General features: G+C 37.4%; 1 protein-coding gene across 1 annotated transcript; it reads left to right on the top strand.

Moving 5' to 3' along the window:
- Positions 1-21,288: 21,288 nt before the first annotated feature.
- SMC3 (structural maintenance of chromosomes 3) lies at positions 21,289-52,645 on the top strand. Its single transcript, XM_019725112.3, has 29 exons — positions 21,289-21,443; positions 22,518-22,593; positions 26,668-26,706; positions 28,065-28,132; positions 29,691-29,762; positions 30,142-30,221; positions 30,481-30,559; positions 32,595-32,712; positions 33,654-33,829; positions 34,332-34,412; positions 34,640-34,804; positions 35,099-35,220; positions 36,221-36,434; positions 39,421-39,524; positions 39,701-39,800; positions 40,221-40,381; positions 40,728-40,869; positions 42,414-42,564; positions 44,742-44,894; positions 46,245-46,396; positions 47,174-47,332; positions 47,722-47,829; positions 48,314-48,422; positions 48,931-49,178; positions 49,263-49,475; positions 49,863-50,054; positions 50,209-50,386; positions 51,269-51,375; positions 52,233-52,645. The coding sequence occupies exons 1-29, from the start codon at positions 21,429-21,431 to the stop codon at positions 52,302-52,304; spliced, it is 3,654 nt and encodes a 1,217-aa protein (XP_019580671.1). The 5' UTR covers positions 21,289-21,428; the 3' UTR covers positions 52,305-52,645.
- The last annotated feature ends 274 nt before the right edge of the window (positions 52,646-52,919 follow it).

The following is a 52,919-nucleotide window of genomic DNA, read 5'->3' as shown; positions in this document are numbered from 1 at the left end:
CAGTAAGTAGTTTCTGTTCTTTTGCTGAGCGCAGAGGGATGGAGGGAGGGAGGGAAGGAGGACATAAAACTTCAGCGTGGCAAGAGGAGTCCTCATATGGCTTCCAGAGTATGGTGTCTTCAGCGTGCAGTGCACTTGCAATGGCAATCGCCAGTCACCATGGCCATGAGGTGAGAGAACCCTTCACTGTCATTCCCATTCATCAGATGACCGGAATGGAGGCTCGGGGAGGTTAGGCAACTTGCCCCAAGGACAAACAGTAAACGGCCCAGGCCACAGCACTCAGCTGCTCTCCACAGCCCAGTACAATGGTATGATGTTAGTGTTTTTGTCACCTGGCTTATAGGAAAGTATGAAAGCAAGTCCTGGAGTTCGAGATTTGACAGGGCTTGGAGTGATACAGTATAGAATGCTTGCCTTCTCTCACTTGAACCTCGCTATAGCCCTAGGTAAATATCCCCACATTTTCCAGAGGGACGACCTGAGGCTCACAGATTTACTAAATCTATTCAACTGTGAGCTCTTCCAGGGCAAGGGACTGGGTCATGTCCATCTTTTTATGTTTGATTCATAACTTTATCTGTGAAAGTTTGTTGCGTGTTTACAGAAAGAACCATGCAAGATCATCTAATACACTCCATGCATTTCACAGATGAGAAAACTGAGGTCTGCAAGGTTAAGGAATATAGCTGGATCACATAGTTGGTGGCAGAGCCTGGACCTCAGAGCTCTTGATGCCCAGTCTGATGTCCTTTTCACTTCATGTATTCATCCATTCATTTATTCCACTATGAGAACAGCCCACACACCTCCAGAAGTATGCTGGGCTTTGGAAATACAAACAAACAGGGCAGGGAGTAATGGGAGGAGAGTGAGACACTTGCTGTGAGTACAAAAACCTAAGGAAGGGGGGTTCCAAAAAACTCAGTGACCAAAATAAACAATGTTTTAACAAAATCAAATCAGCAAACTATGGCCCCTAGGCCTGCAGCCTGTTTTTGTAAATAAAGTTTTATTGAGACTAAATCCCAGTTCTTGTTTTGAGGAGCCCATAGTTTCATCAGGGAAGACAGGCCCAAATGGAGTATTTTTTAAATTCTCCATGAAAGTTCTCAGGCAGCAAGCAAAGGATAGGGGATGAGTATTCAAGACAGGGAAGGAAATGCACAGAAATCCATCTTTATGACACCACCAGGTTTATTGAGGGAAATGACAGCAAAGTTTGCTGATGTAGGAGACACAGGATCAGGAATCGGGGAGGAGTGGTGAGTGACCAGGTCTCAGAGGTCATGGGGAGGGGGAGGGCGACTCAGAGCCCACGAGGCCAAGAATGTTCCCTAAAGATGTTGGACTTTATACTACAGATCTGGCGAATTACACTAAAACTGGGTGAATCAGACACAAACCAGAGGGGCAGGTCTTCCTTCAGAAATATGTTTAAAACCACAATGTGTTTGCTGGTTTTCCCCAGATGTACTTGGGGTCTTTGTCCCCCTCTAGTCCTTGTTCCCCATCCTGATGCTCTGTGGCTTCATCTGTGACTGGACCTTTGCCAAGGACAGAAGCTGCCCACAGCTGCCTTGGGTGAGCTGCTGGAAGCCAGTGAAAATCTTGGAAAAACAGAGCAAGCAGCCAAAGAATTCTCATTTGCTGAGAATATTATAAATGCATATTTAAAGATATTCCTTCTAAATTACTCACAAGGGAACCTGGCATAAAATAAATACTCAAAGGCTAGTATTACGTTAGGTTTATTATAAAAATACATATATATTTTTTTACGAGTTATGATTTGAAGACCCATGTTTGAAGGACATTTTCCTCTTCTCCATATGTTTGTGTTAATTGTTGATGATTGCAAAAGTACTTGCTAGATCAGACTGTTGGCTAATAGCTGAAAGCACTCTTGCTTGGGAGGGATTAGAGTCCTGGGGGGGGGGGGGTTAATCCAGGAGGACTTCCTGGAGGGGGAGGAGGGAGTTGAGCGCAGAATTTTAAAGGAATTGATGAGAAGATGAATGGAAACATTCTGAATGACATGGCATCTGAAAGATGGAACAATTTTGCCCGTCTCCTATGAGAATTAACTGCGATCACATACATAAAATGGTTGGCATATAAAAAGGACCCAGTGAAAAGTGGATGATGAAGACGGAGTGGGGGAGAGGGTAAGCGAAAAATCGGGGCTGAGAAGCAAGAGACCTTGTTCTAGGCACAGCTGTACCTCTGGTTAGTTACGTGAGACTTTGGAAACATCACTGCCCCTCTTGACACCTATAAATTATTCAGGCTAAGCTGTCCACCTCTGAGAGTCCTTGATCATAATAAATACAAAATAATAACAGATGTTGTTTATTACAACCTACCTGTACCAATCTGTCTCCTAAGGGATAAACATATAACATCTCATTTGATTTTCACCACAACTCTGTTAGTGGACTTCGTTATTAGTCCCATTACATTGATAAGGAAATAGAGTCTCAGAGAGGTAAAGTAACCCGTCTGAATGGTAGCTCTAGTAAGCAGGAGGTCTGACTCCAGGAAGGCAGAGAGCTGCTGCCTCCTGGGTCTGCTCTCCCTCTGCAGAGAAGGATTTTCCCACAAGGAGGGGAAGCAGCTGGCCGCGGTTCTTGATGACAGCCCCTATTTTTCGCTTACCCTCTCCCCCACTCCTTCTTCATCATCCACTTTTCACTGGGTCCTTTTTATGTGCCAACCATTGTATGTATGACTCCAATGCTTAAGGAGACTGCTCTTCCTGGTTTCACTGCCCAGTTTCTGTGGCAGCATCAGCCCATAACGTGGACATCCCACCTACCCACCCACCTCAGCACTTTGACTTTCCCCAAAAGCTGTGTCACTCTTCACAGATGACAACTCAGGGAAACAAAGCTCTGTGGTTGAATCACAGTGATCATTTCCTGTTCTAATCAGGGTCCCCTATTCTCTAGAGCCGTCACTCTGCCATGCCCTGTTTAGTAATAATAGCCATGATATCTATGACCTTAGGCTGCTTGGAAGGCTTAGTCACGCCCTCCTGTGCCCTCATCCTACCAGGCTGAGGGGCACCAGCTCTTAACTTCAGCCCCATTCCACAACCCTGCTATGCAGAGCCTTGGCAAGACCCTGGTAGTCCCAAGACCAGGTTGTCCCTCCTGGCTGTGTAAGGAGGCAAAGGAACAACCCCATCCCTTCAGACTGGTGATGTAAGGCTGATGGGGACAGGTGGGCAGATGTTCAAGCCTCAGTCATGAAATAAAGGAGTAGGCGCCTCATGGGCACCCACTCAGGGGACAGTCTTGTCTGCATGTACATGGGTCAGCACACTGAGGGGAAAGACAAATACAGACAGGGCTCTGTGTCTTGGGGGAAGCCCCGATTCTCTCCCAGTTGCTCAGAAAGGGCTTCCTGGAGGTTGAGAAATGAAACGAAATGAATGTTGAGTGTGAGAGCGGAGGAAGTCATCAGACATTTGAGGGGCTGCCTGGAAGAGGGGACTTCCTTTAGGTAAATGCAGAGAACAGAATGTGGGACCATCTGGACCATTTAAGATCTTTAGAAGCCTTAAGCCTCTAAAGATTATATTATTTCTTGCCCAACCCTCACCCTGCCCCACCCCCATAGATAATACAAAGTAAAGCAATCTAAGTCCTAAAAACATGTGTAAGGAAGTCCAATAAAGTTCTGATTTTTTCTCATGGTAATCACTTTAGTGCTTTTTTCTTCTTTTTTCGGTACTATCAATTATCAATGTCCTTTGAAAAAAAAGGATACTTTCAAGTGCTCCCAGTTTGCTGATCCTGTCATCTCTGTATGTGTGCTTGTTGGGTAATCCTGCCCTGGGAGCAGTGGATGGTGTCACTGGACCACACGTGCCTGTTAACGCAGGGAAGATCTTTCTGACCATTTGTGTGGTGTGACCACTGAGTGGGCTGCCCCAGGAAGGGAGTGCCTGGTCACTGGTGTGTTCCCACGTCCACCAAGGCCAGAAGTCCCTATGATTGGGACAGGATGTGTGGGTGGGAGAGTGTGGAAAGGGTGTGGGTCACCCTGTAACGTCCCTTCTAGTCTAGTGGTGCTAGCTAGTGTGGGAATTCCAAGCACTTGGAAAGGAAAGCGTTCATGAGATATGCTCCAGGCCGGGGGTCACCAGCTATGGGGGTAGCCTTTGGGGTCCTCTGGGGGACTTTAAGGAGAAGAATTTCCTTTTCCACCAGGAAGGTGAGCTCAGGCCCCCTGCATTGGAGGCTTTAGAACCAACCCTGCAGCTACATTTGGAAAACCAGCTACTGCCACAAGTGGTGCCAGTGGTGGATTGGTCAGGATCAAATGAGGGATCAAGGGGCATGGGTACCACCAATCCCAGCACTCTGTGTTCAGTCCTGTGTACATGTACCCCCCACCTCTGCTCTAGTGTGAACCCCTTGAAAGTCACAACTACTTAATTGGTCCCTGTTTCCCTGGTGCCGGCCCCCAGTTGAATTAATTAAATGAATAGAGTCAGGAGAAATGAGATGGCATATTTCTTTTAGGTGGTATATACATTCTATAGAACAAATGCACAGCCTATACAATGAATAAAATGCCTTCTGATTGTTTAGTGACTTTCCAAAAGGATACCCAGGAAACTGGATAGTGTTGGTCTCTGGGAAAGGAGAACAAGGAAGTCAGGTCTGGGGGTAGGCGAGAGAGTATTAGTCACGTAATGTCATTTTTATCATGTGCATTTTTTAGTTATATCAACTAAAATAAAAATGCTGGGTTTAAAGGCTTCCAAAGTGCTTTCCGCCACCACAGTAGGTGATTTCACAGGTGTCATTAAGTACTGGATGTTGCTAGTGAGCCACTCCGTAGAAGGGGCTCTTGACTTTTCACTGAGCTTTATTGACTTTCAGTTTACAATTTTCACAACACTGAAATGTTTATTTTCCAGAATAGAGCTCATTAAACACATTCGGCTAAAAGTGGGCTTGTGATAAGGGCGGCAAACATACTTTCCCCAAGAGAAGACTCAGAAAAACGCATGTTTCATTTTGGTACATCAATTAACAGTCAATAACATGACCAGGAGTTATTGGCAAAAGATTACCTTGTATGCACATCTTTCTTTTTTTTATAGTGAGTCAAAATACTTAGTTAAAATCAGCTATTCCAGACAAGACTCACACCTTGAGACTGGGCAGGTAATCAGGGAGAGTACACTGCTGGACCCTGCTAAGTTCTAAATTCCCAGCAGGCTTTCTCAAGGTCAATAGAGTAAACTTTGCTGACACCAAGAAGTCTGTAACCATCCACAAAAGACAGGGGGTTTCCACTTCAAGAACCAATGCTGGTCCACAGAGCCTCTCCCTGACCCACGGCAAAACCCACTTTCCCTTCTGTCATCTGTGTTAACCTGGGGGCATCACTGAAACTCTCTGGATTTCAACTTCCTCTGCAGTCAATTAGAAATTAAAATGTCTTCTCTTTGTTCTGTATTCTGATTGTAATGCTCGTTACATGAATCTATACATGTCAAAATGCAAAGAACTGTGCACTCCAGAAGAAAAAAGTCAATTTTACTGTGTAATAATTTAAAAACAAATTTTCTTTTGAATTCTGTGCTGTAAGTAAGAAACTCCTTACATGGCATTCTTTCAATGGTTTACTCTCTCTGGCCTCAAGTACAAGATGTAGCTCACAGCATACATTCAATAAGTTGTATATTTGTCAAATGAATAAAGAATGAATGAATATCAGAAAGACCAAAATGCTGAGCCCAGGGAGGCACTCAATAGTTCTTTGCTCCTGTCACTTCCCCTTTAGTCATTGCAGGTAATAGGACATAGCGCAGGTCTTCAGAAACTACTATCAGCTTGCTCAGTTCTCTGCCATTTGGGCAATATTTGACCTACGGGGAGAGAAAAGGCAGCTGATAGCAGGGAGAATGACCTGGCTGATTTCCTGTAGCTATGGATACGTTCTATATTACCAAGTATCTGCTCGAGCCAAGCACCATGCTTAGTCATATGCACACTGAGTCCATTTAGACATGTCCCTCTCCTTTCCACTTGCACGATGGAAACTGAACATTTTTCTCAATGCCCTGGGTTAACACTGCTGGAGGATCACCCAACTTCTGGTATTTATAGAAGCCACAGCTTATTTTAAATGACCCACTGGGAGCTAGAGTGAAGGAGACTGGGCAGGAAACCAGACAGGGTAGCCAGAGCGTTACAGAACGGACCCTGGGCCTTGATCCATCAGTCCCCCCAGACCTATCACATCTGGAAGGACCAATTTATTCTATAAGTAATCATTAAGAATGAGAATAATTAAACAGGACACGAATGTATTAGAGTATAAGCAATTCCTCCAGTCCAGCAGCAATATTTTTGTCTCTCCTGAGCTTAAGGCAAGCCGAGGCTACTGTAGAAGCAGAGGTTGCTCAGAACACAGAAAGAGCACAAAGGGACCTGGGAATTCTTTGGTTTTCTTTTTCTCTTTTCCCTTTCTTCCGCCTCCCCCCGCCACTCTGTTCAAGCCGTTGTTTCTCAGTCTAGTTGTATAGGACACAGCTCCTTGGCCTATGCTGGTATGAGACTCGTGCTCCCCGCCACCCCGGCTCAGGCAGTCAGTCACCACTCATCCGTCGGCCATTCACAGCAGCTCACGGCAGCTCACGGCAGCTCTCGCCGGCTGCCGGCCACTCACGATGGCTGTTAGGAGCACGGCCCTCCAACCACCTGAACCACCTGGCCGGCCCCTGGGAATTCTTTAAAGATAATTTTGTTGTAGAAAGAGGGTGTCAGAGGAATTGGCTTGAAATTGTGACTCTAGCACTTATTAACTGTGTGACCTTGGGCAAGTTACTTAAAGTCTCTATGTCAGTTTTCCTGTAAGTATAACGGGCATAATAACACCTAACTTACAGTGTTTTAAAGTGTAAATGAGCTAATATATGGGAAGATCCAGGCACAAACGAGGTAGCACTAAGTGGTCATGTCCTTTAACTATTTTTATAGATAACTTTCATTTGCAAAGATAATACATGCTAATTATTGACTATGGAAAATATTAACAAACCAAAAGGAAAAAATTAAAACCTCCCATAATTCCATCGTCCAGAGGGAACTGTTGGTAACATTTTAATATTTATCTTTCCAGGCTTTTTATGTATTATTATTTTTAAAAACAAAAATGGGATCCAACTCCTATGTGGTCTTACAGTCTGCTTTTTTCATTTATGAGTATTAACATCATTTCATGTCTTTAAATGGTCTTCTGTGGTATCAGTTTTTAAAGATGTCTGGCGTAGTATCCTGCCATATATCTTACCATGTGGCCTATTTAACATTTCTCATATTGTTGAGCATTTTCATCACTATAAACAAAGATGAAATGAACATCTTAGCAGCTGAATAGCTCTTATTACTCCCCTATAATGAATTTCCTGAAGGACAGTTGTTGGTCCATACTGACAAACAACCTCCCAAAACCTTCAAGACAGTTCCCATCTACCAAGTCCAGCAGTGTCAATGATCTTGATGGCAAGTCAACCCCAGGTTTCATTATTTTTTTCTCTCCAGCAGTTGTAGCCTGATCGCTTTTTCTCCTCCGCTCTAGAAATATTTCTATCCAGATACATAAATTTGGCCTCCCAGGCTCACAAGGCCTCTTCTGCCTTGTCTGGTTCTAGAGACACAAGCTCTGACTATTTTCTGTTGACAATTTCCCTTCCTAGCTACCAAGTTTCATCTCACCGAGGACCCATGGTTATTAGTAGATGACTGTTTATCTGTTATTGGTTACATGTTCCCAAATCTCGCCAGCCTTGTTCACAAATCTCTGAGTTCTTTCCTGAGAAGATTGCCACAGATAGCTAATGTCAACCCAATTTTCTGTAGATGGTCCTGGTTTCCACTTCCAAGAGATGCTCTGGCTTGTCTGTAAAGGCAGGAGGGCATTTTATTAAAGCTGAAAATAGCGAATTAGGTTCCTGAGACACATAGCAGGATTGAGCGTTCAGATCAAAGGAAGGGCACCCATGGGGTAGAGGGGTGTGGAAAAAGCAGAGGCCCCTGTCCACGCATACATTCCTTGTCTCTTTGACTCCATATTACTCCAACCTCTGCTTCTACTGTCACATCTGCTTCTCTGACTCTGCTGCCTCCTTCTTTCCCTTACAGGGAGACTTGTGATTACATCAGGCCCACCCAGATAATCCAGGATAATCTCCCCATCTCAAAATCCTTAACTTAATCATATCACAAAGTCCCATTTGCCATCCGTGTAAGGTCACACGATCATAGGTTCTGAGGATTAGCACTTGGACATATTTGGGGTCAGTATTCTCTCGACCTCACCTGGAAAAGCCGTTTTCCCTCTCTGGCCTCTGCTGCAAACCGTGAGTGTTTGACAAAAAGCTGTCTAGGCTCCCTTCTCGGTTTGGCTAGTGGGAATATTTTGCAGTGTGAAACGTAGGAGGACTGAGGTGTAGGAACCGCACTGACTTTCTCCTGGGTTTCCCCAATTTTTCCTTGGGTCTCCCTCCTCTCGTGAATGCTACTGATGTCATTTGTACTTACGCTTCTATTGATTGGTTGAGCCCACACAGGGTGCTTATGACATGCCAGACTCTGTTCGAAGCACTCTGCAGCTATGAAATAATTTAGCCTTCATAATAACCCAGTGAACGCATTGGAGCGGTAACATCTATTTTGTAGAGGCACAAAGAGGTTGAATAACTCGTACAGGATCACAGAGTGGCAGGACTGAGGCCAAACCTCGGCTGTCTGACTGTTACGTCTGTACACTTAACCACTGATGCCTCAGCCTCCCCTCCAAACCCTGGAGCCACAGTCATGTAGCCAGTGCTTAAGGCTCCTCTTGACTGAGCACTTCCAGAGCAGGAGCCTTGTCTAATTCTGTGAATCCCAGCTCTGGTAACAGGCTGGCACACAAATGAATGAATGAATGGTGAATAAGTGAGTGAATCAATAACACTACGTGTCTACCTGAGAATCTCTTGTGGATCAGAGCCGTGGTTGCAGGGTATAATAATAAACGTGTGTGGGACACTTCAAAAGCAATTGTGATGCTCACGGCAGCACTGTAAGGGGGGTACTCTTATTATTCTTATTTTACTGCAGCAGAAAGAGGATAGGTAACTTGCCCAAGGTCAGGACTGGATTTGAGTTCAGATCAACTTGACTTCCACATTTCCATCATAAAGATGACCATGAAGTCCCTGAGGTCTGCATGTTTAAAGTTAGGACCAATTATGACTCCAGACAACCAAAGAGAAGAAAGGAAGCAAAGGAACATTTTATTGGGCAGCTACTTCATGGCAGGCTCTTGTGCAAGGTGCTTTACATAACATAACCCATTCAGTCCTCAGAAAGACCTAACAACCTAATATATGAGGAAACTGAGGTTTAGAGAGATGAAGTGAACTTCCTAATGTCTACTGGCAGAGCCAGGATTCAAAACCAGGTCTGTCTAACTCCAAAAGTCATGATCTTTCCTCTATCATCAGGCTGTTGGGCCTCTGTGGGGACAGAGCCAGGAGTGCAGTTTCCAGGCTCTCGGCCTCACATAGAAAGGTGCTCACTCTGGGAGTAAATGGCCATCAACTGTGATTGGATGGCCATCAGCTGTGGCTGGTTGGCTGTCAGCTGTAACCAGTGATCCATTGGCCACTAATATAACTGCTGTGGCTACACTAGCAGCAAATGGGGGCTAGCAAGAAGACGGTGGCTGAGCTAGCAAGAGGGGATTGCAGCTAGCAAGTGAGGTTGGTTGGCAAAGAGAAGTGGACGGCAGGTTGCGGATAGTGTGGCTCCTGCTTCCTGTGTCTCCAACCCAGCCGCCAGCGAGAATATAGCAGTATGACTCCCCTATCTATGTCTCCGTGGGTGTTCCATTTTGGCCTCACCGTATCCCGCATTCTTATGTGGGGAGCGGGACCAGAGACCCCGCATGACACCCTGCATGACAGCCTCAGTTCTGTCATCTGTAGAAAGAAGGAGTTGGGTGAGATGATATCTGAGCTCCAATTCAGCTTACTTTTTAAAAGCCAACATTAAGTGTGTGCTTACTGCATGCCAGGCACTGTGCTAAGAACTTTGCATACGTCATGTAATTTCATCCTCACGACACCCTCCCAGGTGCTGCTATTATTTCCATTTCAGAAATGAGGAAATGGGCCTCTGACATACAGATATTGTCCAAGGTTGCACAGCAACCATGAGGCCCAGGCTGAGTTTTAACTAAGACTTGTTTGAGTCTTAAGCCAAGCTCTTACCCATACCCTCCACGCCTCTAGCCATCTCACACGGCCTTTGGATTAAGAGCATCCTGTGTTCCTACAGAAATCGGAACAAGGCTGGAGTGGACGTGGGATGAGTTCCTCAATGTGTGGGCCCCTCTTCCTTTGGATTTCAAAGACTCACTTCAGTGAAGTTCTGTTAGAGTCAAAAGGTGACATCCTTCCATGGACGATTGGCCAAGGCTCAGAGTCCAGCCCTGGCACCTCAAGGGCTTGGTCGTTTTCTCTGATCTCGTTGTCAAGGCAACTCTAGATGGCTCTGTGGCTCTGCAGTTACTCTCTCTCCTGCTTCCTTGTCTTCCCACCTTTTCAAGAGGACACTTGAGAGACAGCAGCACCACGTGGCCCACTTGTCAAGGATCAAGGTAATGCTGACCTGAAATAAAAACAGTTTCCAGAATCTTCAAGGCCTCAAACAGAGAAATAGATTCTCTAAACACTCTGAGAGCAGAATCTGTCTCATTCACAGCTGTGCCCCCAGAGCCTTACGCGGTGCCTAGAATAAAGCAGGTGCTCAGTAAATGTTAAATAAATGAACTAATTATGGAAAGGGGCTCCCTAAAATAATCAGCCAGAAAACCGGGGTAGAGCAATGGGCTCAGATTTGTAGGGTCAACGCAGAATAAAAGTACATGTGTGTGTATACGTTTGTGAGCAAAGGCTCAACAACCCGGGTGATATGTTGGCATGTGTCCCCCCACTTCTCTCCACATCTTGTGAGCTGGAGCTGTCAATGTCAACAGTTCCTGCACAACCCGTTGGGCTTCTGGCCTGAAGAATCTTTTCTTCTTTCTCTCCCTCTCCCCACCAGTCAGTTCTCTCTCTCTCTCTCTCTCTCTCTCTCTCTCTCTCTCTGTCTGTCTCTCTCTCTCTCCCGTAGAAAAATGCACATAATACAAAATTTATCATCATCACCTATTTTAAATGTACAGTTCAGTAGTGTTATGTATATTCATACTGTTGTACAACCAATTTCCAGAACTCTTTTCATCTTGCAAAACTGACTCTTTAGCCTTATGTCCCATTAGCCACAAACACCTAGACAATGGGTGTTGAACTCTTTAGTGAGTCTTAGTGTGGTATGAGACAGTATTAGTGCTCAATATATGTTCACTGGGTAATTTGATCTTGCTCTGTTTTATTTGTTCCCGTGTGCTTCAATCTCGCTTTAAGAGCAAATTTGGCTTTAGGATGCACTTGACAATTATAAGTACTTCTTGACTGCCCTCTAGTGGGAAAGGTTAAGAAGTGAAACTCAGAAAAATGTTCATCTTTTATGCTGGAATAAAGTGGCCCTTTTTTTTCCTGACTCACTGGATTTCACAACCATCCAAAACTGCGATCGATCCAAAGTTGGCAGTTTATTCTCATCTTACAGATGAAGTTGATGCATAGAACAGTGAGGAACGACCAATTTTTAATTTTTTTAAACATGGTGCAATCCATTTGTAAAATATGATAAAAATGAGTCATTAGAGAAATTGTGTTGAAAAACAAAGGCATACGGAATAGAAATCTAATGTCTATTATCAGGGTCAACAGACAAAATTAAATTTCAATAAGTATAATCAGAACACACATAACAGGAGAAAATAATTGCAAAATCTGTATATGTCGTTCGACTGTGAATGTTATAGGTGATTAATACAGAGAATTGCTATTATGCTAATAACTTTTTGTTGTTCTGCAATCACAACTAAACAAAAAAATTGTAAGTGAAATGTAGTGCTTCCTTACTTCAAGTGAATACCATGTATATTAATATGAAATGTTTTTAATAAAACTTTATGGCTTGTTGGCCTGTCTAATTCAGGCAGATGGAATAGAATGCTACGCAAGGTACAAGGTTTGTAGAAACTTTCTCTATGTCTTGCTTTAATAAGAGCTCTAGGGGAGGAACCAGCTTCACAGAGGTTTGTCGATGGGAATGGAAGAAGAAATTTTAAAGCAATTTCAGGAAGCTCAGGATTTGCGTTTTTCATTTTTATCCAAAATGAAGCAAATGATTCTGTTTTCAAAATTCACATTCAATTCTCCATCCATTGCCGGTTGCACCAGTTTATCCTGTAAGGTTATATAGTTAAATCAAATTATCTTTCCAGAAATGGTTCCTGAATCTGTGAATTTCCCATGTATTCCTTCTATTGATGGAAATACAATGTAAATAATTCTGTCAAATCTATAAGGCATTTGACCATAACATTTCACAGATATGCAATATCAACATCATCAACTACTGTATTGATAATTGTTGTTAAATTATGGTACATGTCATAATAGTCTATGGAAACTGTTCTTCGAAGCTTTTAACTTTCATTTTTGCTCTTCAACCTTATCTGCCATTGAAAATCATTTGTTCCTTGCTTAGAAATAGTAAGATAATAAAAAATACAAAAATATCAAACAAATAAACAAGTCTTTTGTCCAAACCACATTTTTAAAGGTTGAGAACTTAACAAAGGTGGCTTTTTTTTTACTTTCTAGGAACAAAAAGTTGTTTATCGTCAGTTGTTATGTTATCACATAATGAAGAGAATCATCTCAAATTTAATACAATTAGCTTTAACATAATTCACCACTTTTTACTATGTAAATAGACACTGTTTAGTTCAGCTAAAATTTTTTCATTGCAAAACTTTCTTAATAGAGGAAGTAGTGTGTTGATTTACATTCTCGTGCAACCTCTTTAATTTGGGTAATAACTTCAGAATGTTTCTCTGCCAAGGCAGCTGTACCATTAGAGCATATTCCTATGCCAAACTTAAACTCAAACCATATTCTTTGACAGTGTAATCGTACATTGTTTTATACAGTGCAGAGCTAGTTGTGTTTGTCATCAGCGAAGCTGGAAAAAATTCTTCCTCGTATTTCCAGCATGTTCAGATTGCATATTATACCTAACCAATTGTCACGGTAGCAGTAAGTGTGCATTCAACAACCTCTGAGATTGAGATGAAATTGCAGCCTGGTCAACACTTACCTCTCATTAACTAGAATTCTATATTTATTTATGTTCTCTCTTTTGATGTAAAATTCACAGACAACGAAATGCAAAATTGCTCAAATGAATAGTCACTGAGTTTTGATAAGTGCATAAACCTTGGAACCTAAATCCCTATAAAGATATAGAACATTACCATCACCTCCCAGAAAATTCTTTTATGTTCTTTCCCAGTTCCCCCCTAGCCTCCCTGAAGCAGTTACTTTTTCCAATTTTTTTCTGTCAGATTCATTTCGCCTTCCCTAAAACCTCATATACATAGAATTATACAGTATGTGCTCATTTGGAATACATATATTTAGGATAATATTTTTGGGATTCATCCATGTCATTACATATATCCATAATTTGTTTTTTTTTATTGTCAATGTAAAGATATACCTCAATTTATTGATTGAGTCATCTGTGGATAGATGGTTGGGTTGTTTCCAATTTGAGGTCATTGTGAATAAAACTGCTATGAACATTCTTACAAGGTCTGACAATTAAGTTTGCAAACTCATCCTAGAAAAGTTCTTACATACTTTATTGCGGAATATAACTAAGGTCACCTTTGAAGTACTCCCCTTGGGAAGTTATGCACTGTTGCCAGCGCCTAGTCCACCATTCAAAGCAATTTGGAACTTTTTCTCTGGAATGGCTATGAGAACTGTTGTTGTATTACTCTTGATGTCCTGAATGTCATTAAAATGTCTTCTTTTCAATATTTCCTTTATCTTCGGGTAAAAAAAGAAGCAATTGGAGGCCAGATCAGGTGAGTAGCGAGGATGTTCTAATACAGTTATTTGTTTGCTGGCTAAAAACTCCCTCACAGACAGTGCTGTGTGAGCAGGTGCATTGTCGTGATGCAAGAGCCATGAGTTTTGGGGGAAAAGTTCAGGTCGTCTTAACTTTTTCATGCAGCCTTTTCAGCACTTCCAAATAGTAAACTTGGTTAACTGTTTGTCCAGTTGGTACAAATTCATATTGAATAATCCCTCTGATATCAAAAAAGGTTAGCAACAGGGCCCGTCCCAGTGGCTCAGGCGGTCGGAGCTCCATGCTCCTAACTCCGAAGGCTGCCGGTTCGATTCCCACATGGGCCAGTGGGCTCTCAACCACAAGGTTGCTGGTTCAACTCCTACAAGGGATGGTGGGCTATGCCCCCTGCAACTAGCAATGGCAACTGGACCTGGAGCTGAGAGCTGAGCTTCGCCCTTCACAACTAAGACCGAAAGGACAACAACTTGAAGCTGAACAGCACCCTCCACAACTAAGATTGAAAGGACAACAACTTGACTTGGAAAAAAGTCCTGGAAGTACACACTGTTCCCCAATAAAGTCCTGTTCCCCTTCCCCAATAAAATCTTTAAAAAAAAAAAAAAAAGGCTAGCAACATTGTTGCAACAAGTTCGAGAACTTACTTGTTATATTTCTTATATATCAGTACATTTTTAAGCATGTACTGCTGAATCATATTTCATTGTATGGATAGACCACATTTTGTTTATCTGTCAGTTGATGGCCATTTAGGTTATCTCTTCTTTTTGGTTATTATGAATACTGCTATGAACATTTATACACAAATTTTTGTGTGACATATATTTTCATTTCTCTTGAATATATACTTAGGAATGGAACTGGTGAGTCATATAGTAATTCTCTGTATAACTTTTTGAGGAACAGCCAAAGAGAGTGCACCATTTTACATTCCCTCCAGCAATTACCATGAAGCTTCCAATTTCTCCATATTCTAGCCAACACCTGTTATTGTCTGTCTTTTATTTATTATATAGCTCTCCTAGTGGATGTGAAGCGGTGTTTGATTGTGGTTTTGATTTGCATTTTCCTGGTGATTAATGATCTTGAGCATCTTTTTCTTTTTTCCCTCTTCTTCCGCCTCCTGCCCCCCACTCCAGTTCAAGCCGTTGTTTCTCAGTCTAGTTGTGTAGGACACAGCTCCCTGATCCATGCTGGTATTATGAGCCTTGCATTCCCCCCAGATGAGGCCATCGGTTGCCAGTTGTCAGTCGGCAGCTCACGGTAGCCCACGGCAGCTCACACCAACCTCTGGCTGCTTATGGCAGCCCAGCTCCAGGGAGAGCCATTGTTCACAATCTTAGCTGTAGAGGGCGCAGCTCACTGGCCCATGTGGGAATCAAACCAGTGACCTGGGCATTAGGAGCATGGCGCTCCAACCACCTGAGCCACTGGGCCAGCCCCTTGAGCATCTTTTCATAAGTTTATTGGCCATTTAGAAAAATGTGTATTCAAATCCTTTGCCCATTTTTTTTCTAGCAAACAATTTTATTTCATTTTATTTTATTTTATTATTAGTTTCAGGTATACAAAACAACATAGTGATTAGACATTTACACACTTCACAAAATGATAACCCCAACAAATCTACTAACCATCTGACACTATACATAGCTATTACAATATCGTTGACTATATTCCCTATGCTGTACTATGCATTCCATGACTATTTTTTAAATTATACTTGACATTTAATATTATTTTATATTAGTTTCAGGTGTACAGTGTAGCTTTGCCATGTTTTTAAACTGAGTTAGTTGTCCTTTTTTGTTGTTGCTAAGTTGTGAGAGTTCTTTATATATTTTAAATACAAGTCCTTCGTCAGATATATAATTCATAAATATTTTCTCCCAGTCTGTGACATGTCTTTTCACTTCTTTTGATGCACACAAGTTTTGGTGAAATATAATTTATCTATTTTTTTCTTTTGTCACTTGTGCTCTTGGTGTCACATTTAAGAAACCATTGCCTAACCCATGGCCACAAAGATTTACTATTGTGTTTTTACCTAGGAATTTATAGTTTTAGCTCTAACATTTAAGTCTATGACCTTTAGGGGTCTGTGGCTATGGCTAATAGACCATGTAGTTCCCAGGAGTGAGACAGGTAGGAATCCATTGAGGCTAGAGCTTCACTTACATACCAAATTAGATTAAGCTTGGGTAAGCAGAGGACAATGGAAAATTACAACTCCTCACCCAGTTTCCAAACCTGTGCCAGATCTCACACCGTAGCCCATCAACTACAGGAGAGGTTGGGTCCTGAGGATGGTATATTCCTTCCTTAAGTATATTCAGTATCAATTTCTTCAATCTGACCCTAAAAGGTTATCAGAGCAACTGAACCTGGGAGGAAAACGGGAACATCCAGATCTTTTGAGTGGTGTTAGATACAGGATCTGAGCTGACATTGATACCAGGGGAGTGCAAACACATTCATGGCTCCCCTGATAGAATGGAGGTGTTCAAAGGCCAGTTGATAAATGAAATCCTGGCCCAAGTTTGTTTCACATTGATTGCAATGGGTCCACACTCATCTTATGGTCATTTCCCTGGCCCATGAGTGCATGACCATGGCAACTGATATTCTTAGTGACTGACAGAAATCCCACATTAGTTTCCAGATCTATGGATTAAGAGCCATTAGGGTAGGAGAGGCCAAGTGGAAGTCCCTAAAACTGCCTTGAACCCAGCCAAGATAGTAAATTAGAATTAGTACCACATTTTGGGCAGAATGGCAGGGATGAGTATTACTCTCAAAGGCATAAATAATGAGGAATAGTGGTCCCCATTACGTTCCCTTTTTAATTAGTCAGTTAGGGTCTTGCAAAAACCAGATGGATCTGGGGCTGGCCCGGTGGCTCAGGCGGTTAGAGCTCCATGCTCCTAACTCCAAAGGCTGCCGGTTCGATTCCCACATGGGCCAGTGGGCTCTCAACCACAAGGTTGCCAGTTCAATTCCTCGAGTCCCACAAGGGATGGTGGGCAGAACACGGCACCTTGAGCTGAGTTGCCGCTGAGCTCCCGGACACCTCAGTTGGTTGGAGTACGTCCTCTCAACCACAAGGTTGCCAGTTCGACTCCTGCAAGGGATGGTGGGCTACAGCCATGCCCCCTGCAACTAGCAATAGCAACTGGACCTGAAGCTGAGCTGCGCCCTCCACAACTAAGATTGAAAGGACAACAACTTGACTTGGAAAAAAAAAAAAGGCCTGGAAGTACACACTGTCCTCCAATAAAGTCCTGTTCCCCTTCCCCAATAAAATCTTAAAAAAAACAACAACAAAAAAACAGATGGATCCTGTCAGATGGTGGACTAACATCACTTAGGCAAGACGTAACTCAGTTGCCATATTGGATGTGGAATCCTTACTAGAAGAGACCAACACAGCCTTTGACACTTATGCAGCCACTCTATGGCAAATGCATTCTTTTTAATTTTCATCTGGAAGGAGGGGAGCATTCCTACAGTGCAGGCAGCAATTCACATTCAAGGCCTTATGTTGGGGCCACGTCAATCCTGTCATACTAGGTCTGAAAAGGTCTGAAAAGTCCTTAAATATCTCATCGTTGAGCAGAACATGATGTTGGGCCACTGCACTGGTAATATCATGTTCCTCAGACCTGGAAGTGGCAAGTACTTTGGATACCCTAGAGGTGTCCAGAATATGCCACTGTAGCATAAAAGTTATTTTGAGGGGAAAGTATTTGAGTTCTGAAATCTCTTATCTGCCTAAAAGCGGAGCCTCCCAAAAGAGCTCAGTTGTCATAAATGACCTCCCTGGGAACACCCAGGGAAATATGACTCTTGTAATGATGTGAGATGTTGCCACACTCACTATATACAATCAAAGAAACAATGTCACAAAAACTAGCATATCTTTCCTAACAGTCACTTGTTTTCCCTTAAGTGCTTTCTCTGCCCCCTTTTTAAATAATAAATCATTTGCTTTTCCATAAGTGTCCTTCTTTCCTTCCCCTTCATCTATTAAAATGGTATATAAGCTACAAATTCTAAACACCTCTTTGAGTCAAATTTCTTTGTGAACTGTACATGATTGAAATCTGTTAGGTTTTTTCTTGCTAATCTGTCAGTTTGAGTTTAATTTGAAGGCCCCTCAATTACTTAAGAGGATAGAGGGAAGTTTTTTCCCCCTTCCCAACAGCAGCAGACATTCATGCCAGAGATACTCAGTAAATATCTGTCGAATTAATAATGAGGGGGTGCCAGAAACATTGGTCAGTTGTCCTTTGGTGTCTTGACCTTTCAAGTTAGCTGTTTGTTGTCTTTTTCCCAGGGGCTTACTGCTTTGGTTGTAAACTATGAACATAGGTAACATTATTTCTTGTGCAAGTTGTTTTACATGAATCATCTCAATTTCTCTGCACACAAGTTTTAGTAAGTATCATTATAATCCCCACTTCATAGATGAGGAAACGGAAGTGCCACGAGGTTAATCTTACCCACGTCATATAACCAGCAAGTGGTAGAGCTGGGATGTGACATGGGACTCCCAAAGTTGAGCCCTCAGCCTGCTCATGCCACCATATTGAGAAAGTCCTTGTCTCTGTTGTTGGAAAGGCAGAGAATGGTCCCATTTTAGTTACAGAAAAACGGTGTGTCCCCAAGTCATGGAATTTGTAGATGGAGTCAGCATAAGACCCCAGAGTTTCCAGTTCAATGCAGAATAATAAGTACCCTTTCCTCACAACATAATAGTGAGAAAAATGAAGTCATACACAGGACAGCACTTTGAAGGGGATAAAGAACTACACAAATATAAGGGACTATGATTATTGTGTGTCTATGCTTTGGGTATTAAAGACATCCTGTTCTTAAAGAGACTTTAAGATCAGTGCCTCTTCCCATCCCCTCCAGTGTATCTGAGGATCATGTTGACTCAGAGGTGGGGATGAAGAGAAAAGTGAAAACTGAAGGATGTGATGCTGTTGTTAACTGGATGTTTTGATGTAAAAAGCCTGCAGTATTCATTTGCTTGACAATGAGCACCAGGCACTGTAGTTGTAAATGTCTGTTTCATGGTTGTCAATTACATTTGGGAATGTCCCTTTGCCCCCAGATAGGGCATGGGTGTGATGAACTGTTCCTCCCTGCTAAAGCAGATCCATATGTTCATTAAATGCTTCCTAGAAGAGAATGATACTACCATAGGGTTGGGAGGTGGATAGGATGGGGCCCTGGAGAGCCTTTAAATACCAATAGCTGGCATAAATGAGTCAGACACTGTGGTATTTTGCATTCTGCATTTTTTCATTCATAGAAGTTGAGTACTTTCTAGGAACAAGTTACTAAAGAAATAGCAGGAATAAGACAAAGTCCCTTCTCTTGAATTTTTATTGTAGTAGAAAGAGACAGACAATAAATATAAATAAGCGTGTTAAATTCTCAAAATCACCTTTTCATATATTCGGTTTTTACTGATCCCTTTTTCTGTCTGTATATATCATATAAACTAATTATATAAGATTCATTTAATATGGAAAAGTCTAAGGAAGTAAAAATCTCATCACTGTGAAGACCATCATAAACGTTTTAGTGACCATTCTTTCATCTATATATCTATGCAATTTAATAGGATTATTTTATACATCCTATTTTAAATTATAAACATTAAGTGATTTTGTCATCCTCATTTTATAGACTAGGAAATGGAGGCTTAAAACTTTACTGTAGGGGAGGCCGATTGGCTCAGCTGGTTAGAGCGCAGTGCTTATAACACCAAGGTCACCGGTTTGATTCCCATATGTGCCAGTGAGCTGCACCCTCCACAACTAGACTGAAAACTGTGATTTGATTTGGAGCTGATGGGTCCTGGAAAAATACAGTGTTCCCAACATTTCCCAATAAAAAAAAAAAGGTGAGCTCCCTGAAGATCACCAAGGTGACCTGCCATGCCTTTCTCAGAAGCTGTAATTTGGCCCTCATTATAACAGAATCAGGTAAAATAAATTCCTTTTAAAAAGAAAAAAAAAAAACTTTGCTGTATTAGTATGCCTAAAATCCCAGTTAGAAATTGACAATGTAGAGTTGTTAATCCTGGAGAAATGTTTAAAGAGGTTCTTTGTTATTCGTTTATTTGTCAAGGGCTGGATAGGATTTGATCAGGTGTTGATAAAGGACTCTACCAGCAGCAAGGGGTGTGGACAGGGATGAAGTTAGTAGACTGCTATTAAAAATAGTACAATTTAGAAATAATTAGGGTTGCAACTGCCCTCAGCAGCAGGAAGGGCGCGGAGGACCAACCCACTTGAATGGCTGAGTGGCAGGTCATTTTACAGAGACCCAAAGATGCAATTTCTAACCAGATGTTCTCCCCCTAAGACTGATACAGATGAGAGTCACTTAGTGTTGCCACCAGCACGAACTTTTCAGGATGTTTAAAAACATATGTATTAATCTTGTAGAAATCTCTTGTTGCAATTGTCCAAGTTTGCCTACATTTATAGCACATGGCAGAGAACAGTTCACCCGGTATTGTCACACTATGAAAACAAATTTTTGAGCGTCAAGCCCCTGCGGGGCTGTCCTCTGAGTGGGCTGTCCGAAGACAGTGAGGGCGGTTCTAAGTTTATAAAAGGAGAGAGAGAGAGAGAGAGAGAGAGAGAGAGAGAGAGAGAGAGAGAGAGAGAGAGACAGAGAGGGAGGGAGGGTGGGAGGGAGGAGGGGGATGGGGGGAGGGGAAGGGGGGAGGGGGAGGGAGGGAGGGAGGGAGGGAGAAGGAAAGGAACAGCAGGGATACCGCACACTTAATCACTGCTGTCACCAGCAGTCTGCGGGTTCGCGGACCAGCGCCGCCTGCGCGGAAGCCTCACTTTTAAACAGCCCGAGAACACGTGGCCGCCGGCCCGCGCTGTTACTGGCTCTCGGATTCTCACAATCGGCTTTGGCGCCGAACCTTTCCCCCCTTGTGGACGCAACCGTTGCCTCCGCGATCGAAGGGAATACGGCCCAATTTCACGATCAAGGCTTTTCTGAATGAAGTTTCGACTAAGTCTCAGGAAAGGTTCAACTACAAATTGAAGCATCAAATGAAATCCACCTACAGACGCCGTAGGAGGCTCCTTTTGCCAAAAGCAAAGAGCAGACCGGGCCCCGACTCCCCCTACGCTTTGTGAGGAAAGCGAGGGTGGTTCCGTCCGAGGCGCGGACTCCGCCTTCACGGGCGCCGCCATTTTGTTTGGCTGGAGGGGAGCGAGCGGCGCTTCGGGGGAGGGGTCTCGTAGGCTCCTCACCTGACCCCGCGGTCGCGCTGTTGCTTCTCGGTGGGGAAACCTTCTCCCCGGCTGGAGGCGCGGAAAGATGTACATAAAGCAAGTAAGTCCTGTGCGTTCCTCCCGCCCCGGCACGGAGCCGTGAGTACCGCTCCTGGAGGCGGGGGTGTCGCGACGCGACCCGCGCCCTCTCACCTCTCGAGGCTGAGTGGACCCGGGCTAGACGGGGGCTGTGGGGGAAGGGAGAGGCCCCGCCCCGGGAGCGCGGGGAGCGCGAAGCATCGGGGCGCCCCTTTGCAGCCCAGGCCTGTGTGCAGGGTGCTGGTCTGAGGGAGGCAGGACCTCCGAGAGCTGTGGAAGGGCCGCGGGGCGCGTTTTGTGGAGGAGCAAGGCTTCCCGGGCGGGCCAGGGTCGGGCGAGGCCGGGGTCCGGGCCGAGGGCGCCGAGCTGGCTGAGGGCCGCGTCGGAGTCGCCAGAGGCCGGGAAGCTGCGTTTTTTTTGCGAGGAGAGCCCCGCGCTGGCCTTTCGCGTGGGGTGTGGAGAGATGTTTTCCCGGCCCGGGGGGCTCCTCTGGGGGCACAGGCTGGGGCGCCTGCTTAGCCGGTGTCCTTTCTCCGTCCCGACTTACCGGAGAAATGAAAGGGACGCTTCTAGCAAGATGTGTAGCGCCTCCTCGTTCAGTTGTTTACTTCTGTCAAAATGGTCTTCCCGCGCTAGGGTCCAGCACCAAGATGAACCCATTCACATCTTTTGGGAAAGTTGCTCTGTTGGATATTTTGGGCTCTAATCACTCTTTTCTTGTGACGTCTACTCATTTTCGCTGGCTCGTGTGTCTCTTAGAGTCGGGAAAGCTGGGGCCAGTCTGCCTCTTTCATGCGTTTACTCTCCTGTAAGGTTTAGTGTTTCAGAGAACTTCATACAGTGATTTTTATATTTGATTTTGGGACTCCCTTAACAGCTTACTAATTAAAACAAAACAAAACAAAAAACACTGGTAAGGGTTACTGATAGAAGATTTTTAATTACCACATTCCAAAATGAATTTTTCTTATATGAAATTGAAAGTTTCTATCTTGCATTAAATGAGAAATCAGAAAGGGAAGAAGTGCAAAAGAAAAATGTTTTGAAGTTATTTCTTTGTGTGCGTTCTGAAAAATCTCATTTATTTATTTATTAGGTAATTATCCAAGGTTTTCGAAGTTACAGAGATCAAACAATTGTAGATCCCTTCAGTTCAAAACATAATGTTATTGGTAAGTGTTCATGGTTTATTAGATCAGATTTAAATCTATGCAGTCATTTAAATTCTGCTTATATCTAGGCTTAAGGAGACAAGAATTATTTTCCAATATTACTTTATATACTGGGATGCCGAAGAAATGTATACAAGTGAACGCTGTTCAATATTGCTCAAATGGTAGTTTGCCTTAATCAGAAAAAAAGTGTCTGGATGCTATGGTAACCACTTTGAGCAACTCTTGTAATTGCAGAAGTCAAACGTGACTTGTATTCATCTTTTTTATTGGTATATGTTGAGTATTAACAATTTTAACACACTTTTCCTTTCTTAAAATGTGTATACTTTTTTTGGCATTCTATTTTTCTGTATGAAATAACTTCATTTTTAATCCGCACTGATGAATTGCTTATTTTATATATTTAAAATACGCGGGGAGTAGTAAGTTACTCATTTTTATTTGAGTTGCCTCCTATGTGTATAAGTGTGTTTTAATAGCTTTAAGTTTATAGTGAATGACACTAAATTTAGTGTTTGAGCTATTCTGTTCTTGATGTGTTATTTCCTAGTTGAAATGCTCACTATTACCTTATTTCAAAGATGATCAGTTATTCACAAATTACATTGTTCTCAGATTTTCTTTTTTCTTTTTCCTGTCATAACGTCTAAGGTGAGAAAAGCATAAACTATGGAGCAGTACAAATGCGATTCAAATCCCAGTTCTGGCGTGTATTTTTCAAACTTTATTCACTGAGGAGCTTCAGTTTTTTTTATTTGTAAAGTGGAGATAATGATACCCATCTTCTATTGGAAAGATTAAATGAGAAAGCAAATGTGTGAGGATAAAGCGCTAATTAATAGTGATTGTCCTACAATACAATATTTAGTCTGTGGTTTCTTCAGATGATAATGTTCCATTTTGCTGATACAGCCAGCAAATGTTTTCTGATGTTCTGCTGAATTTTTAAAGGATAGATGAAACGAATGCTTCTGGATGCCAGAAAAGCATGTATAGCAATTGTATAATTTTGTAAATGAACTTTAAAATGAAGACCATCATTACCTCGGATGATTAAGTTATGTCTATAAGGCCTATCAAGTAGTTTTGTTTTAGCTACGGTATTATGCGACAGCTGTTTTACTACTGTACTTTGGTTGCAACATTCAGATTGTTAATAGTCATGGTTACAAAGGACATTAAATGTTCTTTTGTTTTAATTGAAAAACAAAACATGATGTGATTTTTATTGGTTTAACATTTTAAAAACAGGTACTTATATAAAATAATGTAAGAAAGACCAAATGTAGTGTGGACTGAAATTGACCCTAAAAATATCCTGTGAAAGCATACCACTTTGATTGTTTAATGATTTTGACCCTTAAGAAAACAAGATTTGAAGGCAAATATCTTTGCTTATGTTTGAATGCTTGAATAATGTTTGAATATACCAACGTATGCCTTTTTAAGGTTACCTTTTTTCTAGCCTTTTGACAAAAGAAATATGTAGAATATTATGGCAGAGCATAAAACCTAAAAGGAAAATAGTTAAAACTAATCCTTCTACTTAGAAATGACCATTCTTTATTTTAACAATCTATACTTACTTGTATTAGCCCTGGTTTCCTAGAAAAGAGTCCAAGGCCTGCTTAGCTACTAAGGCTTTAATGGGAGGATGCAGTCTTAGGGCCAAAATTGAGTGGGAAAGCTGGTCATAGCTTTGTAGAGAAGACATATCTGATTTTTGGTCACATTGGATAACTTCCAAACAGACCTTGTGAACCCTCCATGCCTTGGTAAGGTCAGATGGAGAAGGGGTGGAGAGGGTTTTGTCTGCCGGCTCCTGTTTCTCACTGATCAGACTTTACCACATAGGGCATTATCCTCCTATGCTTTTAGATTGTATTACTCTGGGGACTAACCAACCCGCTTGAAGTAGTTGGGGAACTATGGCCTCCTTTGAGTTTTCACAGATCTGACCTGAATGTACCTCCAGGATAAGCTCCGACAACCTGAGGTGTTGGGAGACTGAGCCTCTCTGTTGACAGGCAGCCAAGGCCGTGTTGGGGCAGGTGAATCTGGGGACACTTATAAACTGGGTCTACCTCAGTATCCTTTCAGTCTTTGTGTACATCTATATAAGTATGCCTTTTAAAAAAAAAATGGATTTTTAGTGTAATCTCTTGGTAATTTGCTATTTTTCAGAATAAACTTGAATAGCTAATCATTAAATATTCAACATCTTTATAGTTACTATATAGTATTTCACTCTGTGGGTAGGAGTAATTCTTAAAGGGAAATTAAAGATTTTTCACTTATTTATGAATGGATCATGGTTCAAACTATGTAATTTTAGTAAGTTAACTTTTAAAACTTTGGTTTATAGATAATTTCAAAATTACAGAAAAATTGCACGAATAAGAGCAGTACAGAGAAAATTCACGAACATATCCTTTATCCAGATCTACTTACTATATAACATTTTCTCCACTTGCTTTATCGTTTGCACTCTTTTTTTCCTTAAAGTAGGTTATGTACATCATAGTCCTTTACCTCAGACTTCAACGTGTACTTTCTAAGAATAGGGATATTCTCTTACATAATCACAGTATAGTTATCAACTTCAGTGAATTTAACATCAGTGCCATGATCTGTTCATTTTCCAGTTACATTGATTGACCTGGAAATGTTCTTTATAGCTTTTTTTCTTGGGTGTTTCTCATTGTAGCTTTTTTCCTTCCAGTACGGGATCTAATTTAGGATCAGATATTGCATTTAGTTCTCATATCTGTTTAGGCTCCTTTAATGTGGACCATTTCCACAGCCTTTGTCTTCTATAACATTGTTTTTTAAAAATATATAAATGATGTGTCCTCCTCTGGGTATTACATCTGGAAGTAATACATGATATCCATCTACTTATCCCTTTTATTGATGTTACTTTTGATCACCCAGTCAAGGTGGTGTCCAGTTTTTCCACTGTATAGTGTTTTTCCCTTGCAACTAATAAATAATATGGGGATGGGGAGATACTTTTGAACCATACAAATATTGTGCTCCTTATAAAAATTACTCCCTAGATTTAGCCTTTATTCTTGCCTTTATTCTGATGATGAAAAAGGATAATTTTCCATTTTCAGCACTCCTTTCACATTTACCAATTGGTATTCTACAGGCAGGAGCCCTCCCTCCTTAGCTGTTCTTTTTTTGTTTTGTTTTGTTTTTCATGTGTATGGACTCATGGATTATTCCCCCAGCACTGATTTATAATTCATCTAATTATTTTGGTGCTCATATTGTCCTAGATATAGCCAGTGGAGACCCCCTTCAAGCTGGTCTCTGTGTCTGTTATATGCCTCTTTTTAAAAGTACTTTATTTCTGAAATGACGTAAATGATCTCTTTAGGATTTATTTTGCATTAAAGGTGATAATTTTGGGGCTAAATTGTACAGCATATTTTGGTCCAGAATAAGAGAATGGCATAGATATTCATGACTCTTAATGAAAATTTTGCTAAACAAAAACTCAAGTGAATTCATTAAATTTGAAATCATTTTATGTATAGAATTGCTTATTTCTGAATTCAGGTAGTAAAAACAGTGCCTTATTGTCTATACTTTTGTGAGTCTATTAAACTATACATAGGGCTGATCATAAATAGTTTAACATAGGAATAGTTTGAGAATTTAAAATGATTAAGTATGTTTAAGTGTTAGCAATATGTGAACCTTGAAATTGTTAAGAAATTATTATATATATAATTAAAACAATGTCCATTGTAAGGATTATAAAAGCTGGGGAGTATATTTAGTTATTTTTATTGATTTTAAACTATTGGGAAAGAGCAAAAGAATCAACAATGAAGTCAATTTCTTTAAGGAAAAAACTATGTGAAGTTTATACAAAAATTGTACTCATTTGGTGATTAAAGCTGTTTTGTTTATTGATTTTTTCTGTTCATTGTTCTGTTATATTTCAAATATTAAGATGTTATGTTAGAAACTTGGATTTATAAATTTTCTAATACTTTCAATAAAGTTTTAATTTTATTGGTTTTTATATTAAATAACATCCTTTTAAAAATTTTACAGTGGGCAGAAATGGATCTGGAAAAAGTAACTTTTTTTATGGTAGGTATTGCTTTTTGAATTCTAAATACATTAAGACCTAGGTATTTTAAGATAGTTTATTTTAAAAATTGGTTTTCTTAGGTTATGTCTGCACGAAACCCAAGAAATACTTCTTCATACAGGGTTGTAGTTTAGTGTAGAGGGTTAAGAGTGTAAGGATCTGAGTTCTTCTATATACCTAGTAATTAATTAGCTATGTAAGACTGGGCAAAACACTTAACCTCTCAAATTACTCTTTTCACTTCAAGAACAGAGATGGTTGTCCTGCCTACTTTAGATGGGTTGTGAGAATCAAATGAGGTAATACATATGGAAGTGCTTTTTAAACTTGAGTGAACTATATAAATATTGTAAATGCATATATATATGTATGTATCTTAACAAATCCTCTGGGGAGAAAAAACATGTTAACAGAATTGGACTGTACAAAGAAGTAGGTTGAAAAAAGTTTGAACCTTTTAGTTAAGTAGTGCTTGAGGAAAAGGGAGGTTTAGAAGAGCAAAGGTTCTATCCTGTCTGCTCACAAATCTATAGGATACACTATATTCCATCAGTGATTGTAATTGTGGGGGGGATGGTGAGATAGTGGGATTGGAATGGAAGGGAGTATGTCACAATCTCCTGGGGGATGAGGGCAGTTTGAATCTATACCTTCCCCCGCAAGGTGATTATAGGAGCCAGTTCCCCACCTTCACCCCTCATTCATAAATACACACACACACACACACACACACACACACTTTTAGAATGTCAGAGGTCTCTTAGGTGAACTGGGAACAGGATAGCTAAGTAAAGAGTTCCATTTCTAGGGCAGGATGGTCCAGTTAAGCCTCTACATAGAAGTGAGAGTGGCTCCTTACTGAAGATAAGGGCAGTGCGAGCAATGAAGTAGAAGGTGGGAATCTGAAATGTCTCCCTGTATTTCTTACTTAATTCTGTTTCTTTTGACAAAGTATCCAATTAATGATATTGTAGGACTATATCCTATTTTGTTAATAAATGATTTATATCATTTGTCTAGTGGATGAAAGCAAATACAGTGTTACCAGTCAGTGTATACTTTGATCAAGAGATAGATCTTAGTTCTGCTTGTCTCTTCCTATACCTCTATTTTTTCTTTTTATTTTCTTTCTTTAAATGTTTCAGTGAAAGGTTAAAATTTTTCATATCATTTCTTAGCTGATTAGTCTGAAGTACAGGCAAATTTTCTGCATTGCTTTTGTCTGTATGAAACAGGTAATCCACTTTATCTGCATTGTTTATTACCTGATACACTGTATTCTATGAAGGTATGGGAAATTATTAATGAGGCATAAATCCTTTTTTATACTGTACTAATAGTTGTTTTGTATTTCTAGCAATTCAGTTTGTTCTCAGTGATGAGTTTAGTCATCTTCGTCCGGAACAGCGATTGGCTTTATTGCATGTGAGTGAGACTTTAAGACATTATTGATGTTACAGTTGACCCTTGAGCAACTCAAGGGACAGTGGCATTGACTGCCCTCAGTCTAAAATCCACATGTAATTACAATCAGCCCCCCGAATATGCAGATTCCCAACCGCCAGTTGACCCTTGAACAACATGGGTTTGAACTGCACAGGTCAATTGAAACCTGTGTTGTTCAAAGGTCAACTGTTATATTTTTAAAAATACATTGTCAAATCTGGTAAACAAAATCATTTTTAAAGTTTCATGTCCTTTGTGAACATGATATAGTCTCTTAAGTGTTATTCTGTAAAATTCAGCCTGCTATATTAATGCAGGATAAAACCCTAATTTTTATATAATGGTAAGAAAATTGTAGGACTTACCTATACATGGATATGTGTTCCATATAAATATATATTCTTTATTAAGGTATTGTCTGGTAAGGCTCTAGAACCAGGTTTGCTGGAGAAAGAAGAGTTTGAGATTCGGGATTAGGAGTTTTGAGACTCAGAACCAGAAGTTAAGGTGGGAGGATAGAGGAACAATCATTGCAAGCTAAACAACATACAAGTTATTCTTTTTAGCCATATTTTTACTTAAATATGACATCATTTTCCCGTATGAAGGACAGTGTATTTATTGTAAATTGTCATAATTTTTCATTAGATTATTATGAATAGTGAACTAAAATAATTTTAAGATAAAAATTAGAAGACTATAATAAAATAAAGCAATTTATCTTCCTGGTTTCACTATGGTTTATAATTAATTTTAAGACCAGAAAGCAAGATTCCTCAATATATCTCAACAATGTCGCTCACATGTAGGAAGATTTTGTTTTATTTTGTTTTTAAGCATTATTTTTCACCCCACCTCTTAAATTTCATTTTTTAGCCCAGTAATTTGGACTAATTCCCTATAGAAAAATCTCTTTTAGGTTTCTCAGGTTGGCATTAAAAGGATAATCTCTTTAGATATCATTCTTCATTGTATTGAACCACAATATAATAACGGTTTCCAGAATCTGGAAATTATCTGGACTTAGTATGTAAGTGGTTGGGTCATTAATTGTTCTAAATGTGACACGTGTTAAATGTGTGTGTTTTCATAGCAGATTTAAAAGTACATTAGAATATCTCATATCTTTAAAAAAAAACCCACAGAATTCTGGTAATTATATGATTTGTTAGGGTTCCTTTCCAGTATTAAGATGAGTTTATAAAAAGAAAAGCCTCAAAGTGTTTTAGGTATTAGCAAATAGGTAGAATTAAGTATCTGTGGGGTCTTGTGCTCTAATAAAGTGATCTGTAGAACAAGACCTAACTGACATCTCACAGCTCTCATTCCTTTGTTCAATATCAAAAGCTATTTGGTTGAGCAATATTGTTATCCTAATCCCATGTCTTCGCTGTTTTGGCAAGAGGGATATATACTAGTCTGATAGAAATTTTTCTTCATTGAATCAGGCTTGTTACCATGTACTAAACTTAAAATATGTTTAAAGAATGTCAAAAAATACCACTGAAATTATAAATTTATTTATCTCATGTTTTAGGAGGGTACTGGTCCTCGTGTTATTTCCGCTTTTGTGGAGATTATTTTTGACAATTCAGACAACCGATTGCCAGTGAGTAACTGCTTTTTTCTTTTCAGTAATGTTGAGAATTTTATTGTTGCAGCTGATTTATTTTTTTTTTCAGGCTTTGAAACATTTATTTATAGCTGTACTTAAGCTTTTACAATTTAGTTTATGAGAAAATAACTAAAGTTTACATACTAATTTTGTCTTAAAATTATAATGAATATTCTTGTAAATGAATAGGAATGTGCAAGCTGTTGTGAAAAATTGTGTTTGTCATAAGAATTGAGTATTCATAGTATATCGTTAGTGAGATTGACATTTCAAAATAATTGTTATGGTTAGGGACTCTAAAATGACCTTATTAAGTAAAAAGTTTTCCACTTTTATTGTTAAATTAACTTTGAACTTTTACATTTTTTCTTAGATTGATAAAGAGGAAGTTTCACTTCGAAGAGTTATTGGTGCCAAAAAGGATCAGTATTTCTTAGACAAGAAAATGGTCACGTAAGTATTTCTCTCTATATTTTTAATTTCTTTACAAAAGAGTAAAAGTATTCTTCTACTTGCGTCATACATGAGGCATATTTGCCTCATGTTCAACAAATCAGTATTTAGAGTATAAACATAAAAATCAGAAGATTCCTTGAGATTGATGGGACAGATAGCTGTTCTCCCTCATGCTCCTTAACTCACGAGTTAGTGTCCTCATGTTTGGTTATCGAATTGTTTTATCTGAAAAAAATTGTTCATTGTTTATCCACAGGAAAAATGATGTGATGAATCTTCTTGAAAGTGCCGGTTTTTCTCGAAGCAATCCTTACTATATTGTTAAACAAGGAAAGGTAAACAATTTTATGTCCTTTTTTAATAGAATTTGTTTTCTGAGTACATTCGTTGAATGATTGAATTGGTTTATTGATTCTAATAGTTAAATTGAATAAAAAATGTACCGTATTGGGGTGGCTGGTTAGCTTAGTTGTTTAGAGCGTCTGGTGCTAATAAACACCAAGATTGTGAATTTGATCCCCGCATAGGCCACTGTGAGCTGTGCCCTCCTTTAAAAAAAAAGTTAAGAAAAAATACCATATTGTCTTGTTTTCATTGATTTATTTTGTATGGAAGTTAGTGTTAACCTTGTATGTGGCCATAAAGTACAAAATACACGTTGATCCATTACATAATGGGATGGAAGTATTTCAGCAGAGCTATTTAAGTGGATTGTTTTCTTAGTGACCTGTATCACTTTACTGGAAGATATTTTTGGTTTGTGGAAGTCATGACCATAATATTGAGAAATTCTGTAAAAATCACATTTGAAAAAATTAGCTTCTAAAGTTAATATTCTATATTAGTATATCAATTAAAATGATAAAAAGCTTACATTGCTAGAAACCTATAATGCTAGATATTATTTTTACTGTATAGAGATTATTTATAGTTTTTAGTAGCTATATACTTTAGCTGTTTGTTCTGTTTCCTCATACACTACTTGAAACTAAGATAATTTATTTTTCTTAGAACATAACTGCAGGGTTCTAAAGTTTTCTGTAGTGTTTTTTTGGGGGGGCAGTTGGGGGCTAAGGGAAAATTCTTTAAAAATATTCACTTCTTATTTCATATTGGAGGCTTTTTTAGATGTGTATTGGAAAGTTAGCATTCAGGAGAAGTGATTAGGGAGAGTATAGTGTTTCACTTTGGGGAAATGTGATACCAGAAGAACAGGTTTTTGAAAAGACCACCTTTGTAAGAGAGAAGTTAAAAGGAGACTGGTTTGAAAGAGCAATTACCTGAGTCTTCCCTGCACACATACAACACAGGCCCCTTTATGTCATTTTGCTTTCTGCTCATGTCATTTCATATAAGCCATCTGTGCCTGTCTCAGCTATAAAATCATTGCCTTCACCCCAACTCTGTATGCTTTATTTCCGTATTTTGTTTTTTCTTCATTGCAGTTATACTATAATGATATACTTATTTCCTGTCTTTCTACTAGAATATAAGTTTCATGAGGGCAAGACCTTTTCTGTTTTGTTCAGTGCTCTTTTCCCAGTGCCGAGCAGAGTGGCACATAGGTTATAGGCATTCATTAAATATTTTTTTAAGTGAATAAGTTGAATGAATGAACATGCTTAATTGGGGTATGCAATGGTAAGGATCTGAAGGGTGATTTGTTTGGTGTATATACTTTGGATAGACAGTATTTTCTTAGCTCAGAGCTGGTTTTCTTTTTATGTAAAAAAATAGAGTAACTGCAATGATAGTATTTTTTACCTTTAGTGGTTAATTTTATTTTTATGAATATGTTAAACCTCATACTTGTTATATAAAGTTGCATGCAATGCATGGTAATTAGATTTTACTACTCTCTTTGTCATGTATTTTTTTGCAATATATTTGTAAATGAGATTTTAAAGATGTTTTTGCTTCTTTTATGCTCACTACCTTTGTGAGACAATTATTTTTATCTAATTTTAAGCATACCATGTTTTGATACTTAATAATACCATTATAGCTTTTTGAAAATGTATAGCGAGTAATAGTTTCCCCTTGTAAAAATACTTTGTTCTTTTCGAATTGATCTCATTTTTTATACCATGTCATACTGACTAAGAAAAAATGGTGGTGGGATATTCCTCCATCATTTGTAAGTTAGAGTTTTACCCATAAATTAGACTTAGGAATGTATCAATTCTGTTTGGATTTTTGTTTGGTAAATTTTATTTTAAGTAAAAAGAGATACAGTTACATAGGTAGTATATGTAACTGTACAGATTACATTAGCGAACTCATACTCAACTTATGTGAATACCCTTTCAAGGTAGAATTCTTAAAGAGCAATTTGTAGTGCTGTAATAATTATTTTTCTAAAATTTTTAGATCAACCAGATGGCAACAGCACCAGATTCTCAGAGACTAAAGCTATTAAGAGAAGTAGCTGGTACTAGAGTATATGATGAACGAAAAGAGGAAAGCATCTCTTTAATGAAAGAAACAGGTAAACGAAATGTGACTGTATCTTATTTCTTTTTGTTGTGAGTCACTTTTCATTGTGTTATAGTGGAAAGGAGTTATGTGTATTCTCACGAGTATGTTGTATGATAATTTGCCTATGTGCTGAATGGAGAGAAAATTAGTTTGAAGCAGTTTAAAGTTTGAGATTTCCAATAATTTATTTCTTTGAATAAAGAATTGTTGCTGTGAGGTAATAATGCCTCTCTAGATCGAATACTTTGTGCCTCTAGTGTCCTCATCATTGTGTGTAAAGATGACAAATTTAGATGTATTCCTCAAAAAAAAATAATTGTTCAGGAGCAAGTAAACATAAAACTTTGAACTTAGAATCTTCATTAGTACATTTATTATGGAAACCCTACTTTGGTTTTCAAGTGCCGTGTTCTGTCAAAGCTTAGAGTCAGTCCTGATTTCAAAATCAAAATTAGACATAATTAACTGACATTGTAACTTTAGACTTGATCTCTGGTCCAAAGCTTCCCCATCTGTAAAGTCCTTTTTCATATTTTGTAGTGGTGAGTAGAGGAGCAAAGTAGCACCATGCTTGGAATATAGTAGGCGTTCACTATATGGTAGCTATAGATAATGCTATTATTATAAATTGTGTATCAGTGATACCAATAATGTTAGTAGGGTTTGTTTTTTTTATGTTGTGGGAAGGAACACTGGCTTTTAAAGGAAGCTTAAACTGAGGCCCTTAACACATGAATAAGAAGAATTAGTCACCAAGTAAGTTTGTTCTCTGCTGCTTTTCATAATAAAGTATCTTTATTATCATTGTAGTATTTTAGATTTCATTATCACGTAATCTCAAAGAAATAATGCTATATTTCTTAAGATTAAGTTCAATTTATGGTATATTTGAGAAGTGTTATTATATAAAAATTTATTCAACTCCTTTATCCCTCTCCTTTTTTTTTTAAGAGGGCAAACGGGAAAAAATCAATGAATTGTTAAAATACATTGAAGAAAGATTACATACCTTAGAAGAAGAAAAGGAAGAACTAGCTCAATATCAGAAGTGGGATAAAATGAGACGCGCCCTGGAATATACTATTTACAATCAGGAACTTAACGAGACTCGTGCCAAACTTGATGAGGTAAAATATTTACCTTTGCCCCTTAAATTCAGATTAATTTTATTTTTATGAATATGTTAAACTCATGTTATACTTGTCAGTGATTTTTAAATAGAAATTTAACACAAATTTAAAAACCTCTTAATGAATTTACTTGTTAGCAAATTTGTTCTTTCAGTTTACTACAAGGAAAATGCCTAGGCCCATGTTGGCCTTGCTGTAGTTGTATCTAAAATATAATCAGACCAGGATAAGAGGAAGCCACCTTTAAAGCGGCATTAATGTTTTTCTTAACTTTTTAAAATGTATTTTGTAATTAGTATTGCTTTGTTTTCTACAAAAGTTTGTTTTAGGTAGTTACTTAAAACTTAAGTTTCTTATTTAAAGAAAACCACTACTTTTTTTGTAAAATTTTTTAAAGTGGGTGATTATTTCAGTAGACATCTAAAACTTTTGCTAGATGTTATGAAATATTAAACAAACACAAAATGAGTTAGAAATTGTAGCTTGTTTTTTTTTTCAGCTTTCTGCTAAGCGAGAGACTAGTGGAGAAAAATCCAGACAATTAAGAGATGCCCAGCAGGATGCAAGAGATAAAATGGAGGTAAGATTATAAATTTGACTTAGGTTAACTCATTTTTTGACCACAGTGAACCCTTTGTTCCAGAATTACGGAATAGTGACTTTAAGTGGGGTGTCACTGGGATTGAGTATTGAAAAGACAGAGTAGTACTGAAAGTGTAAATGAAAGAAAAGGGACAAAACTAATGGTGTCATAATTTTGCTGTTGTACTTATACTTGCCTGACTCATTTTTGTTCAAAACTTTCAGGATATTGAGCGCCAAGTTAGGGAACTGAAAACAAAAATTTCAGCTATGAAAGAGGAAAAGGAGCAACTGAGTGCTGAAAGACAAGAACAGATTAAGCAGAGGACTAAATTGGAGCTTAAAGCCAAGGATTTACAAGATGAATTGGCAGGCAATAGTGAACAAAGGGTAAGTTAAAATGCTGAAAATGAAAGACAAATATTTAGGTGAGTAGGAATTGCAGAGCTGAGAGTCCTTTCTGTGACCGGGGTACATGCTTGAATTTTTATAAAAGATTTGGCATATTAAAACAATTTATACTGAAGTAGCAACTCAGTGCTAGCTTTGTTTCTTACATTGAAAAATTCTGTGTCGCAATCAGTTTTCTCATGAATTTTTTTTATGAGAAAACATGCTAGACTTACATGTTAAGCAAAAGTTTTAAAGCAGATTGCATTTTTACTTATCTTGCTTTATTTACAGAAACGTTTATTAAAAGAGAGGCAGAAGCTGCTTGAAAAAATAGAAGAAAAACAGAAAGAACTGGCAGAAACAGAACCTAAATTCAACAGTGTAAAAGAAAAAGAAGAGCGAGGAATTGCTAGGTCTGGGATTTTTTTCACCAATACTTTTAACTTTGTACATAGTTCCTCTCTAGAACCTAAATAGTTATAGGTAAGAAGGCGCAGTATTAAGGGTGAAAACTAAATGCCCATTTCAAAGTAATAGCCAATATTGAACAACTGCTGTGGGCCAAGTATTCTTGTATGTATATTGCCTGTTTTTTCTACTCAAAGGCCCTGGTAGATCTACATTATTCCTACTTTAAATTTGACAAACTTGAGGATCTAGTAGGTTAAATAACTTGCCTAAGATAACATAGGTAGGTGTGTTGGGCTTTTTAAAATACTCATGATGACTGTTCTTTTTTCACTCAAATGACATGTTACTGTATGCTTCATTCTGCCACTTTATTTTTTCACTCATTGCTGTTTTAACATCTAGACATTTTAGACTCTATCTGTAGATTAGACTTGCCAGGGTTTGCTGATTTTACAGTTTAGTGCATTATCATGTTTTTGTGCCACTTAATGTGCATTTTAGTGAATTCCCTGTTTATATCCTTTGCCCCTTTTTTCTGTTGTATAGGGTTATTTTATGTAATCTGGGCGTTAATATTCTATATGTCGTGACTGTTTTGTCTTACCTTTTAACCTTTGTATAGTGGTTTTTATAGTAAGGAGTTGAAAATGTTTATATAGTTAAATATAGTTGGAGCATTTTTGGAAATTCCTGAGATGGAGTACTGGAACTGTCTAGATTTAGTGACTAACCCAGACCTTGAGTGAAGACTTTTTCTGTCTGAAATCCTTATGGTATGGGCAGTTTTACCTGACTTTAACTGTGACTTCGAAGTAAAATTAATACATAGAACTAGCCTAGGGAGCTCTGTTATGTAGCAGTTGCTTTTTATGTACTTAATTCCTTTTTTTATGCAATTTAAAAAATGGCTGTTGTCTCTGTGTACTCTTGATATATTGATTGCAATTATACTTGATTATTTTCTGTTCTCTTTTCCCATCCATTCTCTTCTATCTTGTGTAGATTGGCCCAAGCTACCCAGGAGAGAACGGACCTTTATGCAAAGCAGGGTCGAGGAAGCCAGTTTACATCAAAAGAAGAAAGGGATAAGTGGATTAAAAAAGAACTCAAGTCTTTGGATCAAGCTATTAATGATAAGAAAAGACAGATTGCTGCTATACATAAAGATTTGGAGGACACTGAGGCAAATAAAGAGAAAAATTTGGAGCAGTATAATGTAAGAACTTCTATAGCTGCTTTGTAAAAATCTTTCCAAAGATAAATATGTACAGTTTTACCTGTTTAAGTTTTATTTTAAACAGTTTCCATGCTACTTTTAAAATATACAAGACAGTACTAATTCAGAAAAAAATAGCACAATTTAATGTTATGCATATGGTAGGTAGTTCTCTTTTTTAAAGATTTTTTCCCCCATATCAATGTCCTTGTAGATTGAGTGTATATTTCCCCCCTCCCCCTCACCTTTCTCCCTTCCCTGCTGAGTCAAGCCGTTCTCAGTCTAGTTGTGGAGGACGAGGCTCACTAGCCTGTGTTGGTATTATGACCCTTGAGCTCTCCCCAGCTGAGCCAGTCCGTTGCTGGCAGCCGACCGCTCACGGCAACTGGTGCCAACTCGCGTGGGCTGCACTCGGCAGCTCACGGCAGCTCTCCCCGACTGACGGCTACTTATGCCGGCTGCCCACCACTCACGCTGGCTGCCAGCCACTCACACTGGCCACTCACGGCAGCCCAGCTCCAGGTCAAACCGTTGTTCACAAATCTAGTTGTGGAAGGGTGCAGCTTGCTGGCTCATGTGGAGATCGAACCAGCAACCTAGGTGTTAGGAGCGCAGCTTCCAACCACCTGAACCACCCAGCAGACCCAGATTGAGTATATTTTGAAATGCATTTTTGTGAATTGGTAGTGTGTACCTTAACTACTCTTCATTTTAATGTAAAATACAAATCTTGAAACATACATAACTTTATAATAATTTTCTGTTAGTTTTAATAACTGCAGAATACGTTTTTTGGTTAAAGCAATGATTTTATAACATTTTCTAAAGTAAACATTATTTACTATGCATGTCTATCTAGTATTTCCTTAAAAACTGAAGTAGAAGATAAACTCACTTCCAGAATAAAAAAGATCTCACACTTAAAATGAGAGAGAGAGAGAAATGCTTTTTTAAGTGATATGTGTGGTTATACAGTATAGGTGATTAGAGGATGATGGAAATGATAAGGGAGTGTGTAGGACCAGTGTAGGGTGAGAAGGGTATATATGTACATACCCAGAAGGAACACTCATACTCCACGAAGTCTGCACCAGTTGGTCTGATTGATGTATCAAAAAAGCCACTAAAAAGCATATAATCTTAATATATTGAGTGTATGTATATATTTTATATACAATATGTATGTGTGTTATTTATATACATAAAACCACCTATTTACATATCTTAAGTATTTTATTTTAAAAAGATAAATGTATGCTTATGTGTCAATCTTTCTTTTTAGACTTAATTTTTTTAGAGCAGTTTTGGGTTCACAGCAAAATTGAGAGGAAGGTATAGAGATTTCTAATATTCACCCTGCCACACACATGCACAGCCTCCCTTATTACCAACATCTCCCACCAGAGTGTGTACCAGTCTTTTGAAGCAGAACCCAAGATGCTTCTTGTGAGTTTGAATAGCGATAGGAGTTCCCAGGGGACTTTTCTTTTTATGAGCCACACATGTAAATACAGTTCTTTTTAAAGTTGGATGAGAATAGAATTCAATTCAGGATTCACTCTAGGATCATATATTGCATTTAGTTGTCATGTTTCTCTTATGTCCTTTAATCTGTACCAGTTCCTTGGTGTTGCCTTTTTGTGACTTTTTCAATTATAGTTGACATACAATATTAGCTTCAGGTGTACAACATGATGATTAGACATTTATATGCTTTATGAAGTGAGGTATATAAATGATTTTGTGATTTGACATTTTGAATTACTTTGATAAAGGTACGTATTATATATTGATACATACATTTATGTATGTAATCATTTCTTCCCAGTCTTTTAAAGTTGATTTGTCTATTCAGTTTTTAGTGAGTCACCTTTGAGTGTGTCCAGAACTAAATCAAATTTTTAAACAACTCTTTGTACTTACATTCTCAGATTATTTAATACTTAATGTAATCACAGCCAAAACAAAAACATTTGGGAGCAAACAGAACTGACTCTGTAACACTAAACAACTCATCTGGTAGGAACAATGACCAAGAGTAATAGACAGTAGCTTACTGGCCCTGAGAGTCTAATGTGCTTTGGTCAGGATACTTTATGGAGGGAATGGCAAACACGGGTTGATGCGGGTAGACAGGATAGTTTCAGCTATGATACCTACATGTCCTTTCCTGAAATAAAATGCATTTTGTCTTGAGTTCTTGGAAACATCAAACTTCCTTTTTGAAAGAGCCTGGTGACAAACTAAGATTTTCCAGTCAGAGGTTTTATTTATTCTATTTCAGGCTTGAAGTTCATTATTTTCCAGTATTTTAGCCGCACCTTAGGGTATCAAAATGACTACTTGTTAAGGTGAATTCTCTCCTTTATATTGGGTAGAGATAACTTCGCAGTGCTGATTACGTTATGCAAAATACAGCCTCTTGCTTCTCAGTATAATCCTAAATCTCTTGTGTTATAGTTGTGTGTGTATGTGTATGTACAGAGGGGGCGGTATATGAAAAGTGTGTACTACAGTGTTTGAGTTTTTACGAATGTAATTTTTCTAATATTCTGCAGTACGTATTATAGACGCAGTAAGGTTTAGATCATTAATGAACAAATTTCATTTTAGCAATATTTTTTAGAGTAATTCATTTTATGGTTTATATTTTTGATGTGCTCTTTTGTCTAAAGACAGTTTTTAAAAATTTAAAATTTGTTCTCTATAGCTTCATTGAAGCATTGACATATAATAAATTGCATATATGAAAAATTTATCATTTGAGAAGTTTTGATGTGTATACACCTGTGAAACCATCACCACAATTACGATAACAAGCCTGCTGATCACCCCAAAAGATTTCTTATACCCCTTGGTAATTCCTCCTTTTTTTCCCTTATGGCCCCCTCACCCATCTCCTGGCAACAACTGATCTGCCTTCTGTCACTATGGGTTAGCTTGCATGAAATTAGATTTTTAATTTGAATTATTTTTATTTCCATAGAAACTGGATCAGGATCTTAATGAAGTCAAAGCTCGAGTAGAAGAACTGGACAGAAAATACTATGAAGTGAAAAATAAGAAAGATGAATTACAAAGTGAAAGAAAGTTAGTATAGACTAAAATGTGCCTCATTTTTTTTTGAAAAATGCTAGTTACTGGCTGTTAAATGGTCTTTAAGTTATAAGTTATTCAAGTTTGATTTCAGTATTTTACTCTAAATTGTATGCTGTTAGTGCGTCTTAATGCTCTTAAAGTTAAAGACAGTAATTTTTATTGATTAGTTACTTGTGGAGAGAGGAGAATGCAGAACAGCAAGCACTTGCTGCTAAAAGAGAAGATCTTGAAAAGAAACAGCAGCTTCTTAGAGCGGCAACAGGAAAGGTGGGCAGATTCTTTTTATTACCTCAGTTTACATTGAGTCAATTACTGTCACACAAATATGTATTAGCTTTTGATTTCTGTAGGTCATTGGTTCCAGGTAATAAATAAGGGTAGAGTACAAATCACTTGTCCTATAAATGATGAGTATTGTTTAAGCAGCCTTATTACCACCCAGGCTATTAATGATAGCACTTTTGATTTTTAGATGAGGAACCCGTTTTTAATGCTAGTGTCATAGAACAGAACCCATAATATAAGGTGTTGTGTGTAGTTGGCATATTTCAAGGGGGGATGTGTTGTTGGGAGGGTGTTTTTAGTGTAACCTCTGGTATGTTTTTTAATGTATTATAGTAATGGACTTATTTCTCAATAGCAAGAGTTCCATTGCAAATTATTTTAATATTTTTCACTTCTAAACAGGCCATTTTAAATGGAATAGACAGCATAAACAAAGTGCTAGACCATTTTCGTCGAAAAGGAATAAACCAGCATGTTCAAAATGGCTATCATGGCATCGTGATGAATAACTTTGAATGTGAGCCTGCCTTCTACACATGTGTGGAAGTCACTGCTGGAAACAGGTGAGACTGTTTGCTTGATATTTTTAGTTTTTAAAGGAAAGGGAATAAGAATAACTAAGAAACAACTTACAGTTTTAGTACAATATGTCTCCCATTATCTTCTTGTATCCTCAGTTACTTAATTTTCTGATTAAATATGTAGATGCCAAGTATTTATTTGTTTCTAACTGTAGAAGCTACGACTTTTCCCTTTTTGAGCTTTCTCTCTTTTCCATTTGAATTTTCTAAGTAGTTCTTCTCCCCCTCCCCATTGGATTGGATAGAAAGGAAGTGAATTGTGTATTTAAATGTTTCAAGCACTTTAAAGTCTAGCAATAAGAATGTGTCTTGTTCTTTTTACATATAGGTTATTTTATCATATTGTTGATTCAGATGAAGTCAGTACGAAGATTTTGATGGAGTTTAATAAAATGAATCTTCCTGGAGAGGTCACTTTTCTGCCTCTTAACAAGTTAGATGTAAGGGATACTGCCTATCCTGAAACCAATGTGAGTTGGTGTATATTAAGATCTTTCTTTCAATAAGTTACTTTTTCTCATAATTTTAGCACATACATTGGAATTTCCCTGGCTTGTGAGACACACATGTCTTTTTTTCCCTGGAGCACAGTCATTGAGGGGTAGGGATAACAGGTCACAGCCACAACATGAAAGAAATTTTTGAAAATGTGCAAAGTGTTAAAATACATAAGTGCAGGATGCTTTGAGACTGTATCCCAGGGTGACAAAATTAAGGTTAGGGTGTTGGAGAAGAATTCCCTGAGGAACTGTCTTTTAAAGTGAAACTTCGTAAGTTTTCTGAATATACTTTTTAAAATGGCTTGTAAATTAAATTTAAAAGCAAGATGATACGCTCTAAAAGCATAAGGTTGCTTTTGTCACTAGCTGGTATACTTACAAATGGATTAAAAATATTTTTCAGACACCATTCTTGAAAACAATGTGATTGCTTTGAGGTATTTGGTTTCAGAATGTTCATGGTTATATAGCAACTATTTTTACTATCCTCTAAGGTTAAAGCTGAAACCCTACGAGAATGATCAGCAATTTAAGTGGAACAGTGAGAAGCTTATAAGCTTCTCAGAGGTCCAGCTTTTTCTTTTAAATCAACAAATTATCTTTGAAGTTTGGGGGAGGAGAAACTGATTGCATGAACAAATGTGACTTGTGAACGAGACATAAAAGAATGCATGTAATGTGGTTCCCTTTACACTACAAAAACAAAACTAAACTGGGATAATAGAACTAGAAAGAAGTGCAAGAAAGTGATTGTCACAAAAGTTAAAAATAATGGTCACTTCCTGGAGGTAGTCACTATCTGATTAGGAAAGGGGCACACTCATGGTTTTTGTCAGCAGTGTTCTGTTTCTTGTCCTGACTGCTGGTTATATTGGTGTTCTCTTTATAATTATTAATTTAAGCTTAACATATTGCATTTTTCTTTATGTAGGATTTATTTCCTACTTTAAAAATTCTTAAAATCTTGCTCTAACAGTTTCGGAAAGAAGGGGGGAAAATAAATTTTATTTGAAAAGATTTTTTTTTGAATAAGATATAAAAGTATTTTGAGGAAATACTGTTTACATTTATTTTGCTCTTTTATGTGACAGGTGCTATCCTGTGTTTTCACATGTGTTAATTCGTCTAGTCTTAACGACTTTATGAGAAAGCTACTGTTATTGCAGTTTTGTAAATGAAGTAACTTACATAGAGAAGTTAAGCAGCTTGTCCAGAGCACGCATCTGATAAGTGGTGGAACTAGGATTTGAACTTGAGCAGTCTGGCTCCATAGCCACTAAGCTCTTTTACTGCTGTGTTCTATTGAAAACCGGGATGTTACATAAGTACAATTTCCAGGATATTTCAGTAGAATGATTTTTCTAACTTCTACAGTATAAAAACAAATAGTTTTGAAATATAAAGGCATTTGTGTTTATTTCTGTTTCATAAAGATGTAATTCATAATTCTGCTAACACATTTTAATTAACTGTGTTGTTATCCTTTTGCTTGATGATAAAATACTCACTTTTAGGATGCTATTCCTATGATAAGTAAATTGAGGTACAATCCCAGATTTGACAAGGCCTTCAAACATGTGTTTGGAAAAACACTTATTTGTCGTAGCATGGAAGTTTCAACCCAGCTGGCCCGTGCTTTCACTATGGACTGCATTACCCTGGAAGGTTTGTAATAATAATTCTTAGCTTTGAACAGATAAATTCCATTTTTGTTTTGAGAGTATTTGAAAATTCATGTCCAGTTATTTTTCATTTTTTAAATAGTTGGTTTATTCAAATTAGAATCTAAACAGTCCACACTTTGTATTTAGTTGATGTCTCTTTAAGTGTAATCATTTGGTCTGTAATAGGAGTTCTTAAACTTTTTTTGGATCAAGTACTCTTTTGGTGAAGTCTGTGGATCCTTTCTCAAAATGTTTTTAAATGCATAAAATACCTTGGATCATAAAAAAGAAACCAATTAGCAAATTGGCGTGGTTATCGCAACATTTTTAAAACTACAACGTAATAATTAACGTATTCAACAAGATTTAGTAGTGGGTCTAGTAAGTCATAATTTTGAAGTAACTGATGCATGTAAACTATTTTGAGATTAGTGACAAGTGTTATCTGGTAGAAAATAGCTGTTATTTCTCTTAGTAACAAAGTCACAAGTATTGATAATACTATGTTTCTTGTCTCATTCATTATGGAAGGAATTTCATTTGAGGTTAGTATAAAAGTAAAGATGTAAATTCCCCCCCTCCCCCCCGCTCAAGTCATGGATCTCCTGAATTTTATCTGTGGAATCCAGGTTAAGAAGCTCTGGTATATAGGTTCACCTGCCCTCATTTTGTGTGTTTTCCTTGTTTTTATAATTTATGTGTTGATGAAAGAAGGTAACCCGCCCCTTCTCCCCCCCACTGTATCTCTTTTATAATTATAGTATCATTGTTACACCTAAGAGATTTAATATTAACAATAATCATCTAAAAAGTGTCTACATTCAAATTTTTTCAATTGTCCCCCAATTCTTTTTTTACGTTTTTGTTAAAGTGTAGTTGACATATACAATATACTAGTTTTCAGATGTACAACATAGTGATTCGACATTTATATACACTTTATGAAGTGATCACCACATTCAAAATATTTTTCTATCCAGGATCCAATCAAGGATGCATGCAGTGTCTTCTCCTTAGATCCTTTCAATATAGGAAAGATTTTTTTGTTCCTACCTCCAGAAATTACTTTCTTGAAGAATGTCCCATTTTTCTGGATTTGTTTTCTTGCTTCCCCATCGTTAGATTTAGGTTAAACATTCTTGGCATGAGTGATAAGTACTTATCGTATCACATAATGTGTCTCACTGTTAGTGATGCTAAGTTTGACAAGTAGCAAATCTCTTGGGTATAAAGCTGTTTCCCTTTTGTAATTAATAAATGGTATGTGGCATTATCCTTTAAGAATATGTGAATATCGTATTTTACCAATGATTTAGCATCCTTTTGCTGACCCTTCCCTGACTCAGTTAATACAGTAGGGGTTTCAAAATGGTGATTTTTAAATTCTGTCATTGCTTCTGTGTTTATTAGATGTCACTCTTCTGTAAAGAAAGCCCTCTCTGTTATTTTTTTTCAATATCACTGTGATTCATGGATTCTTTTTTATTCAGCGTGTTACCACATTGTTATGATTATTTTTGATGTTCAAATTTTTCCAAATACGGCCAGTGGGAATTCCAAGCTAGGTTCTGTGTCCTGTTGACATGTCTCCATGAGTCTTTAGAACATCCTTCTTTATGGGCAGATGTTCAGGCTCACCTAGAAGGTATTTTTTTTTTTTGTTCTTGGTTTTTTTTTGTTTTTTTAGTTTCAGGTGTACAAAGCAATGTAATAGACGTTTCACCCCTTACAAAGTGATAACCCCTCCCCCAATCTATTGCCCCTCTGACATCATATATATCTGTTACAATTCCATTGGCTCTATTCCCTGTGCTGTACTCCATATCCTGTGACTATATATATTAAATTATAGTTGACATACAATATTGTTCAGCTTCAGGTGTACAGTGCAGTGGTCAGGCATCTACACCGTCCATGAAGTGGTCTCCGTAATAAGACGTGCCCATCTGACACCCTACAAAATATTTACGTTATTGGTTATATTCCCCAAACTATCTTTCATATCCTAGAAGGTACATGTTTTAAATGCAAATTTTAATATTAGAAAGCAGAATTTTTTCAGAGTAGCTTAAATTCTTTTTCATTCTCATTAGGTAAAGCCTTTAGATTAGTTGTAGGATTATAAGTCAATTTAGCAAAGAAGTTATACAGAATTACTACCTTATGTTTTGTTTATAGGTGACCAAGTTAGTCATCGGGGTGCTCTAACTGGAGGTTATTATGACACAAGGAAGTCTAGACTCGAATTACAAAAAGATGTTAGAAAAGCCGAAGAAGAACTAGGTGAGCTTGAAGCAAAGCTCAATGAAAACCTGCGCAGGAATATTGAAAATATCTTTTTGTCTTATGCTACTGTGGAAAAAACTGCATTTTGGTTGGAATATATAATCTTTTGCATGTTAGGTGTGTTTTCTCATACATACAGTGGGGGGGAGGGATTCCATGTGTTTTGACTTTGACTTTAAGCACAGAAGCTTATATTGTTTGTCTAACTTCTGAAGACAGGAAAACTGAAAACTATTTTAGCTTTGATCCTTTGCTTAGCTGCTGAATAGCTAATAGCAGTGAGTCTACTTCTGAGAGAAAAAACTCAAGAAACATTGAAAATTTAAGGTCACAGAAAAGATTGAGGAGGATTGGTCAGGAAATTGGAAGGAAAACCAGGATAGTGTTTCAAGGAAGACAGGTGGGGAGTATCAGGAATGCTACATATAGCACAGAAGTTAAATATATAAGGGTTGAAAATGTCCATTCATTGTTACTATGTCTAGGACATTTGATTCATATTTAGTATTTGTGGAGGAAGTGGCTGTCACAGTCGAAGTCTTAGTTCTCTTGCAGTTCTTTCCAATGGTTTTCCATTAATGGTTAGTTCAGCTCAACCATTGAAAAGTTGTGTCTATGCATTTTCTTAAAGCAACAGTGGTGGCATATGGCAAAAGTGCTTTATGTACACTTTGCATTATGTCACACAAAAATACAGGTATGTGCAGTAAAAATAGATAATCATTTTTGCTGCTTCATTAGGATGTTCTTAATTGAAACGTATTTTTTTTTTAAATACGACTTTACAGCCTCTGTGCTATCAGTGAAAGCAGTAGCACAGAGGAAAAGGTAAAGAAATAAACATCTTAGTTTTGACTTTGCAGGAATCTGCATAGCACACTTTAAGAACTGCCCAAATTTGGCAGATGTTAGCATTAAGAAAGCATGGTGAAATACTAACAAAAAGGATATTGACAGCATGTATTAACCTTCCCGTATTTCATAATCCAGTGAGGTGGAATTGTTCTTCCACATGGCAAGGCCTCTTAAACAACTCCCTTATATAAGGCTTTAAGGATAATAGATTACACAGTAAATATTTGTTGTATGAAAACATTTTTAAAAATACTATTATGTTTCATTTAGCTTTCTATAGGGTTTCCAGAGAATGTTGATTAATTGATTGCTATAGCCATTAGTAAAATAGTATATATATTATTTTGAATGAGAATTGAGGTGAACACCATTAGTGTAGTATTTAATTCAGCATTGTTATGGTCCATAGATTTGAGGAAATGACTTATTTAAGCGTAAAGAAAAGGAGGGGGATACAAAATGTGCTTATAAGAACTGAAAAGAATTTACAACGTAAGGTGTATTTACAACTTGGAGAGAATTTTCCTTAGCCTTGTATATGGATTAATAATGAAATTGATCAGCTGATGAACCAAATGCAGCAGATAGAGACTCAGCAAAGGAAATTTAAAGCATCTCGCGATAGCATATTATCAGAAATGAAAATGCTAAAAGAAAAGAGGCAGCAGTCAGAGAAAACCTTTATGCCGAAGGTTCGTAAGTATGCCTTTTGTTACAAATGTTTTAATTATATAGAATTGAGTGGACCATATGTTACATAGGTTATCCTTCGATTTCAGTTTTCGTTTTTGTTTATTCCCATACTTTTTTGGATATGTACATTTATACCACACTTAGACTGATGATTGGTATCCAAAATATCCTTTTGTAGGCTACATTCAGACTTTCCAACTTCATTAAACAAATAAGCATTTTGAACTATGGCATAATAGTACTATCTTATAGTAATTAATTTTTCAGTAACCATTTTTGTCTGTAAAGTACTATTTATGGAGTTTTTTCAATATTGCGTTGTGTTCAGAGTAATAAAATGAGTAGAAAGTAAACTTAACTGCTGTTAAAAGTGATAATACATATTGGTTTTAATAAATGTGAAGCTGTTTGGCAATACTGTTAATTTGGTACATAAATAGTACTAAAACAACAAAGTTTTTTTTTTTTTAATTGCCCACAATTATATCATCCTCACACATTTTAGCAACTTTTTTTGTTCTTATGAATATGTATGAAGATTTTTATATAGTTTGATCATGGAATATGTTGTTCCACACAGCTCCATAGTGCTGCATCATAAATATTCTTGTTGCTACATAGTTGTAGTTATCAAATTTAATGGATACCTAATATTTAATCGAGTTGATATTATTTAGCTCACTTTGTTACAAATATCGATTGTTTCCAATTTTTCACTATTATAATTAACACAGTGACTAATACTTTTATTAATAGATGAGTAATCTTTCTTACAGCAACGTAGCTTACAAAGTTTGGAGGCTAGTTTACATGCTATGGAATCTACCAGAGAATCATTAAAAGCAGAACTGGGAACTGATTTGCTTTCTCAACTTAGTCTGGAAGATCAAAAGAGAGTAGATGCACTGAATGATGAAATACGTCAACTTCAGCAGGCAAGTACACAACTGACAGAAAAATTTTCGTTGATTACTGGCTACTGTGAAAAATGTCCTGCTAATAAAGGAATGTGAAAGAATATTGAGAAAATATAATGAGACTTGGGCTTATAAAATCTATAAGAATAAATAAAGTAAGGTTTTAATAAGTTTTTCTAAACTTTTCTATATATGTTAGGGTTATACAAGAAATCTTCATTGTAAAAGAACCAGGCACAAAATCTTAGCATTCTGAAGAGAGAAAATGAAAATACTGGACTTTTTAGAAGTGTATAAAATTCCATCTCGGCTCACTTGAACACAAGTGATGGAGATGACAGCGGATCAACAGCATTCCTTTTGTGAAATGTGCATGCCTATGTAGACAAATACTTTTCTTCTTCTAGGAAAACAGACAGTTGCTGAATGAAAGAATTAAATTAGAAGGTATTATTACTCGAGTAGAGACTTATCTCAATGAGAATTTGAGAAAACGCTTGGACCAAGTAGAACAGGTATGTTCTTTTTTGAGAGTTCCTTGATGACTGTAACATTTTGAAAGTGCTTATATGAGAGCTTGGACTTGGGGGACAGACTAGCAGTCCGACCGCCTGCCTTGAGTTTGAGTTCTGGCACCACCCCCTGGTGTATGATCTTGCACGAGTCATTTAATATTTCTAACCTTCCGTTGCCTCGTGTAAAATAGGCATAACAGTAATACTTGTTTTGTATGGTTATCCTGGCACATTCTAGGTATGTAGTAAAAGTTATTAATATATTTTCTCAATAATAGTCAGATGCTGAGAAATTTTTAACTAATTATATCATTAATTTTCCCCCATTAATGGATACTTGAAGTATTTGCAATTATATGAAGTTTATTTTCTTGAATATTTATTCAAACATAACAGCTATAGAAACTGTTGGTAGTCGTAACATTTTGAAACTAACAAAATTCACATTTTGTGGTTTAATTCTCAAATTCCATTTGTTTTGCAGGAACTTAATGAACTGAGAGAGACAGAAGGGGGTACTGTTCTCACTGCTACAACTTCAGAACTTGAAGCCATCAATAAAAGAGTAAAAGATACTTTGGCACGATCAGAAGGTGAATTTTTATTCAGTAAAATTTTTTTTAGTAAAAGTTAAATTTAGCTCATTCGTTTTATAACATTGTTTACTACAAAATTAAATATCCAAATAGGCAAATGCAACTAATGATTTTGTGTTTTTCATCAATCATAAACTATAGTGAATGGAGTTTGGGAGGTGATTGTAAATAGTAATCTTTGTTTTATTGAAATGTTTGTAAATATTGTTGACAGAAGAATTAAATGGCTGAATCAAGTTTCTTATCACATAGTTGCTGAGAAGAAAATTTTTTGTTTTTGTAAACATAAACATTAAATTATAAGAACTATACTTGAGTGACTTTAGTGTAAACTCCTAATTTTGTCCTGAATTAAGTGTTTTATGAATTTCACAGTAAAGTTTAAGCATTGAAAAAGACTATTTATTTTGATAGATTTGACCAATAAAATAAAATCTTTGGTCAGATAACACTCGGGCTAGTAAAATAGGTATTATGGCCTAACTTGGTTTTTTCCACATTTTAGATTTGGACAATTCCATCGATAAAACAGAAGCTGGAATTAAGGAGCTTCAGAAGAGTATGGAGCGCTGGAAAAATATGGAAAAAGAACACATGGATGCTATAAATCATGATACTAAAGAACTGGAAAAAATGACAAATCGACAAGGCATGCTACTGAAGAAGAAAGAAGAGTGTATGAAGAAAATTCGAGAACTTGGATCACTTCCCCAAGAAGCATTTGAAAAATACCAAACACTGAGCCTCAAACAGGTAAATCTTGGTTTTAAATTTGAAATCTCATTTCAAATGTTCCTATAGGTGAATATATGTGTACATTTTTTTTTTCCTTTATAGTTGTTTCGAAAGCTTGAACAGTGCAACACAGAACTGAAGAAGTACAGCCATGTTAACAAAAAAGCTTTAGATCAGTTTGTAAATTTCTCTGAGCAGAAAGAAAAGTTAATAAAGCGACAAGAAGAGTTGGATAGGGGATACAAATCAATCATGGAACTGATGAATGTACTTGAACTTCGGAAATATGAAGCTATTCAATTAACTTTCAAACAGGTATGTTTCTATTTAGTTAATACACACACAGGACAAAAGCTTTAGCTATTCAGTTTATTGTTCAGTTTGTAAAGATTTTAAAGCCTTTTTTCCACTGATAGTTGGATCTAATACGTATGAATAAATCCAGGGTATAGGTTGCTAATATAGTAACTAGAATGTTTTACACAGCTCTTAAGAGGATCCAATCTGTTATTCTTAAGATAAAAAAATATACTTCTGATTGCCTTTAAATATTTGTCTTTGTTTTAAGCCGTAATATGTATAATTCTACCTAAACAAAATTTATATTCAAATTGACTACCTACCTTGCTTCCTTATTTATTTCACCTAAGCAAAATTTATTTTCGAATTGACACCCAATTATATGTATTTCTTTGTTTTAAGGTATCCAAGAACTTCAGCGAAGTATTCCAGAAGTTGGTACCTGGTGGCAAAGCTACTTTGGTGATGAAGAAAGGAGATGTGGAGGGCAGTCAGTCTCAGGATGAAGGAGAAGGGAGTGGTGAAAGTGAGAGGGGTTCTGGGTCACAAAGCAGTGTCCCATCAGTTGACCAGTTCACTGGAGTTGGAATTAGGGTAAATACCTTTACATCCAGTTTTCCTCAGCGATTACTATAGTAGAATTTGTAGACTATTTTGCAAATCAAAATTGGTGTATTGTGTGTAGTTTAATTGGAAGAGGTGATGATGATTCTACCCCTTTAGGATATTAATGTAAATGTTTTCTCAGGTGTCATTTACAGGAAAACAAGGTGAAATGAGAGAAATGCAACAACTTTCAGGTGGACAGAAATCCTTGGTAGCTCTTGCTCTGATTTTTGCCATTCAGAAATGTGACCCAGCTCCTTTTTACTTGTTTGATGAGATTGACCAGGCTCTGGATGCTCAGCACAGAAAGGCTGTGTCAGGTATGTTTTGGGTTTTGTACTTAACAGTGAAAATTTGCTTAAAAATGATAGCTTACCTCTTTTATAGTGATTTCTTTGTTGCCTGGGATATTTGGGGGGAATAGACAGGGTATGTATTCAGTACATAAAATTTCTCTTTGAAGAGGTTTTTAAAAATTTAGTATTAGACTAATTTACAAAGTTTAGTTCTATGAGAAATAAATGTAATTCTTTGAATCAATTGAAAATCCTACTTCAGTTAAACTTCTATACAGAAGTCTCTCATTTTAAAACTTGTTTTTCTCAATGTATGAGTAGCCTCTGTCATAATGTTGATTCTGTGTTTAACAAAGAACCTGTATCTCAGACAATAGTTTAGTGGTTACCAGAGGATAAGGGGAGGGGGTGGTAGATGAGGGTAAAGGGGATCAAATATATGGTGATGGAAGTAGAACTGACTCTGGGTGGTGAACACACAATGGGATTTATAGATGAAATAATACAGAATTGTACACATGGAATCTATATAACTTTACTAACAATTGTCACCCCAATAAACTTTAATTAAAAAAATCAAACCTGTATCTGATCTTTAGTAAGCTCAAAAGATCTTTGGGGGAGTGGGTAGTGGGGAAGGTTGTCTTTTGTTATTTTGTGTCAGAAAACTTATCTTACTTAGACATAATTTCTGATGCTGTGTTAGAAGTTTAAGATACTAGGGTTAAAGAGTTATCCCTAATTTGAAAAATCAACTTGGTAATTTTTGTAGGGTCATGCATGAAAAATAGTCACAGACTACTTTGAATTTTAGGTTAAAAGTAAAGATAGTTGCTTTTTAAAATTTTGAGATCTGAGAAAGAGTTTCATTCAAGTACTTTTTCATTTTTTTATTTTTTTTTACAGATATGATAATGGAACTTGCTGTACATGCTCAATTTATTACAACTACTTTTAGGCCTGAATTGCTTGAGTCAGCTGATAAATTCTATGGTGTAAAGTTCAGAAACAAGGTAAATTTTTTTACATGAAGTTTAAGTTCATGTAATATGTAATCCATTATATTTGTTGAATTCTTACTTTATGTTACTTAAGTCATGAAAGAAAACTTAGAAAGTTGTTGCTTATCTGATAATGTCTTTGTAAAGAAAAAACATTTACTTCAAATGCCTTTGAAGTTTAGCAATTTTTTTGTGGCATTCATTGCATTGATTTTGTCTTCATAGGCAGTAAGAGACAGTATCTTCCTATTAGTCTATTTAGTGCTTATTTAATGCACAGTCTTTAACAGTTTTGTACGTTCATTTATACTGGGGGTGCCAAAAAATGTACACATTTTAAGAGATGTTATCCATGTATTACTGTTCGTTACTTTTCAACAACTAATCGAAGTTGGCTTACGGTAGCAATGTGTAGTATGACATTCACTCAAAAGATGACGTTAATCAAATGAATGCTGGCGTCATTCATTGTATTACAATTTTAATACAGTTTTTTCCTTTCTTAAAATGTGTATACATTTTTTGGGCACTCTCTGTATTTGGATGGACCACACAGCTGTTCCTGGTATTTTAAGCCTTATGATTTTTTGAAATAGCAAAATAATAAAGGTTGAACAAAAATGTGGTTGGTCAACTTTTTTGTCTGTATCTTCAAGAGTGTAAAATGCAGAATATTTTTAAACTTACACTTTGAACAAACACCGTTATAAAGGTTTTATTAAGTCAGAGTTTTAGAATCATTTGACTTGGTAAATAAAATTTATAGGTAATAGGCTGGCTGTATGTTTTAAATATTACCCTAATAGTGGGAACACTGATACATTTCTTTAAGATTTAACAGATTTTGTTTTTTAACATTTATTCTTCAGGTTAGTCATATTGATGTGATCACAGCAGAGATGGCCAAGGACTTTGTGGAAGATGATACCACTCATGGTTAATTGGAAAATATTCCCTATTGGTTTGGAAGATGTATTTAGTAATATGATTCCCATACCCATGCTGTAAATGTAAACCTAAACATCTGGTCATTATGATAGTTTTCAGACTTAGAGCACACATATAGTTCTTTTATATTTCTGTCATTGTATTTTATAAGATATGCTGTAATGTTACATTTCTACTTATAGTTTAAGAATTTTATTTCCCACACAACTTTTTGTAAAGTGTCCTGCTCCTATTTTAAATCTTGAAACATGCTAAATATAATTTCCTAATTATTGTATCAATTATATTGCCTCTTTTTTTATAGCTTCAATTAAATAATTGCTTTTATGACTAATTTGTGTTTTATGTGGCTTTTCATTTATGGTTGTACAATTAGAAACAAGCTTTTCTTAAATATGTATTTTTTACTTTGCCTAAGAAAAGGTTTGCCTTCACCTAAAAGAAGATTTTTAAAATATGATTTCATATACTGTTGAATTAATCAGTGGTTCCCAATTTTGCTGCATGCTTACATCCATGGGGTAAAGCTTTTGAAAACTGGATACTGCTGGAGTCTTTCCCTCAACCAGTTGAATCAAAATCTGCAGGGGGTGGGGTCCTGGTCATTG

Source organism: Rhinolophus sinicus, chromosome 15 (genome assembly GCF_057876585.1).
Source record: "Rhinolophus sinicus isolate RSI-liver-muscle chromosome 15, RSI-T2T, whole genome shotgun sequence".
Taxonomy (NCBI): Eukaryota; Metazoa; Chordata; class Mammalia; order Chiroptera; family Rhinolophidae; genus Rhinolophus; species Rhinolophus sinicus.
This window is presented reverse-complemented; position numbering and strand designations above follow the sequence as displayed.

Bases quoted from the DNA above. Each gene is read 5' to 3' on its own strand.
- SMC3 (XM_019725112.3), top strand. The intron at 30,222-30,480 runs GTAAGTATTTCT...GTTTATCCACAG, and splicing joins TTAGACAAGAAAATGGTCAC to GAAAAATGATGTGATGAATC. The intron at 40,870-42,413 runs GTGAGTTGGTGT...ACTCACTTTTAG, and splicing joins CTGCCTATCCTGAAACCAAT to GATGCTATTCCTATGATAAG.